The 72,089-nt window shown below is 40.3% G+C and overlaps 1 protein-coding gene across 2 annotated transcripts; it reads right to left on the minus strand.

Moving 5' to 3' along the window:
• Positions 1-2,080: 2,080 nt before the first annotated feature.
• On the minus strand, positions 2,081-34,357 carry LOC133843006 (tyrosine-protein kinase RYK). 2 transcript variants are annotated; one of them, XM_062276346.1, is made up of 11 exons: positions 34,122-34,357; positions 25,791-26,807; positions 20,293-20,420; positions 19,980-20,217; positions 19,741-19,909; positions 19,510-19,667; positions 19,285-19,427; positions 8,034-8,452; positions 7,812-7,952; positions 5,975-6,271; positions 2,081-5,904 (listed from the first exon to the last, which is right to left on the minus strand). In XM_062276346.1, the coding sequence occupies exons 2-11, from the start codon at positions 25,921-25,923 to the stop codon at positions 5,793-5,795; spliced, it is 1,938 nt and encodes a 645-aa protein (XP_062132330.1). In that variant the 5' UTR covers positions 25,924-26,807; positions 34,122-34,357; the 3' UTR covers positions 2,081-5,792. The 2 variants fall into 2 exon arrangements, with proteins under 2 accessions (XP_062132330.1, XP_062132329.1); XM_062276345.1 differs by having other exon boundaries at positions 33,397-34,357.
• Between the last annotated feature and the right edge of the window lie 37,732 nt (positions 34,358-72,089).

The raw sequence follows: 72,089 nt of genomic DNA on the forward strand, positions 1-72,089 counted from the left end.
ATACTTTTATCTTTAAAATCTATTATATTATGTTTCATACATTTGTTGTTATTACTTTTTTCTATTATAAATATATTGGCATCAGAATTTTTATAAACAGCAAGTAGAATATATAAGAAAGCCATATATGGAAAGCAAGTAGAATATTAAATTTGTTTTTAAATATTAAGTATTGTGTTAGCATTACATATTGTACTTACTTTGTGAATAGACTTTTAACTAATAACTTAATTCTATTCTGCTCATTTGTTTTCTTTAGTTTAATTATTACTCTATTAAAGTAAAAACAAAATATAAACAACACATAACATAAAACGAAAATGTAAAGAATGATTTTATTTAGGCTATTGTCATAGCCTAAAAACACCTTTGAATTTAGGTTAAAATAGAAATAGAAATGCAAATTTTGATTGGTACTAAAGCAAACTGGAGCGGTAAAGTGAATATATTATTATTTTAACACAGTCTAATCACACATTGAACACTCGTTATGAAGTGATGAATCTATACTATATTTAGCAAAAGCAAAATAGTCGATGTTTTCGAAATCACTAAAAAAAGGGGTCTGTGACACATAAAAGTGAAATTCCAGTGAAATTGAAATGAAATTAAAGTGAAATTCAAGTAAAATTTAAGTGAAACTCGAGTGGAAGTGTCTACATATGTTACACTGAAATTGAACAATATCTTTATCTCATATATTTTCTAAGATCTTTTCTTTCGATAAGCAATTTAGTAAGCTAGTTAAAGATAGGAATAACAGACAAAATAAGATATAACATTTTAAACTAAAGCTTTATAGCTGAGATCTTAAATATGCACTAATCCACGTAAACATACTATATGTAAAAGCGGAAACTATTAAATAAACTAGTCAAAAGTAAAGAATAACAGGCGAACTAAGATAAACTATATTAATGAATAAAAGAGTTCTTCCAAACATTATTGCTGAGATCTTAGTTATTAACTTTTCCAAAGTCATAAGCAAGAAAACTCTTTAATAAACGAGTTAAAATAGAACAAGTAAGAAAGTTACAGTCGAGTGTGCTCGACTGTGAGATACCCGCTACCCCATTTTATTATTATTTTCAAAATATACCGAAAATACTAAAAAAATACTAAAAATATACCAAATGGTATGTTTGGTATATTGATACAGCACACCATTCAAAATATACCATAGACGGCACAATGTACCAGATTGTCGGCCAAAGCAACTAAGACCCCTAGTAAGTAGGCGTTTTTGCCCATACAAAAGTATTTCTTTAACAACTTCCACAATTTTTATCTGATCGCAACCAAATTTTCAGGAATCATAAATACTGTAGTAGTTATACTATATACCAAAATTCGCAACTCTAGCTTTAAAATTACGCTTGTTATTCGATTTTTTTGATTTGCGGGGGCGGAAGTGGGCGTGGCAAAAATTTGAAACAAACTTGTTCTGCGTGCAAACATAACAAATGCTGTCGAAAAAAAATTATAGCTCTATCTCTTATAGTCTCTGAGATCTAGGTGTTCATACGGACGGACGGACAGACGGACAGACGGACAGACGGACAGACACACAGACGGACAGACGGACATGGCTATATCGTCTCGGCTGTTGACGCTGATCAAGAATATATATACTTTATAGGGTCGGAGATGCCTCCTTCTAGCTGTTACATACATTTCCTGCCGGCACAAAGTTATAATACCCTTCTACCCTATGGGTAGCGGGTATAAAAAACAATCATAATCAAAAGCATATCAATCAATCTGCCAGATACTTATACCTGTAAATACTCGAACGTTCGCTGCCATATTTAGCTGTTGATAAATTGATTGCATTGCGAAGCAAATAGCGATTGCTTCAGTTGCCACTGCGTGCCAATGCATTGGCTGGCTAGTTAGATAGAACGTGCCTTGGCATGGACATCACGCATACGTCGCGTAAGCCAAGTCAAACCAATCAATGCAGCAAGTGGCCAGCTTGCACGTTGCAAAGGAAAGATACTTACTCAGTCTGTGTGTGTGTGTGTTGCGGAATTGCGATGCGATGCGACTAAAAACGCACTGATGTATGTGCAGAGAGATAATAATAGAGCTTTGTGTTTTGTTGATGATTCAAAAGGAACATTTATTTAATTTGCTTTTGTTTTTGTTCATTTTAGTATAGTTGTTTTGTTGTTGTTCTTGCTGATGTTGTTGTTGTTGTTGTTCTTGTTGTCTTTTGCACAAAAATTGAATTTCTGTTTTGCTATCTTACGGTTGCCACCACCCACAGAGTCAGTCTGTCAGTCCCAAAAATGAAACACACAAAAGAAGAAGAAAAACTGTCGCCTCCGTTTCGAAGCTTTAGTTGGTGTGCAAGTGTGTGTGAGTGTGTACGGGTGTGTGTGTGTGTGTGGTGGGGGTATTTTAGCAAATATTTTCCAATACACATATACATATACTAGGGTACATATAGTATCTTAAGTTAGACAGAGACAGAGAATACATCTATATAAAAATTGGTTAGTGTTAAAGAGTGAGAGACGCTGAGAATCTGAATGATAATTTTTAGGTTTTTGTTTTGCTCGATTGCTGTGACAGTATCCTTCTGTGTGTGTGTGAGTGTGTGTGTTCGTGTGTGTTGCCTTAAAAATACAGAGAGAAAACCTAGTTGATGCATGTTTGTAGTTTGTAGTCGAGTTTCTTTGCTGTGTTGTTGTTTGTGTTGTTGTTTCTGTTCTGTTGCTGTTTCTGTTTCGTAGTATTTGGAAATTTGAAATAGCAATATCCCTTGGGGATTTGCCATTTGTTTATCTTCGTTTCGCTTTTCGAGCTTACTCTTTAGTACTCAATTTGATGACAAAATATACATAGACAGTACATACATACATTCAGGATACATACATACAAGTACAAGTTAAGATTTATGTATTTATAAATTTGAAACACATTCAGTTAGTCATAGTTTATATGTCTGTGTGTGTATGAGTGCGTGTGTGTGTGTGTGTGATTATTAACTATTTAAAATGGTTTTACACTTAGTTTCTTGCAAGTTTTAAGGGATTCACGAATTGAGTTGCTTTCCATTTAAGTTGAGAGTTGAGACACAATTTCAGCAGAGATTTGCAGAGTATTTTCTACTTAGTTTTAAGTTTTTCCATTTTTGTTTTCGTTTTTAGGTGAGAGAGAGTACTCGTAATTTGTATTCGTTATCGTATCGTATTTTGTATTCGCTTTTAGTAACATTCATATTCATATTGATCAGTGTTTCCATTACCTTTGAGTGCAAAGTAAGAACTTGAGCTTTAGCTTGAGCTTATCAAATAAAACATACACATAGTACATATACATACATAACTCTTTTTTTGGTTTTTGTTTGATTGTTTATTGTAGTATATATATAGAATATATATCCTATAGACTAAGTAGAGAGAATAAGCAGTTTACGGTTTTTCTGAGGAATGACTATTTTAAAATGTGTATTTCTTTGGTATTTCGATACGCATTCATTTTTATTGCACTTTCAACTAGAGCACAACAATAACATATTGTTTGTTGTTGATGCTCTAGTTTTGGATTTTGTTTGTTTTTCGTTTTCTTGGGCAACTTTCAGTTGCGTTTTGCCAACAGAACTTGCAAATAATATCAATGACTAGAAACGTAAATAGAGCAAAAATGAAACTAAACTCTTTGAACAATAACAATATGAATAATAATACCTTAATCTAAGCTGGAAACATGGACGAGCAGTAGGATATCAATGGTAAACAACAGAATATTAAAATACAACTTAAGAGAGCTTATCATCAGTCAGCTTTGCTCACAAGAAGTTTCAATTGAAGAGCTTTTTTTTAGTTAAATTTAACGTGAAAGTTTTCCCAAAGAGTTGCTTAGTAATTCTGATTAATATTCAGATTCAGCTTCAGCTTCATTTCTTTGCCTAGTTGCAGAAGTTGCTAATTGAAGTTAAAGTTAAGCATGAAGTTAATTGAATTGAGCAGCTTGCATGAGTTATGCGCTTTTCAAAGCACATATAAGTGCTTCATAGTTCGCTTATGTTAAGTTTTATCACTTCAAGTTGTTTAAATTTTAAGAAGTTGTTGCTGGTTTATTCTTTGATTCGGTAATTGAATATTTCAATAATGTTGTCTAAATCTTTTATAAACATTAAATTATTGAAAACTCTTCAGTTTTATACGAAGTAAGCAAAAAGCTTTAAACTCATTTGAAAGCTTGCTTATCAAAGCACATGAAAATACTCTATATAAGCTTAAGAAGTTATTTACTAGTTTATTATTTGATTTGGTATTTGATTTAAGCTAAATGTTGAATGAACTTTAAAGTTTTACTTGAAATTTTTAAAATGTTGCAGCTGTAGCCTTAAATCAACTTTTCCAACATTCTAAGCCAGCTTTAGGCTTACAACAGCTTTTGGATAAACTAAGTTTTAGCTCTTCAAGTGGTTTAAAGCTTAAGAAGTTGTTACAAGTTTGGATTTAGTAATTGAATATTTTAATAATGTTGTATTAACATTAAAGCATTACTTGAAATTTTGAATATTTTCCAGCAGCAGCTTTAAATCAACTTTTGGCACAAACTAAGCAGAAAGCTCTAAGCTCATTTAAAACTCCTGAACTTCTGTGTGACAACAATAGCTCGACGATTTCATTTCAAATGCTAATTCTCTGGTCTAGTTTAGCTAAAGAAGTTTTTAGTTGAATTTGAAATTGAAGTTAAAGTTGTTATAAATAAATTAGTGTGAAATTTTGGTAGTTGTTGTTGTTTGTGTGTTGTGATGTGGTTTGTTGTGTTTGTGAGTCCCCTAAGTAATTTGTTCATAACTTTAAGTTTAGCTTGTGACATTGACAATTTTTGAGTGTGCGTTGCATTTAACATTTGCTTTATTTCGGAATTGTGATTGTGATTGTGTGGTTCTCTAATGCTGATTTGAACTTCATATCTGCTGCTGTGCCTTATGTTTTGACTCCTTGGACTCAGATTCAGTCGAGAGTTGTTGCCTTATAAATACTTAAGTACTGTTGTCGCAATAATAATAATGTCTAATAAAAAATTGCTCGTTTGGTAAATAAATAAATACATTTATCGCTTTGATAACAATTGAGGACAACATTTGAGAACAAAAGATTCTGTATTTTGTTGTCGCACATTCAACTCTATCTTCCACTTCCACTTTCATTTCCATTCTTCCACTCTTCCACTCTTCCATCCTCTAAGCATCACTTGCATGGTTCTGCTCACACACATTCAATAAAATATGCATTCTCAATAATTCACAATCATATATAATTTATCTGTTTTGCAATCTTATGTGTATTCAATTTCTAGCTACTTAAAGTGTTCAACTGTAGCGTTCCCAAAAACGTTTTCGCATGCATTTCGCTTTGATTTTAAGTACCTTAAGCAAGTTGAAGTCGAAAACGGATTGGGGAACACCTTGCAACTGCAACTGTCTCTGCTTGCAACTGAGTGTCATTGTTGTTTACTTATGAATTACTTGGAATGTGCAACTGTCTTGCAACACACGTTTGTTGATTTATAATTGGTTTCAGCATTTGTGCCATTTGAACGCCTTAATGTCTACTTACACAATACTGCGATTTGCGACCTCTGAACTCCATCTTTCCTTCCTTCCATACACTTATATATTTACAGACATCAAACATCTACTCGTAACAGGTAAATCTCACATTTAAAATGCAAAAGTTTTCAATTAATTTAGTTTAGTTATGCATTCAGTTATTCAATGTTGAAGTTAATCCATTTGCCTGGAGCGCCTATCAGTTCATCTCCCCTTTTTAGATATACATGCCCAGATCGACATGAAAGTCCTGCAGATACGACAACAGCTGCGAGGGCGTTGGTCGTTGCTTTGGCTCCGAGTGCCAGCAGCAGTTCATCACCGTAAAGCTGTGACCACAAAATGATGATGAAGTCATCATAAGAATTAAGGGGTTATCCAAACGGGGAAAGTACTTACAATTCATCCGGACAATTGACGGGCTGCTCCAGACGATAGCCGGCAGCCAAGTAATTGGTAAGCTCAAAGATGTCCACCTCTTCGTGTGGCATTTGTGCAAGTGTGACCAGCTCCCAGTAGAGCACACCCAACGACCATACATCACTCTGTGTGGCATAAACCTTCTTCTGCAGCGACTCCAGCGACAGCCACTTCAGAGGACGGTTCTCGTTGTCGCCCAGGCAATCGTAGTCATCTGGGAACAAGTCTCGCGACAGCGCACTGTCGCAGATCTTCACGTAGGCTTCTTCGTCCAGACTGCAAAAAGGAATAAGAAGGAAAGTTTTATAGTGGTCACTTTTAAGGTAAACTGAATAGCCAGTAACATCAATTTACAATTGCTTTTTGAACTAGCTGGCATAAGAGATTGTCTCGTATTGCCCGACGATTTATTCATTTTGAGGTGAAATTTGTGAATATTAGAATAATATTGCGATGAAGTAATTATTTTTATTTTAAATGCATAGATTATAAATTTATTTATTACCTATTGTAAATTTACTAGCGCTAGCTGGTTTCATCTTTGACTAACGATTAAGTTATTATCATTATTTTGTGTACAACTTGTTGCCGTCTTACTTTCCTCTTATTTTGGATCGATATTTAAGTCAGTGAATCAGTCCAGCCAAGGACTGTTATATAATTTGTATACAGACAATAAAAACTAAAAGGTATGAACAGAGTAAGCTATTGGTAGTCATCTGGTAATAGATTCGTCTATAATATAACATAAGCTCTATATTTGTGTATATGAGTGGTTGATGAAAGTAAATCTATGAAAGAATGTCTAAGATTTAAAAGAACACGGATTTGATATGAAGTAGTGTTAAAGCACGTCCTTTTTTATTAAACTCGTGAACATAGACTGCTCAATACTTTGTTTCGCATCGTATTACGTATATCTCAAAAGTACTTATTTCTGCTTATGTTATAGGACTGCTAATGTTACCCTTGCTTTACTATTAAGTATCCAGCACAGTCAGTCTGTTATAATAGTTAAGCCAGCGAAATTCATATAGATTACTGAGCCGTCTATACTTTCAATTAACTGCTGCTGATGATTGTATAGTATTTGTAAAAGAATTAGCCAAAAATGAATCATTTCCAATCGCATATTATAAACACTAACTCGTAAAACAAGTAAATTTCTATCAAAAATATACTAAAGCAAGAAAATCGTATACTTTAAAGAATTTTGTGGAAATAATGTTAGCTTGTAAATATATTATATTGTTTTGCTTTAATTTAATATGTTTAAGTAGAAAAGAACAAATAAGCCTTTTTAATAATGTATTGTATTCGTTTTTCTTTATTTTTTATTTGAAATAATAACGAAATGGTAACAAAGATAGATGCACTGTTGTTTAACTGGGCAACTTCAACAATAATTGTAGTCTTAACATTGAATTTACAAGTCTGCCAAAAAAAGTATTTAAAACATCTCTTTAAAACTTTGCCAATTTAATCTGAACATTATTATCACATAATATGTGAGCATAATTTTGCATAATTTGCATAAATAAACACACAATGATTGTGACGAGACTTAAAATGAATTCGTCATGTGACCTTAATAATAAAATGTGAATGTGAATGAAGCAAAAGAAATAAAGCATGCGAGTGAATCCAAATACCAAGGATTTTAATTTCGTTTCTTGAGCTCAGTCAAATTTTTGTGGCTTGAATTCTGTGTTTTGCTGAATTCTTTTTACTCGAGTTGTTTGCGTTTTAAGCAATTGTTGAAATCACCTTTGCTTTGTATTCATTCTTATTCTTATTCACTTTCTCCAATACTTACTAGCAGTTGCGTGTGGCGAGGTCCTTGTGGACAATGCCCAAGGAATGCAGGTAGGCCAGCGCCTTTGTGATGTGCAGTCCAAACTCGACAAGCTGCCGCGTGCTCAGCGCTGTGCTGGACTCCCTCGACTTTTGCAAGTAACTGCAAAGAAAATAAACGTGAAAATTCAACAAGCGAATTAATTTCTTCAATCAATTTGCAGTGCTTTTGAGGTAAACTCACATCTTCAGATTGCCCTTGGACGGATAGGGATATGCAATCTCTGGCGGGCCGGGCAGCTCGGTGTTGGCCAACAGCGGTGCCAGGATGTGCTGATGACTGACGCCAATCAGCAGCGAGGCATCCTGCAGCAGACAGGCGACCTGTGTCAACGAGGCGCCATCGATGACGGTCTTGACCAGGGCATCGCAGGTCTCGCCCAGCTTGCCCGCATAGATGCGACCAAAGGTGCCCTCCTTGACCAGCTGCTCGTAGGTCAATGCACCTGGCTGGACGCTGGGAATGCGACGAAGACGCTCCTTGGTCTTCTCACTGTGCGCATGGCTGGCCACCGTGATGGTGCTGCCTGTGGCAAGGCCACCAAAGAGGCTGCCACTGCCGCCATTGCCGCGACTGCTCTTCGGCGTCGACATGCTGCAGGCCTGCAAAGATAATAAGAATAAGAAACAATTGATAAGTTTGTAATTGGCTTTTCATTAGGTGAAATTAGAGAAACCCTTTGGGGCACAACTACACAGCTCAATATCAAATGAAATGGGGGGGGGGATACTGAGCAAAAAGGGCAATGAAAATGAAACGCAATTTGAGCTGCCGGATTTGCATCTTTCAGTTTGCATCCGTTTACCGTTAGTCATGCACTTGGCTGCGCTTCGTTCATTCATTTTAATGAATTGAGTTCCGTTTCCGCTCGAAGGAACTGCTGATGTTGCCAACTGTCTGCCTGCCTGCCTGACTGCTTGATTGTTGTAGTTGTAGTAGTTCGAGTTGGCGTTGCCAACGGCGTCAAAGACTTGCTGGCTGTCTTCTGCCTTCTGCTGGCAGCGCCATAATTTGTATATAAAGTAGGGAGTGTTCTACGACAGCGACTAGAGAGAGAAGCAGTAGAGAGCACTGGGAGTAGGGGAGCGTGGGGAAATGTGGGGGAGGCCAGGATCTAGGGCTGTGCCATTTCCGTCAGGACAACCGTAGTTGTCTTACGGCATGAATAATTTATTGGTTGGCAAAAAGCTTTAATTCGTCGAGCATTATGTTTGCATAGCCTTCTGCCAGACGGGGGCAGGATGAGCTGCTAGGGGGAGAGCGGGCGGGGGAGGAGGAGGTAAGTCAAGCTCCAAACCCTGGAGGAGCTCAGACAACAGCAAAGAACAACAGCAATGGGAAAACGTGGAACGCAGCTGTAGGAAATTGCGAGCTGAGTTGTATAAACAAGCTTTTTTGAGACTACCAACAAGGTTGCAAAGGAAGATAGGCAGGGGGCAAGGGGCAGGGCAAACAGTTGGCAAGCTATATAATATATAGATATAGAAAGCGAGTGTGAGGAGAACAGCTTCCCAGTCCGGATAGCAGCTCATTTATTTTCATAAAACACACAGCGAAAATCATTTACTGAACAGCGTTCATGGTGAGGGGTGCTTAGCGGGTAGGGAATGAAAGGGAAGGGAAGGGGACGGATTTCGGCACTATGGGAATCTCAAAGCGCTGGGCTAATAAACTCAAGAAAAATCTCTTCATTTCTTTCTTAATTTGGTGTGGAAATTTACATAAATGTGGCAAGTGTGGCAAGCCACATTTGGTGCCATTGACCAAGTTGATGGCGTAAATCTTCATAAGTAGCAAGGGGAGAGAAGCCGGATTGGAGCGGGTGAGGAGCGGGAGAGAAGTAGAAGAGGAGCTGAAGAGGAGCAAGAGAGGAGCAGAAGAGAAGCTGAAGAGGAGCAGTAGAGAAGCAGGTGAGGAGCAGAAGAGGAGCAGCAGGTGAACTGTAGATGTCCCGGAGAGGAGCTGAAGAGGAACAGAAGAGCATCAGTGAAGCAGCAGGGAGCAGGTAGGAGAGAAGCCAGTTTCGAAGTCCACCTGAGACTGTCCAGCAATTTTCGCTTATTAAAAATAACAGCTTCATGGCCCGCCAACAATATGCGCGCATGCAATAAAATTGTTGAGGCAACAGACAAAGCGGCCAAAAGTGAAGGCAAAGTTGAAGGCAAAGGCAAAGGCAAAGGCAAAGGCAAAGGGAAGCGGCAAAAGGACAGCCAATACACAGCTGGGGAGAAAGGACACCGAACATTGACAGCAATAAAAACAATAGTTGTTTGCCTTTTGTTAGTGAATTTCATTCATTATTGCCTTTATTGCCACTTTGCTTGAGCCACGCCCTTTTCCTCTGTCGCATTTGCCAACTTTGTCTGTTGGTCCGCTGCTGTTGTCCTGTTGTTCTGTTGTTGTCCTTGTTGGCTGTCACACAAAGAAAATTCAATTAAAACGCAACAATATCGCACTACATCATCAAAGCTACTGCCAAGCTCCCTACATAGCTGCTGCTGTTCTCGCTTTCGCATTGGCCAAGCTCATCAACACGCTTCCCTCGTCAGCGGCGATAAATCCTTGTCGCCCAACAACAAACAACGAACAACAACACAACATGCAAAGCTCGTCCTCCACTGCAATTGGAGTCCGAGTCCGAGTCGCAGTCGTAGTTCGGTATTGGGGATAGCTGTGACAGGAACTACAAAAGTGTCTGCGGGCTGCACCGGCGTCGCTTTTAATAGCTCCCCAACTCGATCCGACTCGACTCCAATATCCCGCAGCTAGGTGAAACTCTCTTGGATGCTTTCGCCCACATATAAATTTGTATGTTTATTGTTATTTGTTTTTTTCTTCTGTTATCTGTTATCTGTGTTTTGTCTTTGTTATCGGCACAGGATTGTCCTAATGAGCGCAGGTCAAGTGTAATTAGATTTTATGTAAGCGGCTTAGCCTTAATCGCAGTCAGGATTCAGGCAAATTGAATTGCCAAGATGCTTCGTGAACAGCTGCTTTGTTTACATATACAGCAAACATATATACTTTAGGCTTTGTTAACTCGTTACACAAGCTGTTGACGGCTTCGCCGATTAACATTAACCTGCACACTTAAAACAAGGTCCGACTGTCTGTCTGCCCGCTAATTTAAATACTGATATTTCAGAGACTTTATGAGATAGAACTAACAAAATTGCTGAAAATGTTCCTATAATGATAACGAAACTAATTACTATACTGTATATGCCTGATGTTGTTATTTTGTAGTCATAGAATGTATCCGAAAAAAAAATAATTATAAGAATCTCTTTTATCTAATATTATTTGACCTAATTGGTTTGCATTTTTATGTATTGTACATATTTATATTTAATAAATTATCAATACATCGCTATAAATATGAGATTTGAACAGTAGTATTGAGCTATTCTATTATATTTAGTTGCTTGTTTTTGTTGTACAGGAGAGATAAACCTCATAGCTCGTATGTTTTAAAAAAATTAATAAGAAAATAAGAAAGCTAGAATCATGCATACTCGACTGCGAGATACCCGCCACCTATTTTGAATAAAAGAATAAATCTGGGGTATTAATTTTAAAATATATCAAATTTATATACTGAAAAATACCAAATGCTATTGTTATGTTGATATGTTCAAAATAGAGTGCAAAATATATTAGATTGTCAGCTAAACCAACTCAGATTCCTAGTAAGTAAGTAAGTAGGTGTGTACACAAATATTTCTTTAATAACATCGACAATTTTAATCTTATCGTTACCAAATATTTAGAAATCTTAAATATAATATTATAGTTATTATTGTATGTACCAAAAATGTAGCTTCAAAATTACGCTTGTTATATGATTTTTGTAGACTTTTGCGGGCTCAAGTGGGAGATTTGAAAGATGGGAGATTTGAAAGAGATATCCTAATCTATATCGTCTATATCGGCTGTTGACCCTGATCAAGAATATATATAAATATATACAAAGAGGCACCCATTTACGCTATAAGTAGCGGGTTTAAAAATATGTCAAATATTGACAATTTCGCATTACAAAGAAAAATGTGAAAATGCATTTGTATTATTTAAATTATTTATAGTAAATTCTTAAATATGTTACGTCGATTACTTCCCTTAAAATTGTTATCTAACCACAACATAATTAAACTGAACCATGGACAACAACAATAAACGATATGGGGAACCTAATTGAGCAAACACTCACTAAATTTGTGAACTAACAAACTTATTCAGTAAATTGACCCATATTTACGCATCACTAATTAAAAGTAACTACAAATATTGTAGCTATTTTATATAGCATTTTTACACCACTTTAATGACGGTTAATTAACTACTTTGTCAAATTATTCAGTAATTCTTCTGCTTGTTTAAAATACCATCAAAATTGTTGATTTGTTCATTATATGTAGTGCGAATATGTTAATATTGTCACAGAATTTGTCACTTTCATTTCGCATTTATTACGTATTAAAAACAAAATTGGGGTCTTATTGCTTTCGAGTGAGCTCATTTCCATTTTCATTTGCATTTCCCCTGAAGCTAACATCCAACTCGTATTTCGTATTTCGTATTGCGATTGTCGATTCCAATGGCAAAACACATCAAATATCTAACTTTGCTTGATGACCAATTTTTGTGGAATGTGAAAATGCAGCTCTTTTGTGCCACGGGGAAGAACTGTGGCAAAACTCTAGCATTGCCTTGCTGTTGTCTCTTTCTCTCTCTCTCTTTCTGTCTCTATCTCTGTGTTATTTTTGTGTGTGGCGTATTAAAAGTGCTCGTCAAATGGACAATATTGCTAAGCTCGAGTTGTTGTTGTTGTTCATGTTGATGTTTCTTATTGCTTAAACTGAAAATTGGAAAGCATCCGTTGATGTCAACTGTCGCAGAGCCACCAAATAGACTGTGGTGGTAGTTAGAAAGTGAGGAGGGGGAGGCGGGGGACAGGGGTTGCAGCTTGTTAGTATAAATTTGCACAAAATTAAAGGCAATGCAGTGCAGGGGTGGGAAAGAGGAGAGAGAGAGCTGGCCATGTTGTGTGTTGCCAACGAGGCGACACTTGGCAACACATAACCAAAAGCAGCAGCAATAGAAGCAACAACAACAACAACAAAAACAACAACCACAGCAGGAGCAGCAGCAGCAGCAAAGAGCGACAAGCGACAACAACGTCGCTCAAAGCGTTGGCAATGTTGACGTTGGGTTTGCAGCTGTTTGGCTTTGTTGTGACATTTCTAATGACAACACAACATGGCAGCAGCAGCAACAGTCAGTGGCCAGGGGTGGTGTTGAGGGGTGAGTCTAGCTGCTGGCCTGCAAATGACACTTGCATACACACGCATTACCCGCACACACACACACTGACACACACTCACACGTACACGCCTTCTCTTTCTCCAGTCATAGACACAAATTTCGGCTCACACACTTGACAGGCGTCTGATTTGTTTATGTCATTCGCAGCTCTACAGCTGCCCACACACACACAAGCACTCACACACACACATACTTAAACACACACTAACACTTATACACTCTCTCACGCATACTACTGCAGAACCGCAGCGTTAACTTCTCCCGCAGCTGGCTCGTAATTAAAAAAGCTTGATGACAATTTTGCCAACGTTTCATGTCCTCCTGTTCTGGCAGCATTCACCAGCAACCAGCAACCAACTTTCGAGCAACAAAGCAACAGCATCAGCAACAATGCCAGCAACAACATTGCAAGCAGCAACTGCAACAGCAATAACAATGTCAACAACAACTACAATAAAAACAGCTATAAACTATGTGACCTCCACCGTGGGCAAAAGCATATTATATTATGCAAAGAATTATGTCACTTCATTAAAAGCATAATTTAAATAATTGACATTACATTTTTTACAATAACCTTAAACTTCAAATTTAATGTTTAATTATAGCTTCATATATATTTGTTTAATGAATACATAAATACTTATCATCTTTTTAGGTTTGATGCTTTCAGAGCTTACAATTTTGATTTGAACGATTTGAAACGCATTAAATAAAAAGAATTCATATGCTTAACTAATGGAGAGGTAAATATATTTAAACTAATTGAAGTAAATATTTATAATAATATTAATTACTGAAAGTTTCTCTTTATATCTAATCACAAATTCCATATTTATTAATTTACGTTTATTTTTATTTCCCTTAACTTTTAAATACTTTTAAATTACTGCAGTAGTTACATAAATATTTCGTTATATCAGATAAACATTAATAGAATTGAATTCAAGTCGTGAGAATTAAATAACTTTATATTAACACTAATTTGATTTAATTTCCAAGTCTCTCTATATTTAATTTTGCCTCACTGTGCATATTTTAAATTACTATGAGCTTGACACAAGTTGCAAGTATGCAAATTCTGTGTTTGCTGCTACTTTTGTTGCTGCCGCTTGCTATTTGCGATTGCTGTTGCATACAGCATACAGCATGTAGCATGCGAGCGGCAACAAAAATTGCAACAAAATATTACGTATACGCCTCGGCACCTTGTCACCTTGGCATTACATGGCAAACGGATGCCTAATGAATTTAAATTAGTGAACTGACAACCGGAGCTTGTGCTGCATTTCGGGCTCAATTATATTTCACTTTATCTGACAGGCAAGTTTGTCTCCTCCACCCCTCTTGGTCGCATCTTTAATCAGGGCTCTGGTTTTGTGGCACGTGGAATTTCAAGTTTCAAGTTTTTCCATACGCAACCGAGAAGAGTCTCATTAATTTCACATTTGGCTGCCACGGCTGCCAGGAACGAACTGCCTTCTAATTGGCTGGCAAACTAATTTGAATTCTCGTTTGATTTATGCCTGATCGATTTGTGCGCCAGCCAAAAACCCAGACGAGACACTGACCCCAAACCAAAACCCAAAGCCAAACATAAAGCCAAAGCGAAACAGTGCTCGTTAGACTTTTGCCATTCGGCATTTAATAACAGTTCGGCAACTTTCGGGGGCGCCGCTTTGTTGTGGCACCACACAAAAAGTTGCAGGTCCAAAGCGTCTAATGCATAATTAAAAGGGCCCAAAAGCCAGAACCAAAACGGGAACCGTAGTCAGAGTCGGAGCCAGCGTAAAAGCCAAAGGGTCCAATTAAATGTGACGCCCTCTTATACGCACATTTAATTACAGGTAATTGTCTTTCAATTAAGCATCGCGTGCCACGGGCCACGCCCACAACGCAGCGCCTATTTTGGACTGTCAAATATGTATCTATTATCAAACGGTGGAATTCCATTCATTCAAGCATAATTTCAATGTGTTTGATTGATTGTTTAATCATTGTTTAATTACGTTTGATTTATTTCAAAATTAAATAACGATGAGTTGACATTTTGTCGACACTTTTCGATTTCATTTTCTGTTCAAGTGTTGCTTTGATTGCCTTTGAGAGCTTAGTTAAAAATTGATGGAAGTCTTATGAATTTTTAATAGAAGAAGCTCATAACTAAATTCTGACTTTAAGGTTGGCTTAATTTAACAAGTTTTTATACCGGCAATTCATAGGGTAGAATATATTGATATACCAAATATATGTTTCGGTATATTATAGTTTTATTATGGTATTAATTTGGTATATTTTAATAATAATCGGGATATTTTAGTTTTATGTTGGTATTATAATTTCGTCTATTCTAAGAATAATTCCGATTGTTTTTATTGAAAATGGTATCTGAAAATGAAGAACATTGGATTGCAACTTTCTTATTCGTTTTGTGTTAAATTCAGTTGTTTATTCTTCTGCCTTAATTTCACACTTATCCTTATTGTTGATGATTTTTCTGCTTTTTAAAGTTTGCCAGTAGTTTACAACATAACTTGAACAAATTTCTATAGTTAAGTCTACTTTCTTGCATTCCTTTTGAGAGTTGATAAGTAAAAGTTGATGAACAAAGTCAATTAGTACTTTTTTCATTTGACTTTCATCTGTTGTCGACGCAACGATTCTTCCTGCTTAATTTAAAAAATGGAAAGTTTAAGTTTTACATAAAGCTTCAATTATTTCAGACTATACTTCAAAACGCATTTCGCTTCATAAAATTGTCGGAAATTTCAATCATATCTTACGATTGATGCCAGCTTTTAGTTCTCTAATCCTTGCTGCATATAAGGCAGCTTCTCTCACTCTAAGAGTAACTAACCGCAATGAAATCAGAACAGAGAAACAGGCATGAAACCAAGTAACCAAGTGGCTGGGTGTGAAAACCGCAAAGGCCTATGCAACGCCTGCACCCTGGCTGAGTTAACTGCGGCATCCTGCAACATCCTGCAGCGCGTTGCCTTTTGAGAAGGAAGCAATCAATAGAATAATGGCCGACAAAAGCAGTCGCCGTAGTTTGCCGTCTATCCGGCTAGAGAAATGGCAAATGAAAGCAAAAGAAAATTGAAGAGCAAAGCAAATGAAAAAGCCGAGCACTAAATCGAGTTAGCTCTACGTTATTTGTCAAGCAAAGGCTCCCAACTTTCCCCCCTTCTGATACACTTTCCACTCTTTAAACCTGAACGCATTAAATTTGTGCCCTCTCCATGGGATACAAAGCCCTGTGTCGCAAATGTAAATAATGCGTTTTAATCAAAAGAACAACACTGGGAAATCCATTAACAGGCGTACGTGCTTTGTCCCCCCAAAATAAAAGGGGGGACACTTTTCACCCCAGCCACTTTACCGCTTCTGGCTGTCGCATTCATCTCTCAGCCGGGCGTAGGCTTAACTTTTACTCATGCTGTGTGCGTCATTTGCAGGTTGATTTACAAATTTCTTTAATGAGGCGACGACAACATTTTTAATTAGCACCTGTTCATGTTGCACGAATCTCTAGTAATCTCCATAAAATACCTCCAACCGAGTCTGCTCCACTGCTCCATGGCATTAATGTACATCCTCTTTGCTTTGCACTCGCTCTATTTCTCTTTCTCTCTCTCTCTCTTTCTCTTTTCTTTGCTTTTCTCAATTGCTCTTTTACCCTTGCCCCACTTTTGTTGCCACTTCCTAGCTGGATTCTTGAGTGCCTTCGTTGCCATTTCCCGCTCTTCTTTTGTGCTAGTTGCACATGCTCAACCGCAGCAGTTATTCCAGATGCTTATCCCTATCCCCCTTATCACTTATCCCTTGCTCTATCCTTTTGCCTCAGCCACAGTCTGAGCTTAGCTCTGATCCAATATCCTAATGCCTTTCAATGTTTGCATCGTTTTCCTTTTGTTGCCTTGCCTCACTACATGGCGTTTAGTTTTCCCAGCCTCGGGTCTCCGGGTCCAGCTAACCGCGGTAGTTGTTTTTCCCCTTCTCCCTTCTCATGCTGTTGCTGCAATAATATTTTGCAAGTGTTTCTAAACAAGCACAAAGTCATGTTTCAACAGCTGTAGTCTGGTTTCAGTTCGCTGCTGTTTTTATTGTTATTTACTCCCCGCCCCTCACCCCTACATCTCCATCTCCCCCTTCGGCTCTTCCATCTGGTGTAATTGTTGTAGTCCCCGCTGTCGTTAGTTAAACTTTCACTGCACATTAAAGCAATTTGGGCAACATTTATAGACTGATTTAATAGAATCCAAACAGACTCGAGCGAGGGAGCTCCACACACACACACATAAAATGAGATATTTCCACACAACTGAGCAGATCAGAGTCTCTGGGTGTGTGTGTGTGCACTTGGATATAATTGTTTGACTAAATGAGTGTCTCTCCGTCTCACTTTGGCTCGCATCAGAAGAACAACAATAATTATGGCAAGCATCCCCAAACTCAGCCCTAAACCAACACACACCAACACATACACACATGTGCAGCACTCGACTCCAATTTTGGGGGGCTACATATTCATTTTATTCGTTGTCGTCTGGCTTCTGAATTTACTCGTATTCCGATACTCACATTCAGTTAAGTGAATTGTATGTATTCGACGTATGTTTGTGCCTCTTTGAAACCGTTACCATAATGAGTATGAAATTGAAGTCTAAACAAACAAAATGCTTAAGGAAGCCAAAAAAGCTGGCGACGAGGCACTGAAGAGGCCAAAGGAGACGCAAGAATGTCAAGGAATAAGCATCAAATAAAAATCCAAAAGGAGTCTCCATGGAAATTGAATATTTAATTATGCGTCGATGGAAATTGCGTTAGAAGATGGTGACGAAAATGGGCACAACAATCACTAGCTGAGAGGAGAGAGGGGGAAGAGGAAAAGGAATTACTCGCGTTGTCTAGGAGAAATGTAAACGATGTCGCCCAGTTTGGCTCTATGAACTGTTTAGCAAGAAAAACAGCACAAAAAGAAGCTGCTAAATAATTTATTCTAATTTGCGACAGATTTAGCAAGGCCAGAAAGTTAAATTTTCCAAAATAAAACGAAAACCGAGGCAAGACTCTAGGGAGAGAGAGGAACCGATAGTAAAGAGCAAACAATGTGTAGAAAGTTGTGCATTAATTTAAGGGATTCGTCTTTATGTGCCACAGATTATGCTTGAGGTTTGATGTCTGCTCTGGGGGATTCCATTCACATTTAGTTTCCTAATTTGCAACCACTGAATGGCGGAGTCGAAACAAGAGCAGCAGCAGCAGAGTAGGAACTGAACTTGCAATCGCCAGCGGCAAGGATAAAGATAGGAAGCAGTCAGACATGGGTGTTTTTGCTTCGACTGTTTGTCTGTGTTCGGTACTGTGAAGCACATTCTGCTTATCTAAACAGACTCACACGCTCCACGCTTCCCCATTCATGCACTCCACTCCACATTTACAGCCACTCACTCGCACTCGCACTCGCTCTCGTATCTACATAATTCAAGTCTAGTCTCTGGGTCTGTGGGTCGTCGGGTAGTACGTGAGTGCCACGCAAAACTTGCCCCAACTGCGTGAGATACCTCAGGAGTACCTGTGGAGTGACTACCTCGATTACCCCAAGCAGACTCGGCAGGTGGCAAGTTGATGGGGAGCGAGGCAGCCAAGTCGCATATTTATGAATGGCTCTTGTTTCGAGTTTAACGCACTGCAGGAGCTTTATCAGCTCGTAAATATAAATTAGAATTTAATTTTTATCGTCGTGGAAAGGTGGCGCCGAGCGGTGGGATGTGGCAAATAGCCTTGGGAGCAATCATCGGATGGGTCTGCCCCAATGGTGAGTGCCACAAATTGGAATTGAAGCCGGTCGGTCTGGTGGCCATGGAAACGCATCGATTGAAGATGGAACATCAACGGGATTCATTTCCATTTGTAGCCTGCCACATGGCACATGGCACATGCCACACGGCACACGGCACGTGTCGCAACATATCAAAGGCTTTGATTTACCTGAGGGGCTGCTGTTGCTTTTGCTATTGCTGTTGCTGTTGCTGTGGCCCAAATCAACCCCTGGGGTGCCATCGAGTGGCCACAGCATCAGATTGAGATTGTAGTTGAGACTCACCTGGGTCAGCTGCGAGGAGGCGTAGTAGGATATTCTCGAGGGACACACCGACTCGGGTTTCGAGTAAATGGTCTCGCCAGCCTGGTCCCCCATTGGCAGCAAGGCTGTTGCATACGGCGTGGGCGTTGGCGAGCTACGGAATCCTGCAGAGAACCAGGTAAAGAGAGAGAGAGAGTTGACGTTGTTTGCGTGTTTTTGTTAGACACATAGATGCCATTGACTTACGATCGAAAATGCTGCAGGACTTTTTGGTATCCGCTGGATATTTGTTGAGGCTGGCAATGGTGGCATAGGAGCCGGTGGCACTCGGAGGTCGTCCGAGTGGATCAAGGCGAATGAACACATTTTGATGGCTACCATAGCCGGCGGTGGTGAAGCTGGTGCTGAAAGTGGACAAGTGGGGAGTGTAATGAGCAGCCGGATAATTGAATTGCTGGCCCAATCAACTGGACTTACTGCAACGAGTCCTGACGCAACTGTTTACGTGCCCGCACATACATCATGCTGGCCACAAGACCCACGGCCAACACCAGGCCTAGGGCACAGGCGGCGGCGCTCATCAGCGCGGGACCCTGGGAGGGAGCATGTGCCGGGGCTGGCGACTGGTTGGGCTCCGGCGAAATGCCTGCAAAATGTCAGCACGACAATTATGAGATAACCTGACTCGGCCTGACAGTCAGGAGGGAGATGCTTACCCTTGGCGCAGATCTTGGTGCGCTTGAAGTGGAGACGGGTGTCGTTGAATCGCGGTGGTCCTTGCACCACCATGTTTACGTTGACGGGCAGCTGGAGACTGGCATTGCCCGTGCAGGGCAGATAGACCAGAAACGATTCGATCTCCTGAGGCACCAGACCCTTGTGGGGTATGCTGAGCGTGGGCGTTCCCAATGCATCCTGGTCGTTGGCGTACTCGATGCTGATGGTGTAGCGCAACTGTTAATGGAGTGCAAATCAAATTTGATGTGATTGCAAAGGGTTGAGGCGGCGAGGTGGGCGGACGCAACTTACCGGGTAGGCAATGAGACTCTGCCAAGAGAACTCGAGTTCGTGAACGTCAGCGGGCACGGGGACGGTGAAGTGCATTGCATATGTGTTAATGGCTCCCTCGTGCACGTAGAACAAATCCGCCTCCAGTCCTGCGAAAAAAGGAAAGCAAAACGATGTGAGGGATGAGCTTGACGTGAAGATAGGGCAAAGGGAAAGTTTATGCCACAATTTGCTTTTGTTGTAGCCCTCAAACCTCAACACTGTGCTGAGGATTTTCCACTGCTGCGCAAACTTGTGCATTTTCTGTTTACTTTTCCCCAGCCAACTATTTCAACGCTCCACTTTTCACTTTTCCACCTTTCAGCGGAAATTGATTTTCTCGTCTACCGGGGAATGGGGAGGACAGCAGAGTTCGGTAAACAAAACCCAAGTCACAATAATAATGGAATTCCAATCCATCTGCAGGTGGCAGGTGGCGTCAATTGGCTTTCGCTCTCGCTCTTCAATGGGCCGCAACCGAATATTAAGAGGTGTCAAGTGTAGTCTAACTCGATTAAGGGCGAGACTACAACATCATCATCATGTTAGACGTCATCATCATCATCAACATTATCATAACTCTAACTAGCTATGGGCGCATTATAATCCTGTTCAGCCAACCCAGGCCAAAAACAAACCTCCGTCGCTCCCTTGGAGCGCCCATCAAGAAGCTGTTCGAGTTAAAAAGACGTGAAATTAAATTTCTTCATCCGCTTTCATTGTTGTCTCACCAACTGCTTCCCCTCGCACACTCTGTCGAATTCGCATTTACATTACCCAGCGTCTTGACTCGCCCTTAGTTTATTCCTAGTCTGGTGCTTTATGTTGCATCATTTACTCCCCGGGATCAGGCTAAGCCGCCTCAACGTTTGTCTTCGCCTCGCTTTGCATTGAAAGTCGCAAATGCTGTTTACTCTCTTCAACTTTCCTACTACTACGAAAAGGAGGCACAATCCCAGCCCAGTCCTAGACCTAGACCCTTTAGATATTCATTCAGCTGCTGTCTCTTGTCTGCACCGGATGTTGAATGTTGTATTTCCGGCCGAAGCGAAACGCGTATGCGTGCATTTAAGATTGCAAAGAAAGCGTTCGCTCGATTCTTAAAACAATTTCAAATCCAATTACAGAACAAGAAAAAGCATTTTCCTTGGCTTTTATCCCTGCCTCCTCCATTCCCTCCGCCCCTTCTCCATCATCTTCCACTTCTTTGCTTCTTTCTATGCCGTTTTCATTTTGTTTTTGAATCCGAAATTGTTATGCACCCCGCTGAGTTCAGCCAGCCTTTCAAGTTGCTCTCAATGTGCGCTACTTTCGCTTCCGTTTTCCGCTGACAAACTGCACGACAGCACTCCATGATGGCGCACAATGTGTTGAAGGCTGCAACTGGCAACCAGCTTCATATGTGTTCAAAGCAGAGCAAATACTGAAGGCAACAGTCTATATTATTTTAAAAAAATCTACTGTAAAGATTACAGTTATAATTTAATAAATACTATTAAAAAAGTAATATACTTTGAAAGGCTGTATTTTCATTGTTAAAAAAAAAATATACATACTACAAAGAAATATGAATAAAATAATGCTGCACAAAAAAATTTTATTGCGTAATAAAATTTAACCTCTCGCAAATTAACAAATGAAAAAACTTTTATTCTTTATGCCAAAATGTGAAATTATTGTTTAAAATACAGGTCATTTTTTGCGAAGCGAAAACCAAGTGAAATTTGTTGCTGTTTGCAATACTTTTATTAATATAAAAATTACGAAATATAGACACAGATAAGGGTACAAAATGCTAATAAAGAATATAAGACAGCGACTCACATTTCGTCACGCTTGAAAGAGCCTCGTGCTTTTTAAGTGCTGGATGTTAAAAACACAAACACAACCTCAAAGTCTGTCGCATTAAATATGCACAAACCCACTAAAAGGACAATGTCACTCAACCCTAAACAGCACTCGACTGCTGCTGGTCCTGTCCAAAGGTGCCACGCGCACGAAAAGGAAGTAGGAAACAGGTATGGAAAAGGCAATGTAAATGGGAAAGGGAAAGGGAAGAGGCATGCACTTGTGACAGGTTTAATTAATTCAGTTTTGATTCGAAGCGGATGTGCAGCACACTCTCAAAGAGAAAGAGAGAGACTTTTCGATTGGGCACTTTGGCAAGCTTAAAGCAATTGCCTGAAGAGCCTTTAACCTACGCCGCACGTTGCAGGAACACTCAACCTGGTTTTGCGAGTGCTTTTACTTCTGCTTTTGCTTTGTCAAACTTTGGCTGTCTATCATATCTTTAATATCGCCGCCAAGTGGCAACTTTACCGTCGCCTTGCAAAAGTTTGCATCGCGTTTATGAGGGAGAAACAGATAGAGAGACAGAGAGAGAGAGAGAGAGAGAGAGAGAGAGAGAGAGAGAGAGAGAGAGAGAGAAAGGTAGAGTTGAGTTTACTCCCTTTTGCCTGCATAGCTCCATAATTACCACTACCTGCAATTGTCTCAATGCCACACATACGACTACGTGCCACTGCAATCACAATCACAGAACTGTTGGAAGGGGGGCAAGAGTTTAGCTGGATAAGACTTGGTCTGCGTTGCGAAGCTCTATAAGACACGCTCACCGTCTCTCTGTCGGTGTCGGGGTTCCAGGGACTTAGCTGGATAAGACCCTGTCTCTGTCTCTGTGTCTCTGTCTCTGTGTGTTGGTGTCTAGCATGGCTAGAGGTGTCAGTTTTCTGCTTTTGACAATGCCGGCACATAATTTGCGTAAAAGATTAAAAGGATAATTAGTGCCATTAGTGGGAGTGCAACGTGCATTCCCTGAAATTATCATAGACAGCGCCATATAGACAGCACTATCTCTCGTTACTTTTTCTGTGCTGTGTCGCAGAGAAGTTGGGCTTTTGTGCCTCGCACTGATTGCAAAGCGAATTAAAGTCGAGTGGGGCATTTAATTGGCCTAGTTTGAAAATGCCCTAGCAAGCTGTTCTGGTAAATGGAAAAACGTAGAAGAAGAATGCAAAAGAGTCCAGATTGAATTAGAGATGGAATTTAAAAGGAAGAAGTCAGTAAATGATGAGGTACATCTTTGATAAAAGGAATATGTAAAGAAAATGCTATAATAAAAATACCATATACTAAAAATTTGAATTTATTTTAAATGATATACTAAGTATTCTAAGTTATATACTATTGAATTTCTGCTATTACAATTATGAAGTTATCAAGTATTAATTGGGTTCTAATTTAACATACATGTTTGTACGTCAACTGAATACAAAAAATTGTTAGTTTGATATGTTATCTTTCACTTTTCTATAAAGATTTGTTTTATATACTGACAGTCGTGTATGCCCAAAATACAGTACACCTAAGTTATTAGATCTGATTTTCTATTCATTAAAAACAATTTCTTTTGCATTTAGTTTTAATTTAAAGGGAAATTTGCCTGCACTTACAGGCACTAGGTGTCCCAACTTATGCATGGCAAGGGGGTCGAATTTCTTAAGGGACACAAAGAGAGGTTGAAGGGGGGAAGCAAAGTGTGAGTGTGAGGCCAAGAAATGTGCACATCAAAGTGAAACTTGTTGAAATTGCATTTTTACGCGCTCTTGCACAACGTTTTCCTGAAGGGGCAGCTGCCTGGGAAATGGGAAATAGAAAATGGGAAATGGGAGAAACCCGCCCTTGACTGATGGTGTCGCTGGCAACACAAAGATGAAAATTTTCTGGTTGCTAGGATAACGAAATGGAAAGCATAGCGTACAATTTGGCGAACAAAAAGCGTAAAAGTTGTTTAATTTTAATGTTGTCGTCACTTAATAGCCGACAATGTGTGCGACACACTTCTAAGTTAAGTTCGAACCGAGAAGGGAGAGAAAACGGAAGCGGAATGGTAATCGTTGAAATCATATTTAATGTTGACATTAAAGAGAAAATATAAACTAATTACACGGTCTTATGTCAATCACATGCAATTACAAGCGAGCAATGTTGTGTGGGATTAGCGACAAGAAATGGGGACAACCAAAGGGTAACTGGACAGCTGTGAAACGGATAGTTGGGAGGTGAAAGGTATGGGGATCTCTGAGTGTTCGGTAGAGGGGTGTGACACTCTAATAGCAAAGCATTTTAAAAGGGGGCGTTGGGTCAATTTGTTACATTTCACGCTGCTTGTAAATTTCAAGTTAGAAAAACACTCGAGGGGGTTGAGAAATTTAATGGAGCTGGGCTTTTAACTGGTGGTAAAAAGCATAAAGAGGCAAAAGTAATAGTAAAGCAGAGCACAAAATAAAGTACTTATGAAATCCGATTAGAACTGAAGCATAACCAAACTGGTGTAAAGCACACTTGAACAGACTAGCAAGTGAAATGAAATCGATAGGAGCTCTAACTAAGAGTAGAAAAAAAAACCAAGAGAGAAACGAGACGGATTCGTAGTAGCTCCGATTACTAGCGAGCCATTCATCAATCTCAGATTCGTGAAGCACTTGTTGTGGATTAATATTAATGCTGTTAACTAATTGAAGTGCCCTGATTCAACCATGACTACTTTTTGTAGCTGCGCAAAGCTCGCATAATGAGATGGCAGCATTTTGCTTCAATTACGATTAAGTGCCGGAAAATGCTGTGCACAGTTAACGCACGAATGATGGAGTAGTTGCGGGTGACGAGCAGAAGGGAAAAGGAATTGAAACAGGCTCGAATCGTACTTTGGAGCCGAGCACCATTAATCAATGTGAGCTAAAGCAGAGGAGGCACAACGTCATTCCGGCTTGGCACGCCGAATGAATGCCTATTACAGTAACTATTTTGTAAGAGGTGGCTTTGGGATTCAGATTGGAATAGGAGTGGGGAAGGAGAATGGGAATGGGAATGGGAATGGCACAAGGTCGATCTGGAGGCACTTGAATGCTTGGCGCCATCAATAATGAGCGCTCGCGTGAAGCAACAAACGGAAAAACAGGAAAACAAACAACAAACTGTTCCACCGGACTGTGAAGTCGTTAACCAAAGGAGGAAACGAGGAGAGTGGAGAGGAGCAGCTACTTGCAGCTGTCAACAGGGTGGCGAAGGTGCCAAGGAAAGGACGAGAGCGAGGGGGACAAGGGTGACTTCAGCCGGAAATCGATTTGTGTGTGGATTTGTTTTGTCGTGTTTTCGCGCAACTTTTGTGGTCGTTGTTGTTGTCGCTGTTCTCTTGGTTGTTGTTGTCGTCATGGTCAACAATTATTTTGGAACTATTAATGACTAGAACGTGGCCTATGTCCTGCCCTCTGTTTCCCCCTCTCTGCTGAGCTGTTTGTTTTTCCTGCTGAGGAGCAATGAATTTGTCCTGTCGCACTTTGCCATACAACTATTAATCATATCGATGGGGCGGAGACTCGACAGAGGCGTGTCTCCTTTTGAAACTTTTACCAACTGTGCTAATGATTATTTTCGAATCGAAATATGTTGTGTTTGTATTGGGAGGAATAGTCACTTACCCATCAGTTTCATCACCTCGTGGTGGCTGATGAAAATGTTGAGATATCCGCTCACCGAAGGCGTCTGCCAGGCAAGCAGTGGGATCAGGAGGAGCAACATGCTGGGACAGCAGACACTATAAACAGCAGACATAATGAGGAACTCTCTTCGGTTTGTAGTCTATAGTCTGGACAGGCTTATTGCGGTTAAACCCAGACGTGCTCTTAATAACTTGTCAGCGCATGTGACGCCGATGAAACTGCTGTTCATTTCAATGGATTCGAATCTTGATGGCAGCCAATTTCAATGTGTGATCATTGAGGCGTTCTGGTTGAGCAGAAGAGTGGAGTGGAGTTGAGGGAATAGAGTGCTGGGGAGTTGCTTCCGTTGGGGGCACAACTTTGATTTGGTTGCCAGTTGCCAGTTGGCTGTTGATAGTTGGCAAACAGGCAGAGTCCTGCGTTGACTCGCAAAGAAGCGTTAAAATCAAATTCGAAAACTGAAATTCGAAATACGAAATACGAGGACGGCAACTGCTGCTAACAGTTCCGCATCCGCATCCGGATACGGCCACAAAGCGCTACGACGTGGAGCACTACGAGGATTCTGTCTGCCAAATTTGGAACTTTTCAGCCTCTCTTTGCTCTTGTCGCAGACTCTGCTTCTCCCTCTGGCTGCTGGCGATGGGTTCAACTTTTCCAGTTTTGTTTTTGTTGCGGCTGCGTCTGTTGCTTTTGTTGCTGCTGTTGCTGTTGCTGTTGCTGCTGGTTTCGCCTGTCGACTGCAAGCGGCATCAGCATTTTCGTTAGCTTTTTTTATTGGCTCTTCCTCGCCCTTCTCCCTCTCCCTCTCACTCTTCTGTCTGCTGCTGGTTTGACCAACTGGTAGCTGCTCCTCCTCCAAGTGTTGCTGATTGTGTGGATCGTCACGTTGGCAACGTTTCGTCCGCTGGTCAGTGGCCAGTGCCTGTTGTTGGTGTTGAGCACGTGTCCTGGTTGCTTTCGTTGTCCTTTTGTGTCGTCGCTCGTTAAAGAGTCCTGTTGAATAGAAAGTGATTTAGTTGAGTCTCGGACAGATGCTGAAGTCTCTACTCTCTACTCTCTATACTCTATTCTGTGTGCTGGTGACATTGTGTGGTTGGAGGGAGTGTGTGGTGCTTTGGTATTGTGGTGCTGTGGTTGAGTGGCTTGGCTTTATTTCTTGTTGCGAAAACAATTTCCAAATGTTCTCTTCAAGTTCGCAAACTTTTCTGCATGCAAAAGTAATTACAAAGTTGAAAAAAAGATTAACAGCTTTGGAGCTCGCACTTTTCTCCCTCGTCATCCTCTCGACACACATGAGTTGTTTCGTCTGATGTTTTAATAAATTCGAGCTAATATTTGGGTGTTTCTCTGCCATAAATTATGCAGTACAGTGGCCATTGGCAATGAACGAACAGCCAACAAACAGGCAACGAGACAAACAAATACTTTGACTCAAAACAGAATCAGAAACAGAAACAGGAACAACTTTTTGCTTGCAAAAATGTTTTGTGTGGACTTTGTGGTTCAAGTGGTTGCACCCATCTCTGCGTTGCTGCTTCATGTTGCATGCAACTAGCTGAATAGAATTCCAAACAGCGGCAGGTGGAAAGTCAAGAGTCGATAGGGAAATGGAAATGGCATTGGGAGGAAGAAGAAGAGTGGCAGTCAAGTGGCTCCAATATGAAATTGTTGCCAAGAAACCGCTTTCAAATTTCACCTGCTTGCTTTGCTTTCCTGCATTCAACTCTATTTTTTAGCTTCTTCCATCTCCATAGCAGCGAAATGTAGTTTTTTTCTGGCCACAATAAAAATCGAAATCAGCAAACTTTGTTGCCGTTGCCATTTTGGCATGAGAACAGAAGAGTTTTCCCGGCGCCTGGGAAAAACTATTTAAAGTTTGGCAATGCGCGGTCAACGCAATTCAACTTTCAATGCAAGTTGTTGTCGTTGTGGTCCAGTTGAGGAATGTGCCTGGCTTTTTAATTAAACTTATCTGCGATGAAGACTCTGCTCCTGGCGTCGACTCACTTGATTAAGAGCCAGATCATCAGGACATCAGCTAAAGCTTCCATTGAAATCGCAGCTGAAGATGAAGCTGAAGCTGAAGCCGATGCCATTCAACGAATCCATTAATAATTCAAAAGACAAATAACAAAATGTAAAAGCACATGAGGACAACTTGCAGAGTGTGTATCTGTGTGTGTATGCCTCTTGTGGGTGTGTGGGTGTGTTTGTGTTTACTTTGCGAGCAATGTAACTGATTTAAATGGAGCAGCAGACAGGCAAACAGAGAACAGGAAGCGTGGTAAGCAGTCAGGCTGTCAGATAGATTCGTTTTGCCAACGTTTTACCTCCCTCCTTGGCTTGGCTGCTTGAGCTGTCTTCGAATCGTGTGGCGTGTGGCAAGTGGCAAGCATTCTCAGCGGCATTCGAGGAGCAATCGCTCGATGGTGGAGCCTTCGCTCAGTCCCGTCATCGATAACACATTAACGACATCAACTCAATCATAATCAGCTTGCGGCGGGGCAAAAGGGAAGTGGACTCGGCAATTGGATGAATTGAAGACACATTGCAGTAAAATTTTCTGCTCTGTCACACGCATCATCCGTCAGACGAGTCGAGTCTTCTCTTTCCTCCCCGAGAGTGACAAATTGAGCGGCATCAAAAAGAAAAGGAAAAACTTTTCAATTACACGAATCGAACGAAGTCTAATGAATAATCATCTTTCTCCCACCCTCGACTTTTCTTTCACATTATTGTTATCATCATCATTTCTCGCTACCTCCTCTTTTGCCTGGCAATATTTATTGATGTTCATTATTGTTTGTGGAGCTGCGTCTATTTATACCCCGCTTTCTACCCCTTCTCCGGACTTGTGGGAGCTGCGTCTATGCCTGAAGGCGTGACGGGCTCGTTTCAATTATAAAATGGCTTTCGTTTCTAATTGAATCGTGAGTTTGAGTTGAGTTGAGCAAAGTTAATATTTTATTTCCGCCTCGTTGTTGTTTCAATTGCCTGTCCTCCATCCCTTCCATCGAGCCTTTGGGGGCACAGTCTCGCCCTCTCTTTCTGCTATTTGCTAAGCGCTTCTCCCCTTCTCTCCCCCTCTCACTTATCCTGTGTATCCCCTCAAAAACAACGACTTTAAATGCCAGTCAGAGCTGCTCCCATTTTCCCAGTACCCATTTTCGCATTTCCCATTTCCCATTTCTAGGCTTCTTCTTCCAATTGCTCAGCCATGTTGCCAAGAGCCGCGAGGCATTGCTTTTGCTTCAATTGCAGACAAGTTGCCGAGTGTGGGGATGAAGCACAACACAAGGGGGAAGGGAGGGCGGTGAGGCTCGGTTGCTGATGATAAACTGGCAACAGAATTTGCTACTGCTGGTGGCACAAATAAAACACGAGGACACGAGCCGAGCATCGCCGTGGTTATTAAGCTGCCCCGCGATCCCCTCTCCGACGGAAAAATCTATTCAAGTAATTCGAGATTTTCATATTGCTGAAAGTGAACTCAATGCCTTTTGGCACTTTGCTCATTTGCCAAATAGTTTGCCACCAAATTGTCCCCCTCCATCGGATTGGCCACTCGGCCATTTGGCTATCGTGTTGCACAGTTGACTCTACAGAGATAGGTTGCATGCCTCCCGGTGAACAACAGTTGCCACAGTTGCCTCATTAACTTTAATGTCTGTTCTGTCCGCAACAACATTTCAACTATTCGCCAGGAGTCAGAGAACAAAACAACAAAACAGCAACAAAATAACCAACAACAAACTGCAAAACAAAAAACAAACTATACGCTGTGTCGACTTCGTTAAATTCGCGTAAATATTTTACAAAATACAACAAACGGGGCAACAACAACAACAAAAAATGTTGTGAGAGAGAATTGAGCAGCAAATTAAAATGCGCCTAAAAGTGGAAAATATTTACCACTCCCAGCGTGGTCCAGATAAATTTGCAGCTCTACATTTTGATAGCTGATTAAAAATAAAGAGCGACATTTGCATCTATTTACCTGGCCTGCCATGGCCTGCTTACGCTCAGAGCTATTCACAGATACCCGTTCCCAAGTTAAACAAATCGAGTGTAGTACACTTGATGAAAATTTGTGAGCTTCATAAATTGCAACACAAGTGAGCTGCAAAGTTATGGAATGTTTTAAAGCTTAAGGCCAAAAGCATGTTTATTTGCCATAATTCAATCTATAAATTCGTAAGTGGAAACTGAATTTTATTTGCTGCAGTTTATGAAACTTCAATTTCATTTAGCAAAATTGTTATTTATTAAATTTTGCAGACTTTATTTGGTTTGCGCATCAATTAGTTTCGCTGCTCTACTTCAAAATTGACTTCTTTATTGCAAGTATGGGAAAAATAAAAATATTTAAAAATATGATACCAAGAGTATAAATTCAATAGGTATTTTTATAGACACACAATTTTAAGAGCTGAGCTAAAGTGAATGAATAATGTATTTTAATAGTATATAAAATATTTATATTACTAATATTATACAATTTATTGAAACTTTATCTAAATGCAGACAAATTCAGATAATCTGAGCTATATTTTCTAGTCAATTTAAAAGAAAGAAAGAATAAGAAAGAAAGAAAGAAATCATTTTTAGCTACAAAATTTTAATGTTTCGCAATTAACAAACTATTTTGGCATAATTTTAAGCTTTCTCACTACATCAATTTTAATATTTTAACATATTTTAAAGCTTTCTCACTATATTCACATTCATATAATCTAATTTAACAATAAAATGTTGAACAAACTATTTTAACATAATTTCAAACTGTATCTCTATAAAACACATTCATATTAGCTGAACCGAACTTTATTCAATTTTGACATAAAAATACAAATAAGTCTTTATTTTAATTTTAATTCGAGAAATGTAGTTCAACCACAATGTGAAAAAGTTTCTCATACTCGTATAACAAACTATTTTATCATTTTTTCATCTTTAGCTGAATAATTTATTAAATTAAAGCAACATATTTTCTAAGACAATTTTTGTGTGTTTCATTTAATCTAATTTACAAACATCTTAAAGTTTCATTTTAACAAAATATTTAACCACAATTCTAAGAGTAAAGTGATGAAAAGTGCAATTTACAAATAAATTGATTTATTCCTTTTGCATTTCAGCAATAAAGTAATTGACTAACTGGAATGCAATTGCATTCTCTGACCGCATTTTTAGTTGCCATTAAATGTGTCAACAAACAAGTTCATAACAATAATATTCTTTCTTGATGGTGGCAAATAAAACATGCTGCTAATCTGGGGCTGATCTCGAGACTCATTGAAATACCCCTTGGTGAGCGTAGATTGCAGTTGGGCAATCGATTAAAACCAACTGGGTGCAATTATTTAGTGTGTGGGATAATTGGGTAGAGGCGCATTTACTATATGCATACATACATACATATATGCCAGCAGACCAAAAGCCCAATTTTCTATGAACATTTTGTGCTGAACCTAATGTCCGAAATGCTCGACGTCGTCCTGTAGGCTAATTTGTACAGGCAATTAATTTACATTTGGGACCAGCGTACAAGGGCTGCCGAAGAGGGGAAGGGACAGATGCCGAGTGGAGGCCATTATTGCGATTTTGTTTCATTTGTGCAGAGCACAACGGAAGCGAAACAGAGAGCGAGGGAGGCATATATAATGTTGATAAAGCGGACAGAGAAAAGGGGGAAGAGGAGAGTACGATTTGTCGTTTATGCGTCGCACATGTGTAGTAAATATTCCAAAGGGGGAACGAGGCAGGAATTAGAGCTGCAATTGGGATTGGTTGCCGTTGTGGCTGCCACTTAATTTGCTGCAATCTAATTGACAATTTGTGAAATTTTCAATGAACATGCTGCTGCATTTATTTGAGCCTGACAAAATCTCGGATAAATGCGAGACGACATTTAATTCAATTATGCACAAGAGAAATCTGTGATGTGATTTCTCAATCGCATTATAATACGACATCAAATGCAATCATTTCACATTTCATAAACCGAGTCTCAATTATGTTTTATGCGAGCACTTTTCGATAAGTCAAACAATGTGCACTTCTCTGTTGTCTCATAAATTTATGGCTATAACCCAGACAGAGTGACAGAATCGCAGCTTAGGACACACAAACGAAGAGGAGTCGAGCGAGTGGCCGCAACTTTTATCTGTCGAATGCCATAAAAATGTCGAGCTACTCGACGACGACTCGACGATTCAACGACTCATTTTAAAGCCGTGAAATGTGAGCTGGGTAATCTTGAGCACAATGAGGAGGACAATGGGGCAATAATCATTGATTTATTATGACTGTCATTTCAGGTTATTAAAATGATATTTTCACCCGAAGCGCCAGACAATGGCATATTCATAACAATGCTAAGCTGGCAACTATAAAGTGCAAAGCAAAAAAGGAGAAGGCAAAGGATACGTTCCTTGGACGCTTTCCTTTTTATTGGGGGTAACTAATTGAAACATCGAGACGAAATCGTGTTGGTAAGTAAGCGCTAAAAGCGTGCCTAATCTATGCATTTTTTCCATCCCCTCCATCCATCCTCCTCTGCTGTGCTGCTTTGTCGGGCGGCGTGCACTTAGCGGAGCGAAAAGAAAAATGTGTAGCATACTTTTTAGGGCAACATTTAGTTTCACTTTGGCCGGCCATTGTTGTCCTTTATGCTTGCCCATTTATGAGCTCAAGAGCGTGTCCCCAGTACCTCCAAACGATGCCCCTTCACCCCCTCGCATGCGCCTCCGCATGCTAAGCACTTAGGCATTCCATCAACATTCACCATGGCGTGTCTGAAGCGTTAGCGTGCGGAAATGTGCGGAGAGATGGGGATGGAGGTGATGGAAGGTTGGTGCCCATTCAGAAACTGTCCAAGATTTGCATAACTTTTGGGCATACTCAAGTGCTTTGAGCTGCTCTTGTTGTTGTTGTTGCTACATTTGATTTGAACGGATTTTGCGGCCATTTACTTTCGCTTAAGCCTAATAGGCAACTAGACGAACGCGACTCGACTCAAGATACCCTGGGATGGGGATAAGTGTGAGCTGGTTAATGTGATCCGATTTAGCTCATGTGCTCAGCCCATCAACTGTATTCGAAATCTCATTACAAGGAACAACTGCTTTTTATTGCCTACTTTTGGGCGTTGGCAGAAAGCCTTTTGAACTGTCGCCCATTTGCAATTAGTGTCAGACACTCGACAAACAACACACAACACTTGGAACAAAATGTGTGCTGAACATATGCCTGATGTTTTGGGCATTAGAGAAAGTTCAACACAAATCGTTTTTAAGTTGGCCACAGTCGAAGTCAACTTGTCTGCTTGCTCGACTTTTCGCTCGGTGTAGCCTCAACATTGAGGTCCAGCTGAAATCTGAAAATATTTATTTAGTTTCACTTTGAAGTGGGTCGTGTGTTGACTGTCGTCTAACGTCTAGTCACGGACAGCAGAGCAGAGCACAGGGGACGCTTTGCTGGTGTGTGTCGAGTGTGTGTCCCATTTAGGAGTGAGTGTGTGTGTGTGTATCGAATGGAGAGTGTTGAAAAAAGTGTTTAGCAAAACACATTAAATGCTTACTTATCAAAACGCAATCAGCTTAAGAGCTGTCACTCGGCCTTCGTTCCTTCGTCCTTCGTCTTTCGTGCTGTGGACGCTCGCTGGACTGTCAACTGATATGAAATGTTATGCTTTTAATCCTTTCATTGGCAATTCGACACAGCTCTTGGCCACAGCCTTATGGCCAGTTTACACGCACACACAAGCACACACGAACGCACACACAGAGAGAAACAGACTCTTGGCTGTAAGCACTTTATTCGGAGGCGAGGTTAATCCTTTTGGTTGCCTGCTCTCTTCGCTCACTCGTTGCCAGCTGAGAATGAATTCACACTTTTCGTAGACACTTTCATATATATATATATTTTCGCTCGGGTGTCATATATCATTTGGTGGCACAACAATGGGTGTAATGAGAAAAGCGCCTTGAAATTTAAGCGCTCAAAGCCCCATTTAAGCCTGTCAACATGGCTCTTAGGGCTGCCTGGCTGCGTGGCTGCCTCACCGACTGACTGGGTTGGGCTCTTGGGGAATGTCCTTGCCGCTTATGCTGGTTGTCACAGCACGCGCGACGAACCACAGCGTCAACAGCGCGTCAACCGTCGACCATCGACCGACGACCGCTGAGCGTTAACCGCGACCAGAACGAGAGACGCGGATAATGCTGATGCCGGCAGAGGTTGAGGCAGATGATGACTAAAGGAGAGCACGTTCCGTTCAGAGAACTCAACGAGTTTACCGCTTACGTTTATTAATGATTTCTCTGGCCGGGGTTATGGTTACGGTAATGGTAATGGTAATGGCTATATATATCATATATGTACGTTTATATATGCTTATGGAACAGGAACTACTTTTGTGGCTATGGACGGACGGATATGCATTCGTCACTTTACGATTCTCGTCTCCCGACGCGTCACGAGTTTGGTTTGCCTTGTGCTTCGCCTTCGCGCGCGTTCCTCGACCGACTGTCTCCAACGGAAAGCTGTTTGCAACTGACTTGGCCCAAAAGGACCTGTCCGATACTGGCGAAAGCTAAAACCGACGCCAGCCGAAAGCCAAGACGAACAGCAGTCACCACAGGACACGAAGTCGTTGTCCGCTGTCGTGTTTTCCTACTGTGGGCACATGCGCAGAGTGTGTCGAATTATGCCGGTTGCCACATGTGGCAGGCAGCAGCGGAAGCGGGTTGGTGGCAACAGCAGAAAGGACAATTGTTTGCTGGTTTCCCTGCTTGTTATTGTTGTTGCCCCTTCATGCAACTGTTGCGCATTTTTTCCAAATGGCCAGACAGCAAGACAACGCTGCCTGTGTTTGTGTTTTTATTTCTCCCGGAGAGAACGGTTGAGAGAGGAATATGTGAGTAGAGAGAGAGAGAGAGAGGGAGGCGGACAGTTTTGTTATTGATGAACCGATTAGCTAATAAGCATATCACATAATTTGATAATTATGGGAAATGTTATTTCATAACACAATTGATTACACATAACTTACGGCAATCAGATCACTGTCAACCCCAATGGGCAATATGTTCTGCTCCAATTCTCCGGGGAAATCATTCAGCTAATTACATACTCGGACTCGCATTTGTATGCCTACAAATCAAAGGTGATTGTTCTAGCCTCATTTTGTCCACTGAGTCAGCTTTTGGCTTGATTGCATTCGAATCGAGGTCAGTCCGAAACTGCAGTTGTTGTTGACTGATGTACTGACTGATTCGGTGATTGGCCCAAACCGAGCAGAGCAAAGAGACCACTAGAGACCTTCTTGGCTGACAGTTCTATTTGTGAATAGATGTCAACTGAGATGGAATTCACTTGTAATGCGGTCAAAATGTGAACAAAAATAAAACACTTCATGTGGAAATTAAGTAGAGAGATGCAGAGAGATAGATACTTGATAATTAGGCCACTTTCGATTACATTTTTAACAAATCCTACACACAGTAAATACCACTTTTATATGGAAGATATTTTTGGATTTGTATGGCCTCAGCTTCTGATTAGAAGGGGTTTTATAAAATTTTATTTTAAAACTAATTTGGTGATCTTTTAGACTTCATGTAACCTAAATCTAAATAGTGATTTGTCTATAATTTTCTTGAGATATGCTAAATAAGGACTGCTGAGGATGTAATGCTAATACAGATGTATAGAAGGATATATTAGTTTATATATACTTACAACTGTGAACATTAAAATAGCAGTGACACAAGAAACAAAATTACATAATGTTATTTTTCCTTATTCCTTTTTGTTAGTTGATGGCCTCAACATTGTTTGTGTTAAATGGAATATACACATAAGAAACAATTTGTTTTGTTCTTTGTTTTACTATGATAATATTTTAACACAAATGCACAACGTACATATTTAATTCACATGTGTAAAGAGCATAAACTTAGTTGTCACAGAGGTCTATGAACTCAGCGGCTTGCGGTAAAGTTGCCAACTATTAAAAAAAAATAAAATTAATTTTTAATAATATAAAGCATAATGAAAAAAGTATGTTGTTATGTGGTAATTTATTAGTAAAACCAATTAATAATTAATGTTTAGTTCATCGCTTCTGCTTTTGACATTTGTTAGACAATAAATTATAAATTAATTATGCTGAAAGACATATATAATAAATGAAATTAGATTGATAACAAACAACTGCAAACCCGATTAAAATCCTTAGTAAAATACAATAGCATTTAGCGTAGCTTTAGGATCGATTTTTGTTCTTTTCTCAAGCGTTGGCTTTCCTTGGACGGACGAAAGTTGCCCGTCCAAGAGAATGTTCACTGTACAACACATATGTGTGCGTGTTGTGTGTGTGTGTGTCTGACAAGTAGCCCTATTTGTTGTGCTGCAAATTCAATTTGTCACTCAAAAGCCGTCGAAATGAAGCAATTTCCTGCTTGCTGCCAAGAACAGCAGCAACAACAACAACATCGAGAACAACAACAACAGCAACAATTACAATAAGATGAAGAAGATGAATAAGAAGCAGCAGCAGCCGAGTAAAGAGCAACATTCTGCAAACTAATTAAATGAAATGAACTCGAATGAAACTTGGCCCCGAACTAAGCAAATTGGGCAACTTGTCGCAGTAATTACATCAAAATTTCTCACAAAAAAAGACAAGCAAAAGAAAAAGAAGGCACAAAAAAACATAAAAACATTGCACAAAATATATACGACATGTATTTTATACAGCAACGGACATAGGAAGGGCGTATGAAAACTGTCAGTTTGATTCATTTGGCCCAAAAAGTTATTCGACAGGCCGTTGGCCAGCCTGACTTGTCCAACGCTGACAGATGGCCAACACGGTGATGACAACGGGGGGAGGGGTAGACAAGCAGAGGGAGAGGGGGGAAATGTTTGAACGACACAAAGCTTAATTTGCTGGAAGAACGAATGTCAATTAAAATTTTTTAATGAAATAACTTTCTTTGATTTGGCAGTGCGGCAATTGTGAAGAGTGGAGGGAGGAGACGGTGCGGGGACCTTTGCCAGCTGCAGAAATTCAATTAAAAAAGGTTGATTAGTTCGCAATTACAGTGCCAAACGCTGCCTCATTACCAAACATCAATCTGTAATAGGTCGACTTCGAAATACTCTGGAATTGTGAGCAGTAACTCAGAATAATTTTAAATTAATGAAATTATATTTTAAAAATATCTAGTCAATAATGTAAAAAATTTAATAAAACAAAATACTAAGTTACTCAAATGCAAAAAAATTTAAGAAATAAAAAACAAATTTTATTCATATCAAAACTTTTTTGCCTAAAATAAAGTTTTAAAATAAATTACAAATATTTTGTATTATTATAATCAGCTTTTTCTTATAATTCTTCAAAAACTTAATTATGAGTGTACATATATCATCATCTTTGTTATTATTTTATGTTAATATGCTTTAAAAAACATTAAAATATATTAAATATTGGTATATATTAAAAATTGTTTTTTTTTTATTTAGCTTTAAAATATTTTTCTATTATTGTTATAAGTTTTTTAATATATTTTTAGAAGTGTAACTTAAGTCCAATTCTTAATTGATGAGTTTATTAGTATGCAACACAGATTTTGAAAAATAATTCAAAACCAAAATTATCTCATAAAATATTTTGCATTTGTTTTTTTTTATAATATCTAATCAATCATATGATTGGTTAGAGATTCAAATTCTTTACAGAATTTTTCAGCATAACATTCCCATCCTATTCGAAAGAGTATTTAAAAAAAAACAGTTGCCCTTTCTCCCAGTCGCGTTGCTGAAAAGTAAGCGGAAAAAACAAAATTCCGCCAGAGTTTAGCGAAATTTTGTGACAGCCTCCTGCGCCTCAGCAGGGAGGACACTTTGGAGTTTTAATTAAGGACAGCGAGCAAACGAATCGAAAGAAAAATATCCATGCAATTCGACATTACAGAGAGGCCTTTTTCGGGCATAATACATAATTGAAAACGTTCACGCTGTGATGAGGCAGTGAGGGGAAAAACCCTTTTTTCCAATCTTCGACTTCATTTATGACATTTACACGTGCAACACTGCGTGGCAAGAGATGGAAAAACAGCGATTGGCAAACGGAAGTCATTAAGTGGCAGCCAGCTGAGTTGCTGAGTTGCAAGTGATAAGCGTGAGCTCCCAAAAGGGTTGCCCCAACTTATGACTGATAACTGTTAACTTATAGCCCGATTAAGGTTGAAAGTTGAACGTTAAAGGTAACGCAAGCTGTGTAACCGCTAAGCCGCCAGACGAGCACTTATCAGCGAAGCAGCAAAACACTTTCAGTAATGAGTGGAATCCAACTGGCAAAACAACACCAACAACAGCAACAACACTTCAAGGGGACAAGGGAGTGTGCTTGCCACCCCACGTGCAACAATTTGTGAATGGGAAGCTCTCAACTTAAGGATAACAATAAGCAGCAACAGCAACAAATGGCAGACGCTTAAACAGTTGCAGCAGCTAAAAAGGAAAAGCTGCAGCAAAGTGGCAAAGTTCACGCCATCCCAGTGGAAGGGCAGGAAAGGAGGTCAGAGGGTTGTCGACAGAAAAAAGCAAAAAAGGATAAGCAGCAGGATAATAATGCGAAAGCAAAAGCGAGCACAAAACCAAATATGTGAGAAGCGATCTCTGTGGCAGCAATTGCTTCTTTCTTTTTAGCTTATAACATCCCTTTTTTCTCTGTTTCTCTCCCTCCCTCTCTCTCTCTCTCGTTGTGTGTCAAGCACGCGAGCGGCAGGCGACAACAACAAAACAGCAAATAGAATCAAATCTCAATAAAACGAAACGGAATCCTCTTAATGCGCCATGTAAACAAAATGGGCACGTGACTCGACCAGCAACCAAAACTTGCCTCCGCACCGACCAAAACAAAAGGCGAACTACAAAACTTGTGTCCTGCAACCGCCGAACAAATCGCCACACGAGCGTAATCCTTAGACGGTCTGCAATACAACTCTTATCACAAGGCGCCATCAGCTGTCGAGAATAACACTGAAGTCTAAACGTAGCTGGTTGCAAGCTGCTAACTCAACAGAGGCTTTAGTTATCGTTGAATGCTTGAATGGGTGTCAAGTCATTGCCGCTTCACAAATCGTTGCAGATTCTCAAATCAAATATTTTAGCAACTCGAAAAAATGTGCAACAATATAAAAGATGTATCTGAGCTGTAGTCAAGGAGTGTGCATTCGTGTCCACTCCTGTCTACTCTTGTCCATTCTTGTCTGCTCCTTTGCCATCTGCAATCTGCAATCGTTTGCCGCAGTCCGAAACTTGAACTCGGACAGTTGCTCTACGGTTTGCTGCCACATTTTGGGGCATTTCCTTTGCTCGCTCGCTCTTATTGTCAGCTCTTTTCCGTTGTCATGAGAACAGGAAATTTAAAGAGGGAAGAAAAGAGAAGATGCTGACAGTTGCAGTTGAAATGCCTTCAAATTTGATATCTGCGATTCCATTTATTCTACAGTTGCAACTTGCAAGTGAAACGATGCCTCTTTTGGCCAGCTGCCAGGCTTCCATTGGATCACGTATTGCCAAGTGGTTAATTACATCCCTAAATGGAAAATTACTTTATAACACTACCGGCCAACCAGCCAGCATGTGGGGCAATAGCCTGCAAATTGGTCCAAACCAAAGAGCAAAGAACACTTCATTTTATGCGTCGCAATTTGCTCTAAGTGCTGCTCCTTCCTTGACAGGATTCAGATGCTGTTAGACTGAGGAACAATCAAGATTTTTATGAGAGAAGTTATGAAGTCCGAAAGATAATAATGGGCCAACACTTTATGCTTGGCACTAATTCAAAATCCGCCAACAAGTTAGGCAGACGCCAAAGGGCATCGAGCCAAGGCCAAGTCTGTAGTTGGCCTTACACTGAGAGAAATGAGCAGCCATCAGTCAGCAGAATCACTTTTTACGATATTACGTATACGAGTAGTATTCTCTTTTTGCCTAAACTAAACTAACTTCAGACACGCAGCCACAAAAGTCAGGCGAGTAAATTGTTTGATGCTTTGAGGCACAAACTCAGCAAGCATCCGCTTGTAGGAAGTGGACAACGAGAAGGGAGAGGACAGAGGGAGGTGGTCGGAAGCGACGGGAAACTTTGCTTGCCAGCAGCAGTAGCCATCAAATGCGAGGCGGCACTTCGAGTCTCGAGACATCGGGATGTGGGCAAAGGGCCAAAAGGATAAACAGCCTCGTAATATGAAAGATCTGCCCACAGGTAAGGAGAGGGGAGTAAAAAGGAGATATGGGATTGAGGACAAAGAGGAACTTCTTTTATTGCGCCTTCCTTCACGCTGTCTCGAAGTAGTGCCAAATTCTTATGATTGGAAAAGCTATAGTCCAGACACTGCTCTGGCCACTGTCTGGGATTGGAAATGCAGATGGAGCTGAGGATGGGGATGGGAATATTGCGGGAGATGGGACTGAGGAAGGGATGGAACTGTGGGGAGCACTTTGGCGAGCTGTGTAGAAGTAAATGAAGCGTGACGCTTTGTTTTCCTTTGATTTAGTTTTATGAGTCTACATCGGATGTAATTGAATTATGCAACTTGGCGCCGACGCCCAACGGCAGACAACAGACAACAGACGACTTTATTAGCATCGGATCGTAAAAGTGAACTACAGGGGATGCTGACAGCCATGACTATGACTATGACGATGTCGATGTTGATGCCGATGATAATAGAGAGGATGCGGCTGTTGCACAAACAGAGAGATGAGGAATGAGACAGCAACATGGTTACGCTTTTTAGCGGTGATATTTGAATTTTAGCTGCTACTCGTTCGCGATGAAATGAGTTGGAAAATATGTCTGCGGTTGGCAGTCAGTCCAAGTCCAAATCGATATCCTGGCACATACTGAACAGAAATGAAGAGAGACTCAATGAACGTTGGCAATTTGCATAACTCAATAAAGCGGCGCATTAACTGATAACTGATAAGCAGAAGCTAACAGGGGATGTTGTGATGATGACTGATGAGATAGCAACACCACTCAGCATTCATTCACTGGATTCAGTATCAACTATCCAGTTGTTGACTCCACATAACAAGATAATTTCAGACAGAGAACAAAGCGATGCACAGGCTCATTCGACTGCAGGTTGAAGCTAATGTGAACAGGAATTGATAGATGAATAGAAGAGAGGAAATAGAGGCAGAGAGGCATATTTGTTACCAGGTCAATTCCCAATTGAGTTGTATGGCAAACGGGTTCTATTTCACTTCATACAGACCTGCTTATAATTAATATGCGAGTTTCCATGGAGCTATCTGTCATCTGGGCTAAGAAGCGAGTGCAAGCGAAAGTAACACGAACCCTCGCTTAATCCTGTAGCCATAACAAGCCCTTAGACAACTCCTATGGTATGTGGCATGCGATATGTGACATGTTACATGTGGGAGGAAAAGAGATTCAGAGTCAGACAGCTCGCCTCAGTGGCTTCCAATTACAGTTTCATACTCGAACACTGTCATACATCCTCTGATCAGAGTCTGGCATCGAGTTCGTGTGAGTTTAAAGCTGAAAACGTTGACAAATCGAAATCAAAGTCACCCTGCTCTTTCTTCTCTTCTTCCTCTTCTGGTGCAATACGAGTGGCGATGCAACGATGTAAACTGTTGAGGCAAGACCAATTGAGAGCTCGGGAATCATTTGTGTTGTTTGTGTCCTGTCGGACAAGGACTAAGCTGTGTAAATGACAACTACAAATGCAGCTGGACTCTCCAAGTCTCACGCATTGACACGGCAGCTTACGAGGCTTCGATGATATCGTAATTCCCACCAACACGAAAGAGAGAGTTAGATAGGGAAGGAGGAGTAACGAGGGGACGAGGGAGTTGACGAGTTGACACAACAAGTTTAAGACTAAGCGAGCAGAAAGCAGCCCCAGATTGTTGCAGCCATCTATTAGAGGAAGATGCAGTTTAGGGGCACCCAGAGCTCCTACTCTCCCCTTCCTTCCCCATCCCTCTACACCCTCCTCTCTCTTCTTCGTCGACTACACGCAACTCGTTCAACTTCTTGACGCGTCGCAAAGTTGCCCAAAAATGCTCACGTGCCAAAGACGTGACCAAAATGTTTGCCCATAAATAAGGCAAATATGAAAATAGGAAAATGAAGACTTGAAGATGAAGATGAAGCCCACAAATAAAAGAAGAACCACCTCAAGACAAAGTTTCCTACTCAGTTAGTGAGTTCATATGTTTTCCTGAGAACTCAACTCGTTTTGCACGAATCCTTTGAAAAATTCATCAATAAGTCGTGAGTCGCAGCTGAAAGGCGTTGCCTCGACTCCCCTCTCGTCCCTCTGCTCGGCACCTTGGTAGACATTAACCCCAATTGGCTAAATGGCTCATTAGGTCAGTGGGGGAGTCTTCAACAGTGTCAGCCTTATCCACAGCACTCGCCATCATCGTCGCCATCGTCATCGTCGTGGCCATTCAGAAGTTTTCCCCATTCAACCATTGAAGCACTCACTTGGCTCGTTGGGGCATTCACTCAATACTCATACAAATTCAAATAGAAATGCGAAACAGAAGCAAAGCGAATGCGAATGCGAATGGAAACGCAACCGAGTTGCACTGCTGCGTGGTCAGTTATAATTAGGGGAGCTTTTAGGGTTTTATGGGCTAAGCGATTAGCGGCGAGGACTAAGAGAAAAGAGTGAAGGGAGAAAAGGGAAGAGAAGAGAGAATAAACACTTTCACGTTGACCCACTCCGGAGGGAAGGATAACTTCAGGCTGTAGGCCTTTGGGTTGTCTTCTTCATTTCATTCTGCCTAATTCCAATATTGTTAATTGGCGACATGGTTCCAACAAATTCGGAATTTGGAATTCGATTCGAGGAACCCAAGCGACCCATAAACATATCCGTTACAGCTGAATCCCAATTCAAAGCAGCTCTAAGTTATGTTCTCACTGTTTATCTAGGGAGGGGTTAGGAGAAGGGGCAAGGGACGGGATGGGGATGAACTTGAAATGGGCGCGGTCTTGGGTCACGGGTCGTGGATATGCATTAGGCAGTGGAAATATGTTCGCAGTTCACCATCTGGGTTTCATTCTGATTCTGATGTTGAGTTGATTAATTGACCATAAACCAAGCGATTATTGTAATAATTTTCAGAGCGTGAGAGAGGGAGAGAAAAAGAGTGAGAGAGATGGGGATATTCGACTTGAGGAAGTTGCTAGATAAACACATTTGAAACGAGTGCAAGACTGGACCCAAAAGAAGCCCATAAATGCCACTTTGGGTAACTGGGAAAGCATAAGAAACAGTAGAAGCAGAACTGAAACGTTTACCGTTATGATTGTGGGGTGCAACTTCTCCCTCCTCACTCTCACTGCTCTTCTTCTTCCATTTCCGATGAACTGTTGATTTTGCCTTGAAGTTGCACGAAGCTCAGAGAGCTACCCCATAATCAAGGGGATGTGGATGCGGTTCCAGTGGAGCAGAGTGAGGAAGAGAGGGAAGGAGAAGGGCAACTCGCAGAGCTGTAATTGCTTAATTTGATTACGTGCCGCCGTAAAAAGCAGAACAGGAAATTTGCGCACACACATACTGCCAAACACACACATACACAGACATACACTCATACATGCAAGCTCATGCTCTGCCCTGGGTAATGAAGTTGATTCGCTGTTTGGATGGATGGATGGATGAGTGGATGAATGGATAGATGGATAGGCAGTTAGCAGGCGTCGAACACGGGAAACTTGCTCCCTGAGGAAGAAGAGGGAGAAGGGAACAGTCTGGCGCGACTTTAAACTGTTTCCCAGATGCAGAACAACTCAATTTATGTTTCGACTGAAGCCAAAAACCCTTTGCCCGAATGTCGCCAATGTCGAACAACAGTGTGGATAACAAGGAGGCTAAGTAACTGTAAATTCAGGAGCAACAATGGCGTCAAAGGCACGAAATGGAAAACCATTAGCTTGGCTTCGGTTCGCTTGGGTTCAGCTTTGTTTCGGAACGGTTCAGTTTGGTTCGCTCGTGCGATAATTAGAAGCGACCTCCGCACGCTCAATTAGAAGCTTGTAAGCATTACACTACGCACTAGGGAGGGGAGTGGGGGAGGAATTGGGCACGAATATAAGTATAAACACTCTCTAACTGAATGCAATAATAACAGCAACAACAATAACATGAACAACAGCAACCACAACGAGGACAACAAGCGAAACAGCAGGCAAAATGGCCGCAGCGTTGAAGGCGAAACACGCGACGAACTGCATTAAAGGGTGTGGTAGAGGGGGTAGTGAAGGGAATGGGTGGGGAGTAGGGAGGGATTAGGCAGGAACACGCTGTGAAGCCGGCAAAGAGCTGCAGGATGTGGTAAGGAGGAGTGGGGAAAAGCAAAAGCGGCGACTCAAATGTCTTAATTAACTGTTAGTTGCACTCGGCCAAATCGACGGGGACACGCGTTGTGGGTGCGAGCGAGACAAACAGAGAAAGACAGAGAGAGCTGTAGTAAATGCCAGTCTGGAGCCAGAGCAAGAGTTACTGCCACGGCTTGTCGCCTTTGTTGCCACTAAATAATGCTCAGCAGAATGAGAACGAGGCTGACGTCGTGCCTCAACATATTTATGATTTGCAATTATTTTAGAGAGTGGTTCGCTTCGGTTGTTAGACATAGAGAGGGAGAGAGAGCGAGGAGTTAGCTTTATCTGATTTCGGGATACACGAAGTGTGCATAAACGTGAACACGTCGCCATCATCAGCACACACACACACACACACTCAAAGACACACACACAATCGTGCGAGTTTGTTTTTACTTTTCTTTTTTTATTTGGTGGCGGCGCCAGACGAAAGTGTTGGCTAGATAAATGGCAAGGGAAGAGAGGGAATGGAAAGAGGGTTAAAGGGGTGTCCAGGGGGTGGCTGCAGAGACTGCTCTGGAGACTGGGCTTACATGTCACTTGGCCATAAAAAAGTTTATGTCTGACATGAGCCAAAAACAATTTGCATATATTTCGACTGGATAACAACTTAATTTAGACTGAGACAATTGTGTAGGGACAAGCACAGAGGGAGCTGCAAGTTGTCTGACTGTCATAGCAATTAATGGCAAAGGGCAAAAAGCAAAACGCAGAGCCAGCAAAAGCGACAGTCGATCGACTCGGATAACAAGAGACCCGGCACTCAATTTGTTTGTAGATAATTTTGTTAATTTGGTGACTGCAGATTGTTGGATGCATAATGCTAAATGTTGTTAAATTTGAGCACGCCTCTTTCAGCTTTTTATGTTTTAAAAATTAAATACACTTTTGAAAAGGAAAATAATAAAACAAACTTATAAAATTAAATATTAAGAATATTATGAAGGATATTATAACTTTGTGTCTGCCGGAAATAGTAGTAATAATAACTATAGTATTTATAAATCCTGGATGTGACCTCTGCAATAAAGTCTTCGCTGTTTTGGACGACAATCTGGTATTGAGATTTGTGAAACCCTGAAATTTATATTTCATTGTAGATGATTTTAATATTGAAATGTGGAATGTGAGATTAAATAGGGAACCTTTAACTTCTAGAGATTATCTACTCATCTTTTTAAATCTCAGACCAAACATAAACTGATAAGTTCCTTCGCTCTAGCTGAGTTGTAGTTTAAGTTGCTAATTTTAGCTGAAATTCTTTTCAATATATTGAAAAGAAATTACTTTTAAAATATTTACTCATATTTGCCATAATTTTGTTTTTAAATAACTATGCTTTATTTATTCTTTATTCTTTTCTGCAGTTTTATATTTGGTGAGCTTATATAAAGAATAATAAAACACAATTGGATTTTCTAGTTTTTATGAGAGCGCATAAAAAGTTCATAAACGCTTGCTTTCCACTTGCACAAAATGATGGAAAATGCTGTATGCATTTTCTCTCATATATTGGTGGTAATAAAGCCATAACTGAGGTTCTTTGAGAATACTTTTGTAATGCTTTATTAGCTTTTTTTGTAAGCAGCAAATTCCGTTAGGTGTCCTTTCACTCTGGTCCTTTTTATTTGCAGATCCTTCACGGCATTTCGCACCTTTCACCGGCATCGCACAGCGAGCGGTCCACGCTGCATTGAAATTGCTTTTCAGCATTCTTTTTTGCGTTTTTAAGTGACGGCAAGCTACCAGTATATGGAGTGAAACCTCTTTTTCTCTTTATCCTCTCGCACTTTTACCTTTGCAAGAATAGAGAAAGAGAGGGAGAGAAAGATAGAGAGAGGTGGGAGGATAGTAAAGAGTAGAGATGTGGAGCTGCAGCCAAAATGCAATTTATTTGCTGTCGCGCGCATTAAACGCGCTGCGCTGACTTTTGACTGACGCCATATTTTCCGCCACATTTGCGGCGCGGCGCAACTTCCGCTGCTTTATGACTCTGCTGCTGCTACTGTTGCCACGCCCATTCATCCGCCCACTGTCGGCGTATGCAAGCCGTGCGAAGCTTTCATTTTTCAAAACTGTCAGCTGTGCACAATTCACAACTCTCTTCCCCTCCCTCTGCACGAGTTGGGTTCGCCAGTCTTAATCCTGCTTTCTCTCTATTGGATCTGAAGTATTCATTGTGCGAGTGTCGCACTTTGTGCTTAGCCATCGAAGTGTGGAGTTAATGGCCACACACACAGCCGACTGCCGACTGTCGACTCTACAAGGCTTTCACTTCTCTAGCCAGACCTTAATTACGCTGGCAGCAGTAAAAGCAAGTTGCAAGATTGGAGTTATGCAGCATTTTTCATTAAAGCGGCAAGCGGCATGTGGCAAGCGGAGTGTGGCATGCGGCATTGTGAGGCGGAAGTGGAAGTGCGACGGAAGTGAGGCGGATGTAGCCAAAGCCAAAAGACGGCGACATCGACAAACCTTTGTGAGCTGCAGGATGGATTTGTGTGTGCGCCTGACAGCTCCACAGTTCTTCAGCTGCTCCTGCTCCTGCTCCTGCTCTTACTCCTGCTTCTATTCCTGCTGCTGCTTCTATAGTATTGCTTCAGCTACATGGCATAACATGTTCACTAGAATTTCGTGTTCGTTTCCATGTTCAGAGTCAACTTGAAATTAGCATAATCAACATGAAAAGGCGGCACACACACACACACACACACCCATACACAGAGAGAAAGAGAGAGTCAAATACTCTGGCATTATAGACAGGACGAAGCAACTCACTCAAGTCCTTTTCAGCTGCCTTGGGGGTGCTGGCGCAGCTGAGCTCGACCACAGCTTTTCGGAGCGCCTTTAATTACACAGCGTTGCACAAATGATGAGTTGGCAAATTCTTGTGCAGTGGGCGTGCCGTATCCTGCCGTGGGAAGTGGCCAAAAGGACGAGCCAGACTGGGCGACTGGGCAACTGGGCGAATGACTAAGAGATTGCAAAAAAGGGCCCGCAGCCAGACTTGATGAGAGAATAAGAACGAGCAAGGACTCAGAGAGTAGACAAAGCGATTAGTAATCGTATTTTATAGAGTGCAGCAGGAGAGGGAGAACTAGAAGACGAAGCAACGGCACTCAAATTGAGATAAACTTGAAATAAAGTGGATGAAAATGAATCGCATAATAAAAAGATGCCAGCCAGATGCGATGGATTAGGCTAATACAAGGATATACTACGAGTATGCTCGTATTCACATTTCGATTCGTTTTCGTTACTTTTCTTAAAGGCAACCCCCGAGCTGCGGAAAAGGAAATTCAATTGTTGTTGCCGACTCACACACAACAACAACAGCAAAAAGAAGCCACAGCGTTTGCCTTTGTTCCTGCAGGACAATTGCCCCAACAATAGACCCTTCAATTATGAACAACAAAGAGTGAAGGTGAAGGTGAAGTGGATATTAAGAGATCCCCATCACAATCCCGCAACCCACAATTGAAGTTGAAGGTTAAAAGCAGCCTACAAATGTCAACAAAGATTGATTTCATTGCACACCAACACTTCCCTTTTCCCCATCTCCTCCCCCACTCTCCAACATCTCTTGCGTATGTGTGGCAAGGGATTAGAGCCCCTACATGACAAACAGGTATTGGAAACTGCGAGAGCAAACGAAATTAATTTCATGCCTCGCAGATCTCAAATTGAAAATAATTGTTGTTGAACGAGCTAAAGAAAAAAAAAACTGTTGGGGCTTCCCCACACAAAACAACTGCGCAATGGAAGAAAAAAACCCACAACACTGATGGAAAGCTGCAAAAAGAAAGAAGTCCAAAAGGTGTGAATGAACGCCACATAATAAACTTCATTGTCTGCCAACAGAAAGCACATGAAAGACAGCATAGATGGAGAAACAGAAAGATAAAGAGTGATGAAGAGAGGAGAATAGGGGAGGAGTATCCCTCTGTGATATGTGCGGAATAAGCAAACCAAGTAAAATCCTCTTTAAAGTCGCGATTCTCCAACTAACACTCTTAGCTGTTGGCAATTTTCAAACGAATTTGTTTCCTAAGATATTAAATAAAAGATTGAAAAAAAGCCAAGATCCTTTAAGTCAGTGTTAAGCTGGTAAGAAAATTAAATATTTTATGATCGAGTACACTCGACTGTGAGTTACCAGCTACGCACTTTTAGTAAAAGCGAAACAGTGTGGTAATATTCTCAAAATATACTAAATATGATACTGAAAAAATACTGGCAAGTAAGAGGGCTACAGTCGAGTGTGCCCAGCTGTGAGATACTCGCTTCCTATAAAAACAAAACAGTGCAGTATTACACAAAAATACTAAAATTTACCGGCCGTATTTTTTATATCAATGAAGTACTACTATACATACGAAATATACCAGGTCTCATAAAGGCTATAATTACTATTGTCTGTACTAAAATAGTGCTTGTTATTTGATTTTTGTGATCTAGAATATATATACTTTATTTTCAAAATAACTCAGGAATTATAAGACTGATTAAAGAATTTAAAGAATTAAATAACTTCTACATTTCCTGTACAAAGTTATAATATTGCAACAATAAACAATGAGGGAGCAAGACGATTATTTGACCTCGTACAAAATACAGATCAACTTTAATAGGCGATTCTATGTTTAAAACGAATGTAAATTTAAATCTTTACTTACACATTAAAAGTTAATTTATTAAAGTAAAAAGTTATTTAAAGACTTTTCGATTGCTAAGGTAAACAATGAAATAAAACGAATGAAAAAATACGGAAAACAATGAAATAAAAATACATAATTTATAACCTTCTATAAATCATAAAGTTTATGTGGCCAACAGCTGTAAAAGTTGTAAAAATCAATAATTTTGCACAGTTCTCTCAGAAAGTTAGCTTTAGACTTCTATATTTGTCAAACACTTTTACAAGAAATTCAGTAAAGCTACTCATGCTGAATTTATATAAAGTTTGATTAGTCGTAGCAAAGTGTATCATCAAATACGAACTTTCTGTTTGAATTGTGATTTGTGTCTACTTATCTACAACGTAAGAATCTATATTATTGCACAAGTGTTGCTTTATTATACTCGCTACCCATAGAGTAGAAGGGTATTATTACTCTATTATTATAGAAGGGCATTATTACTATGTGCCTCTATCAAATGTATGTAACAGGCAGAAGGTGATATCTCCGAACATGTTCGTCTGTCCTTCTCTCCGTCTGTTTGTCTTTCCGTCCGTCTTTCCGTATGAACACCTAGATCTCGACTATAAGAAAAGTATAGCTCTATTACTTTTTATAATTTTCCGACAGTAATTTTTATGTTTGATCATGTCCATTTTTGAAAATTAAATAATATTATAGTCTTTAGGTAAAGGCAAAAACGCCTACTTACTTCGGATTTTAGGTGCTTTGGCTGATAATCTGGTATATCATATTTTGCACTCTTTGATATATTTTGAATGTTGTACTATATCAATATGCCAAATATAGCCTTTGATATATTTTTAAAATTTAAATTTTGGTATATTAATTTGGTATATCTTCTTACATATTTAATAGCGGTCACGCTTTAAATACTTGACTATTGTAGTACAACAAATTGTTGTCCTTAGAGTCAAATTTAATTTGCTTTCTTTAGCCAGAAATTCAAGTGGAAAATGGAAACAAAAGGTCAATCTCTAGTAGTTAAACTTGTTGTTATTAATTACAACTTTATGAAATTGCACTCACTATTAAATTATATTCTAAGCATATACCACATTATAATAACCCTTCTCCAATTGCCAAGATGAAAGAGAATGCTGAATTATACTCAAATGGCTTGAAATTGTATTGGCTAGCGTGTCTGGCTCACCATTAACAACTGCTGTGTTAACCACGACAAAGTTTTCTCCCAAAATACTTGATTGGCCAATTGTCTGCTGTCGTTTGAGCAATAAATACGGCAATTAAAATTTGTGGCTTTGGCACTTAAGAAGCCATCTGAGTGTGTGTGTGTATCTTCGATTGAGACGTTGCTAACATTTGTCTTTGGATGTGTGTGGCAAGTGCACTTCAAAGTGCAACTTTGATACTTTTAATTGTGGGACAAGTTTTCCGACTTGGCTCTCATCAAAGATGCAGTCAATTGATGTGAGTGTCTTGTCCCTGAACTCGAAGGAGCCAAAAGGAAAGTCACAACGAAGCCAAGACACGAAGTCCTGGGGGTGGTTTGAGGGTGAAATTGGGTGGTGGATGGACGTCGAGAGAGGCGTCTCCTTCTGCTGCATTGGTAATGTAAATACATGTGCGAAACGAAGCACCTGAGATATCAGCATGTTCAGGCGAAGGTTGCACGCTTGCACAACAATAAAAATGATACCAATAGTGAGAGAGAGAGAGAGCTACCCTTCGAAAGGGAGCAAAGGAAGGCAACTCATTGTGGACGTGGTTGCCTCAACCATTATGCGTTGTGGTATTGATCCAAAAATTGAATGTAAATGGCGGCCGTGTGCTGCAAAGCGCAGCTCAAATGAATCAAAATGAATCAAACGTGGTCTGATACACGTGGGAATCGCGCAGCCGTCGCCGTCGAAATTGGAAGTTCGAATGGGAATTGGAAACTTGGCAATGGAAAAACGGAGTCAGAGTATGGAGTCAAGCACTTGGCTGAGTCGCCATAGACGTCAGACTTCTGCTAAATCATTCAGCGGCCATTAAACTGGCAGCTGGCAACTGGCAAGTGGCAAAGCTGGCAACAGGCAAAACTGGTAAACTGGTAAACTGGTAACTGGAAACGCGCCCAGTTGTGAGAGTGGGTGGCTGCTTTGGCTATGCACTTGGCCAAGTGTCATTGACTTAACTGTGAAACTTAAAGCTCTTTTGCCAGCCAGTTGCTTTCAGACTAGCCAACAGAATGCAGGCAGCTCGTAATTCCTGTAGATAACTATGAGGGCCGCACCATGAAAAGCCATTACATCTTATCTCGGCCAATTGCTTTTGGTCAGCTCTCGGTCGCTTTGGTCGCTTTGGTTGCTTCGGTCTCGGCAGCTCGACGGCAGCGTGCCACACATTGTGGTAAGCCATTGCCAGCTGGGGAATTTATGTGGAGGCCACGGTTAAAAGCCAAACATGCGAATAATTTAAATCAGCTGCTGGCAACACCTGTGGAAATACTTTTCCTATCAACACTTGACGATACGGCGTGGCCAGACTAAAAACGGTCTACTCCCCTCTCCCCTCTGCAGGGGGTGGTTCCGTTTTCCGATGGCATTTCAGGCAGTCCTCTTAAAGGCAAACAGTAAGCGATAGCTAAAGACTCTAGCTCCAACTTCGGTTCCATTTTCAACTTCAGTTCAACTTCCTCTGTGTCGTACATCACGCATATTTCGGCTGGTTTATGCTCTTCCCCTCTCCTTCTCCACCAAGCCGATTTCCGTTTTATGACTTTATATTGTGTGTGTGTGGCAACTTCATTGAGTTGCCACCGCTGCTGTCATTGTTGTAGCTGTTGTTGTTGTCGTTGTCGATGGCGTCGCGTCATAGAGATTTTACGACCATGATGGCGCATTACATTTTATAACTTATCAAAGAGCCCCGAACTCTCAAAAACTTCCCCCTGCTCACTCTCCCTTTCCCTCTCCGCCAGCCACTTGCCACGAAAAGTCATTCAAATGTTGGTTAACTGTAAATTGGCTGTGGGCTGCATGTGCGAGCCGCGTTAATTGAATTTCACGTCAAACAAAAGGCAAAAGCGACGGCCCTGCGGCTTGTCACTCCAACCCCTCGCCACTCTCCACCACCCCCGCGTTTGTCACACGGCATGACACACGGATTCACATTTGAGTTAATATGACTCTAGGCTCTGATAACGACATGTTTCAATGGAATTGCCTCGATAAAAGACATTGCCACATGCAGTACTTGATTTCCATTTCCCTCTTTGCTTTGCTGATTTCTTCAATATAGTCCCAAGTAAACAAGAAAATGATTGCGCTTGGCCACACTTGGTTCTCAGTCTCAGTTTTCTTTTGACATCTACATATATTTTGTGGTAGAGCTTTGTTTTGTTTATTATTTAGATTTTTGAAAAGTACTTTACACTTTACACTCGCTCATCGGATTAAATTGAGAGACATATTTAATTGGCTAAAATAATTAAATAAATATGTGCACATTCAACTCTCTATTCATCTTTGTTTTAATTACTTTAGAGTGGCTTAGGTATTATATTCAAACGGGATTGAAAGGACTTTAATAAAGTAAGCTTGCAATGTGTTATATTTGTGCTGAGCAGCCAATTGAAATGCCAATTCTTGCTTATGTAATTAAAGTTATATTTATTTTGTGAACTGTATATCATATTAAATACTTTTAAGACTCTTAAGTTATACCAAGCAAGCATTTATATTTTTAACTATAACTCCCTGTGCTTCACTTTAATTATAATTTATCTTTTCATATTTAAATTTAATATAACTAACACGTTTTATACCCACTGTGCAAGAGCTTAGAAGACTATAAAAGATAGAGCGTTAATTTTATTACGATTATGAAATATTCAAGAAATATTTTTAGCATGTTTAGTTGATAATTTAGTATATTTTGCACTTTATGGTATATTTTAAGAGTAGTATTATCTGTCGTACATATAAAAGAACTGTATATTTGGTATATTATATATTGATTTGTATATTTGGTATATTGAATATACATTTGTATATTTGTATTTGCATATAGAACCGAATATTTGGTAAATTAAATATACATTTCATGAATTTTTCAGTATTTGTTGGTATATTAATATGGTACTTGTATTTTGCTTTAATTCAAATGGTATAGCTGGTATGTCACAGTCGAGCACTCTCGGCTGTAGCTAATTCTTACTTGTTTATTGTGGCAATAAAGAAGAGATAAAACTAGAAAGCTTTAACAAATAATGATGACTTTGGGGGAAAAAATAGGAACCAGAGAGCAAAAGTTTTTGATTATTTAGAATAAACTACAAAATGAAACGGTTATTATATTATTATGATTCATGAATAATTTAACTACATATTTAAACTAAAAAAGTGCACCTAAATAAAATGGCTAAGCAGCTTGTTTATGTGATTTGCATTTAATCTCGGATTTTGCATAAGTTAAAAATATGATTATATTTTCAACACAACACATCAATAGAAAAAGCTTTGGTGTCATCGAAATTCATTTACCATTTTTTAATCGTTGAAAAATATAAAAATGTTAAAAATCTAAAAAATATTCATGACATTATTAGACTTAAATAAAGTTGTAAAAAATAGAGATACTTTTTCGTGAAAATTAATACCACTCTGATGTAAAACTCGTTGCGATAGGATTTTCCTAGATATATTTTTGGTTTAGAATCTGTTGGTCATGTCATGTTGGCTTATAGCAGCATGACGTCCTCACTCGGACACTATTAAATTGGTTTTTATGTAAGCAGAGTATGTAACTATCAAACCAATGAAATGGTTTTCTGTATTTATTGTATAGATACTTGCTCCCTTCAATTTAACGCACAGCTGAGTGACGTTCTCAGTTGTGCAACGGAAATTATGAGAGTGCAACCTATTGGATTAACAAGAGAATTGCAGTTGAAGTTTTCAGGTGCAGTGACTGTCCACTTCCCTCTTCACACCCCTTCTCGATGTGGAGTAATTGTTCTAGTCAGCATGCAGAGGTTGCAAGCACACATGACATACTATAAATGCTATTAAAGTGAACGAGTTGGGGACAGAGAATTATGCAAGCAGTTTTGATTGACTGCCACAACCTGACCAAAGACTGTGTTCGAGTTGCGTGAGTGTGTGTGTGCACATAATTACATACAGGTGTGTGTGTGTGTAAGTGCTGCGGGTGTTATTAAATGCAATTGTTATTTTGCAATCAATGCCAATTAAAATCGCCATCAATCTGGTTATGGTAAATGCGTTTTTGTGTGTCTGATATTGATCTCTCTCTATATTACGTATACGCAATCCGCTAAACCGCAAGTAAAAACAAATATTATTGTGCATGCGCTGCAACTGCAACGGATTAACAATAACAATAACAAATCCACGAGGTAATTGATTTAAATGAGAATTTAAATCGAAATCGATTAATTGGCTGAGCGTCGAATTAATTTGAAAATGTGAATCGATTCGTGAGTCGAAATTGGCAAAAGTTGAAGCCACGTGATTATCGTTGAGGTTGACGCATCAGCGTTCTTTCCCCAATTGAAATTGAAATTGAAACTGCATTAACTCTGCTCTGCACTCTGTTCAACTCAATTATAGTGTGTATGTATATGCGATGTGCTGTGCTTGTTGCACAATTTTCTGTGGCCGTGCCACATGTGCAACTTAAATTGGCTTTGGCGCAAATTAACAATTTCATTTGATAAATCAAAGGGTCAGTGCGACATGGCAGGCAAACAAACAACAAGCAACCATTCAAAATAGACTCACACACACACTCACACTCATTCATTCATATTCACATTCACATTCGCATTCGTTCCGTTTCAGTTGCACGCAACATTGGGCACAATGCTTCTGCTGCTTCTGCTCTGTGTGTGGTTGTGAGTTTATATTCAACATGACATGAACACATCGAACACCCACGCATCGAGGAGCATTCATTATGCATTGTTGCTTCCATACACACACACACACACACACCCGAGCTCACACACACAGACTTTTGCATAATTCTGTCTGTCATTGGCATTGGTTTTCTGGCTACAATTGCAATCGAATTTCTTCCCCCTCTCTCTCTTCGCTTCTCTCTCTCTCTCTCTCTTCTTCCTTTCTGGCATAAATTGAACCATTTTACTTTGTGTTCAATATGTTTAACAAGCAAAATTTCACATTACACAGCAAATTTGCCAGCAACGTTCCCAACTGCCATTTCAGCTCCAAGAGAAATTATTATAAACTTCACTTGAATCTTCATTCACCTGATAAATTGGAAGGCAAAGATGCTGAATTAACTTTATAGGAATCGATTAAAAGGAAAATAATTTTAATTTAGTAGTACATATAAATATATTTTATGAATGGATATCATAGAATTAAATTTTCGTTCTACATCTATAGAACTTTATAGGAAAATAATTTCTACTTATTAATTAATTTAGTATTTATTTTATGAATAGAATAGAATTTTTTTTATTTTATACGTCGATAGAAATTTATTTTTAATGTAAGAATTCCCGTTAAGTTTTGCTGAGATGATTTTGCAGCTATTTGACATTAACTTTATATCATTAAAAGTAATACAGAAAGTAAAAATTAGGAAACTAATACAGATCTAAGCCAAAAGTATGAATAATGTATTAAGAGTTTTAATTGTCTTTATTTTTTTTTGGAAAAATAACTTACTTATTATCAACATAAAAATAAATTTACTCTAGTGAAATTTCTCTATTTCATAATTTGTAAACAGTGTTGCAAAAAATCAAAACTTGATTGTTGAATTCAAGATTTAACTGACGTTGTTAGTTGCTTTTTCAGTTCATAAAATGCCGATGAAATCAATTTTGGAATTCGATCAATGCTGTTTGCTGATGGCAATTTGTCGGTTTTATTGAAGCACAGTGTGAACAACAAAAGTTTGCGATAAAATACATTTCAAAGAACAAAAAATAAAAAAGGAATAAAATTCCAAAAACTAGTAAAATTGATATAGTCGAGCGTGCTCAACAATGTGACACTCAATAATCAAGTCCATTAAAGGTCGAACGAAAGAATTTGTGAAATTTGCAAGCAAATGATGATTGATGGCAGCAATGGCAACTGGATGCTGATTACCAAATCGTACGGATCCAAAACGCAATCAGTAATAAAAACATATGAATAGAAAGAGAGAGAGGGAGGGAGGTGAGTAGAAAATGTATAACAACATTCGTGTTTGTTTTCACACTCGATGCACTCTTGACATGGGCAAATAGAAGAGCCACCTGCCAGGGTCAGAGTTCGTTCGAACACATTTGAACATTGAAATATCAAAGGAGAGCTCTGTTGCTGCTTCTCGACTAGAAATTTAAAATCATATCGAGTTCGAGTAAATATTGGTTCAGCACGAAGTCATACACATGGCTGCAGACAGACAGAGACCTATAGAAAGAGAGACAGAGAGAGAGAGAGAGGAAGAGTTATACATGGATTGCAGATGAATTCTGATTTTTAATTAAAAGGCTTTGTGCAGCAATTTTGTTAAATCATGCACGTAGTCTATGTGTGTGTGTGTGTGAAGGGATGTTTATGCAATTTGAAATGCATAACAATTTTAAAGTGAACCAATAAAAATGAAGTTAAAGTGCTGTTCGACTACGACTAACAACAGCTGAGTCATTTATTTTATGAGAAATTTCTGTTAATATCCATCAGCTTCACTTCATGTGTGTATTGTGGGTGTGTGTGTATATTTTGGGAGTATGTGTGTACTTATTGTTTGTGTGCACTTCATTTATTTTATGCGTTGTATCCCTTAAATGTGCATGTACTTGGTTAGTCACTCCGCTTCTCCTCAGCTCTCCTTCTCTTTTCCTTCGTTCCGCTGCATAAAATTTATTTCGTTTTTATTATCATTTCATGCATGTAACACACACACACACATACACTCATTCTCATCTATATATGCAGCACAATGGAACGAAAAAATTCCGAGAAACGCCTGCAATTGACCTCAGCCCAATGCTCGACGCCCTTTGCCCCAAGCCCTTTGGTCTCCTGGTCTCCTGGTCTCCGGTCTCTGGCTCGTCTCGGCCAAGAGGCTATAAAATGCTTTTCAAGGGACAACGAAGCCAAACAAAACAGTGAAAAGAGAGAGAGAGAGCGAGAGGAGGGACACGGTGCAAGAGAGGAGGAAACAAAAACCAAAAACAAGGTGGCGAAAAAATAGTTGCGCCCTCTTGTAAAAAATATGTAAACTTGCAACACACGACGACTATCAACGGCTGCTCTCTTGTTGCTGTCCCCATTGTTGTTGCTCTTGTTGTTGTTGTTGTTGCTTCCTTGATAAATATATACAAAAAAGTGCAGCAACAACGGCCATAACAATGAGGGGGAGGAAGGGAGAGCAGGGGAAAGATGAGGCAACGAATTGCTGTCTATTTTAGTTGTTGGCGTAATTTTTTCACATTTTCCTCTGTGTTCTCGCTGGCTTTTCTTTATGTTATTTTTTTGTTGCGTTCAAATAATGTCATTTCGTAAATTGCTCCACTAGCATACGTCCCACTCCACACTTCCTGCCTCCCCTCTCCCCACTTCGCTTCACTTCGTTCTTCTCCTCGCCATTTCCCATTCAAGCATTGAAGCTACCCTCTTTGGCATATTTTTTAGGGCTTCCTTCGCTTTTCGGTCGCTTTGCTCTATGCTGTGTGTGTGTGTGTGTGTTTGTGTGTGTGCTGGAATGGCGGTATGTCGATGTAGTCGTTAACAATTGGCCTTTTTAGTACGGAGAGCCGGAGAGTCCTGGCATTGTTTCGGACCGGGTGTCGTATCGGCTCTGCTCGTGTGTCCTTTTTGCCCCCGTCGCTGATGTGTCGCTTCAAACTTTGCCTTTGTTTGGCGCGAAAATCAATTAACGCGCTCAATGAGCTTCAAAAAACTTTGCAGCATACACTCACACACACACACACACACCCCCAATTCACCCCCAATTTACACACACACACACACAGAGACATAAAGAATACAAAGCCAATTTACAGTTAACCAAAATGTAAATGGCGTCAAGGGAGCCGCTTGTCCTGAACCTGTTCATGTCGCTGTCAATGTGGTTGCCGCTGCTGCCAACTGCCAACTGCCAAGCTGACTGCTGCCTGCTGCCAGACAGAAACCAAAAACAGCCACAGCAACTGTGAAACTGCGAAACTGGAAACTAAAAAGCGAGAAGTGAAGAGCGGAGCGGTGTGAGGGGACTGCGGAAGTGTCAACTGTTTTGATAAGCTGTAAAATTTAATGTGCTGCAATGTCATAAAAATCTGTGGCACGGCCGCAAGGACAACACACGAACGAAGCACATGAAGCACATTAATGAAACGATACGATTCCAAAAACGATGCCAAGCGAAACAAAGCGATACGGAAAGCAAGCAAAATATTGTATCAAGAGAAGCTTCCCACACTTTTTGATGTGGTTAGTTAGGCACATTTATGGAAGGTCCCAAGTAACATTCGAAGCTGCATACGAGCACAGCTCATCCAACTTGAAAGTTTTGATACCCGGTTTGCATAAGGTGGAAGAGGAGTTGATTAGGTCATCTCCGTTTGTCTGACTGTCGGAACTACTGTCTACGATGCTATGGCAATTCTTCTTAGCAGAAGAGACAAGTTTTGTTTTCCTATTTATAATTATTTACTTATTTACAGTAGAAATACAATTAAATAAAACTACATCTTTAGATATTGTAAGGCAAATTATTGCAAAATTAGTCTGCAATATTTTTACAGCTGCACATACAAAATATATTTAGAAACTTACTCTTCACACAATTAACGATCTTAAGAATAAACAAAATATTTCACTCTTATTCTGGAAGAGCGTATTAGAACGTTTGGATAATAAAGTTAAGTGTCTTCCATTATAATAGCAATAATTGAAGAAGACATACATACTTGTAATGTTGGCTATATAGATAACCTTTGATTATTTAATAGATGATGTCGATGTCCTTAGTTGCTAGCACTCCTTTCTTTTAGTTATTATATTATTTTGTATAATAATTAACATGTAAGTAAATAAAATAATTTAATAGATTGGATATTTGATATCTACGTTTGTAAAAGTTCACTTTGATTACACTTAAATAATATTCCTTCCTGCTTACGGCGAGCTTCGTTATGACTGACTTTTTACGACTTTTCGACTTTTTACAACTCACGATCTACTTCACACAACTTGCAAATTTATCAGATCCCGAAAGAATCTATCGACTAGCTTAACCTCTGTTAGATATGTACATATATCATTGATCATAAGATATATATTATATACAATAATGAGACCTCTAATTATCATATTATCATCATAATAAGACTAACTTATAGGACAATAAACTTAAAGGTTATATTTTTATAGTAAATGTATTAAAAATAATTTTTTTCTTAATCAATATTACCGAAGGAATAAATTTCAAATATGATAAGTTGAGACCTATTTAACGGACAAATAATTGAGTGCGAAAAAATCATTCGAATTTCAGCGACAAAGATTAGTTGAAGCTGTTTCTGATTTGCTCTCACAATTTCCATTTCAATATTTCAAGGAATTTATTTGGAAATGCGTAGCTTATGTCGGGTATGCCGCAGTCGAGTTCACTCAAGCGTAGGCTGCTTTCTTGTTCTTGTGGCAGCTGCCGCTTTCCCCACGTGCCACGCAATGTCATATTCAATTTGAGATCAATACAGGAACAGCAGAGAGGAAGCTGGGATGGGGAATTCGAATGGGAATGGGAAACAGGATAACAACAGGACATTTACACATAATATTCCACACTTTTCTTTTTATTGTTTGTTACTCCTCGTTGGCGGCGGTTGCAAAGCGATTTGACAACAAGATAGAGTACACACTTTTCCCCTTTCCATTGTTGGCATCTCTTCACCCCCCGCTTCCCCTCTCCTCCTCCTTTCCTTCCTTTTCCCCCTCACAGACTTAGCGAGACGCCTTTGTGGCGTGCTGATTTCTCAGGTGGTCGCTTTCGCACATGTATTTACATTTACAATGCGAGTGAATGAATCATCGTTGAGTACCTGGCTCTCTTGTATTGACACAATGTTTCAATTGCAAGTTAGCTGTTGCAAGTTGCTGTTGCCAGTTGCAAGTTGTTCGTGTACACATGAACAAACATCGGTTGCATCTTTGATAAGTCAAACGAGTGTCCTCGTTGAGACTTGTCCAACAATTAAAAGTATCCAACTTGCAGTCTGAAAAGTCCTTGTGCTCGGTGGTCGGTGTGTTGAACAGTCAAAAGGGGTGGCGGAGGCAAGATGCGGTGCGAAGCAGGTTGTTTGGCTGCCTGCTGAAAACTTTAATTGCATGTCCAGCTCAAAGTAAGCACAATTGACCCAATCAAACCACTTTGCAAACTTTGACAATTGTTTTTGATTTCATAGGCCAAGTGCTTGCCTCTTCAGCGGAGGCAGAGGGGAAGAGAAAGAAGTTCACCGTTGAAACTTGTGTGTGTTGCAATTGTGGTTCGTGTTCGATCTGTTTCGGCACAAAGAACTGACGTCTATTGACCCCGCACTATGAGAAAAACTTTCAACATTTATCTTTGTCTTCATCACCCCCCAAAAAAACACCCAAAATATCCACTTGATTTTCTGTGGTTTTTCCCCAAATATTTCCAAACTCCCTTTCTCTACAATTCTCAACTGTCCACTCATGTCATGTTGTGTGTTTTATCTCACTCAATGTGTGTGCGGCTTTTCAACATTCTGTTTATAATTGTTTACGATTTGTGTTTTTTGAGCCATGAAATTAATTCCATTGCTTGTTTTCAGCACTTTTCAGCAGTGTGTTAAAGCCCACACTCTCTTGCCCATTGTCAGCTTTAAACTTGGCCATCAACTTTCCATTCACTGCCAAATGTCCTTTGACCTTTGTCAGACTTGCTCACAATGCTGCCAAATGCCAAGAGCAAAGTTTCCAAACTGTTCTCCCACATTATTAAAGTTAGCAAACTCTTCATAATTATTAGTAACGACCATTGAAACCCCCACGCATGTGGCATCTCTCAAAAGTCTACTCAAATTAGGCCAAGTCTTCTTTGAATATAAGCTAGAAATTGCCCCAAAACTTAAACTCAGATGATACCAAAAAAATGTCTTTAATCAGTTTCTTCCTCAGAGAATTGTATTCCTAAAATAAATCCATTTAAATATAATCCTTTGAGAGTAATATCTTATTAATTTCAAGATAGATTATTTGATTTATTAGCATAATTATTTTTGACTTTTTTTGTTTGGATTCCTTAAAATAAATTATAAATTATGAAATTAGAGGAAAATATTAATATCCTATTAATAAAAGATTGCAAGAACATTGTTATTAACAATTATATGTTTATATTGTAATATATTATTTGTCAATATTTTATTGAGCAAATAGATTTTTAACAGCAGCTAAGAGTTAATTAAGAGAGAAGTTAAGAATAAGAGGTCAGATGAAGATTGTTGCAGTTATTAAAGGAATACTTTTGTATAGAGAAAAACGACTACTTAAAGGTAGTACTATGTATAAGAAATATAGACTTTGGTGGATTTTTAGTATTATTGAAGTATATTAAATTGGTATATTTTAAAATTAAACGTCCACTTATTAGGGGTCTTAGTTGCTATGGCTGACAATCTGGTTTATTTTGCACTTTATAGTATATTTTGATTGCAGTACTATACCAAATATAGCATTTGGTGTATTTTCAGTATTTTGTGGGTATATTAATATGGTATATTTAAATTAATATTGTATTGCCTATATTTAAAATGGGTAATGGGTATCTCTTAATCGAGCACTATTAACTATAGTTTTCTTGCTGTTGATTTTTATCTTTAATATTGAATCATAATTTTAAATATAGTTTTTCACACATTATTCTTTCAGTTATTCGACAACTGCTGAGTTTAAATAAATACAGTAAATAACAATTAAATAAATATAATAAATTATTCAATGTATTATTTTAAAGTATCTATGAACTTGTATTTAAATTTAAATTTTTCCGTTTATTTAGCATATGTTTTTCATTGGTTTAGAGAGCAAACATTATTTATAAGGTTTCTTAAAAAATAATAATGGTTCTCTACCTTTTTCCTCTGGATTTATTCCCCTTCCACGCAGACCGTGAATTTCTGTAAAAAGTTGTTATTCGAATGAACTCTGAATATTAAATGGTAAATAAGCGAATTGAATCAGCGATGCGTGAGTTTACGCTAAATTCTTGAAGCTATCCAACGCTCTCTGTTTGCAAATATGAACGAGTTCGTATACGAGCGAGTATCCATGCCAACTGGATGTGGATGCAGTGACTGTGCATGGAATTGGCGGGTCCGGGTCTCTGCTGCTGTCCGGCCCAGCACTTGTATAGAAGTGCGTAGAGCCGTGGATTGTTCGCATGCATGAATGGTTTTTGAGTCGACTCTCTGTTCTGTGCTCTCGACTCTGTTCTCTGCACAGCTCTGCTCTGCTCTCGATATGCCAATTGCAAATTGCTAAAGTGTTTCAGCAACTGTCAGTCTGTCTGTTGACCAAAGTTGCCAGGGTAACATTAATAGGCAACAAGCCGACTGGCTGGCAATAGCTATCGCAGTCGCAATCTCAATCCCAATTCCAATTCCAATGGCAATCAGCAGCAGGCAACGCTTGTTAACGGCTTCAAACGATTTTTGGCCTGTCGAACAGCGTTCAACGTGCAACCTGAAACCTGCCACCTACATGCATACAGCCTACAACCTGGGACCAGGCAATTTCAAGTGGCATCCAGAGCTACGCTGGAGTTATCAATGAGCATTTAAGTGACTTTTCTGCGAGACGATTACAAATGCTCTCTGTGCCAAATTTGTGCGAAATGGATACTGAGCAGCAGGTGGAGCCGGAGACAGCGATAGAAGCACAACTTTAACTGCAGATGGACCCGGCAAATTAGCTTAAAAGGCAGCGCCAACTTGATAGCTAAAATAAAAAAACAACACACACACAAAATAGAAGAGCAAAAAATGCTGGCAAATTAATTTCAATGCTGTGCGATGAGTTTTTATACAGAGCTCTTAAGAGTACAAGGGTATTATATTTATGTGACAATTGTAAATGTAAATATTTGACAGAAAAGAAAGCAACTCGGGCTATATTTGGGATTAATAATATAGCATAGTATATTTGGGATTAATAGTAACAATCAAGAAGTTAATAGGTTATCCGCTTATATGAGGCTCTAGAAGATAAGCTTATTAGAAAAATAGCTTAACCCACAGTGAGGAACTAATTGTATTGTTATTCTTCTTTCACTTCTAATGAAAAAGATTTATATTAGAACGTAAGTGGCACATTAAACGACAAGAAAATAATAGAGCGAGAAATAAAAACTAAAGGCTGAAAAAGTATTTTTATTTTTAGTTTTCATTTTTCTTATTTAACAAATTTTATTTTTGTTGTATGCTGATAACTCTCCATAAACGAAACATACTATAACGCTTGTTTTTTTTCAAGTTCTTAAAACTAGCATACTAAGCTTTAAGATATTAATTGTGATTTCAATTTAAAAGTTTGAAATTTGAATCTTAGAATAAATGTTATTAAATTCTTACAATAGACTTTTCATTACTACTTTATATGTATGCCCTACAAATTGCAAACCGGTGTATTAAAGTCGAGCACACTCTATTGTAGCTTTCTAGCTTGTTTTTTTCTCCCTGTCGTTTTGTAGGGCAGGATAAAGTTTTGCAACTCGCGGCGAAGGCAACACAGAGGAAATTTCGTTTGACAGTGAATAAAATTGCGCGCGTTGCGTCTGCAAAATGAAATTCATTTGGCGCCCAACGTGCGCCATTCTGGCGCCCATATATATGTATGCATGTGCTGAGCAGCAACAACAAGTAACAGAGGGGAATAATCAGGAGGAAGGAAGAGGACGAGTCAGAAGGGGGGAGAACTGTGTGTGCGACGTGCAATGGGAAAGTTTTCGACTCGTTTTTGGGGCCTTTTTGAAAGTTTCAAGTTTATTAGCGTGCCGCACAGTGTTGTGCAGCGCTGCAGTGTTAGTAAACGTCCTGCACATGAAATCGAAATATACATATAAGAAGAACGGGAGAGAGAGAGAGAGAGAGAGAGAGAGAGAAAGCGTAGCGCATTTGACACTAGTAAAAGCGTTTGCCCAGAAAGCCAAAGGTGAAAGCAAACGCAAAATGCATTTAAAGTTACACAAAGCGAAAGCTTTTCGTTTTTGCCAATCCTTGTCTGGCTATCCTGCCCTTTTCCTGCTCCCTCCCCTCTTTACCATGCTGTCACCCGCTGCCCACTTGCGGGCTTAATTCCTGCTCATGGCAAATGGATTTTTTGCTCTTCGCTTTTTATGGTAGCACACGCCACAAAGTGGCTTAGAAAGTGAAATCCATTTTCATGTCCTACACAAAGTGAATGAAACGGATTTCATTTGGCTTTTCTTTGGGGTATTCCCACTCGCTTCAGCTCCGATTGTGCAGCTCCTGCTCTTATTGTATTAGTCCGTTGCCTTTCATAACGCACTAAAAAGAAAAGAAGAACGCATCTCAAATTGCCTCTAATCACGTTATCTATAAGTTGGCCAAATCAAAAGCACTTAAAATTGGCTTGAATCACAGATCACTCTCTTTATAAATTAGCCATGATTCGTAACTTATAACTACTGAACTTTGAGCACTACTAATTGCCGCAGTTGGCCGCAGTCTCGTTTCATCTTGATTATGCTAATACATCAAGTGTCTCATCTAGCACTCGAGTTGAGTCGAGTTGACTCAAATGGAATCGAGTTGTGCTGGGCAGGAAGTCATGACACTTTGAGAAATGGCTGGCGCATTCCACGTGCTTGCCTCTTGCCGCTTGGCGCATGCCACATGCATCTCTGTCAGTGCACACAGCTGCCCTAAGTGGTCTCCAGTTGCAGGATGAGCACACAGCTCACAACTTGAGGCTATTGCAAATGTTGCGGAAAATATGGCGTCAGTCAAAAGTCAGCGCGACGACAGCAAATAAATTGCATTCCAGGTGCATTGCAGCTCCGCAACTAAGCCAAGTTATAGACCAGGCGGCAGAGGTCACTTTGCAAATAATTGGTCAACTGTACTTTTCCCTCTCTCTCTCTTCCTCACTCTATTGCTGAACTGCTGCATCAAAGAAATTCCATTTTCAATTCTGGCCAACTGCGGGATTTACAACTATCCCAAGATGAGTTCCTTGCCACACTGTCACTGCATCATCTGCCCCAAGGCAGCTTACGCAATAGTCTCGCCATCTTAACCCCTCTGCCACTCTTCCCTCAGCAATTCTCTCCTTCTCTTTGTCTCAGTCGCAGCTCGAATGTATCCTAAATTAAGTTGTTATCCAGTAGAAAATATGCAAATTGTTTTTGGCTCATGTCAGACATAAACTTTTTTTATGGCCAAGTGACATGTAAGCCCAGTCTCCAGAGCAGTCTCTGCAGCCACCCCCTGGACACCCCTTTAACCCTCTTTCCATTCCCTCTCCTCCCTTGCCATTTATCTAGCCAACACTTTCGTCTGGCGCCGACACCAAAAAAAAAATAAAAGCAAAAACAAAACAAACTCGCACGATTGTGTGTGTGTATTTGAGTGTGTGTGTGTGTGTGTGCTGATGATGGCGACGTGTTCACGTTTATGCACACTTCGTGTATCCCGAAATCAGATAAAGCTAACTCCTCGCTCTCTCTCCCGCTCTGTCTAACAACCGAAGCGAACCTCTCTCTAAAATAATTGCAAATCATAAATATGTTGAGGCACGACGTCAGCCTCGTTCTCATTCTGCTGAGCATTATTTAGTGGCAACAAAGGCGACAAGCCGTGGCAGTAACTCTTGCTCTGGCTCCAGACTGGCATTTACTACAGCTCTCTCTGTCTTTCTCTGTTTGTCTCGCTCGCACCCACTGCGAGTGTCCCCGTCGATTTGCCCGAGTGCAACTAACAGTTAATTAAGACATTTGAGTCGCCGCTTTTGCTTTTCCCCACTCCTCCTTACCACATCCTGCAGCTCTTTGCCGGCTTCACAGCGTGTTCCTGCCTAATCCCTCCCTACTCCCCACTCATTCCCTCCACTACTGCCTTCACCCCACCATTGAATGCAGTTCGTCGCGTGTTTCGCCTTCAACGCTGCGGCCATTTTGCCTGCTGTTTCGCTTGTTGTCCTCGTTGTGGTTGCTGTTGTTACTCTTGTTGTTGCTGTTGTTATTGTAATTCAGTTAGAGAGTGTTTATACTTATATTCGTGCCCAATTGCTCCACCACCTCCCCTCCCTAGTGCGTAGTGTAATGCTTACAAGCTTCTAATTGAGCGTGCGGAGGTCGCTTCTAATTATCGCACGAGCGAACCAAACTGAACCGTTCCGAACCAAAGCTGAACCCAAGCGAACCGAAGCCAAGCTAATGGTTTTCCATTTCGTGCCTTTGACGCCATTGTTGCTCCTGAATTTACAGTTACTTAGCCTCCTTGTTATCCACACTGTTGTTCGACATTGGCGACATTCGGGCAAAGGGTTTTTGGCTTCAGTCGAAACATAAATTGAGTTGTTCTGCATCTGGGAAACAGTTTAAAGTCGCGCCAGACTGTTCCCTTCTCCCCTCTTCTTCCTCAGGGGAGCAAGTTTCCCGTGTTCGACGCCTGCTAACTGCCTATCCATCTATCCATTCATCCACTCATCCATCCATCCATCCAAACAGCGAATCAACTTCATTACCCAGAGCAGAGCATGAGCTTGCATGTATGAGTGTGTGTCTGTGTATGTGTGTGTTTGGCAGTGTGTGTGTGCGCAAATTTCCTGTTCTGCTTTTTACGGCGGCACGTAATCAAATTAAGCAATTACAGCTCTGCGAGTTGCCCTTCTCCTTCCCTCTCTTCCTCACTCTGCTCCACTGGAACCGCATCCACATCCCCTTGATTATGGGGTAGCTCTCTGAGCTTCGTGTAACTTCAAGGCAAAATCAACAGTTCATCGGAAATGGAAGAAGAAGAGCAGTGAGAGTGAGGAGGGAGAAGTTGCACCCCATCATAACGGTAAACGTTTCAGTTGTGCTTCTACTGCTTCTTATGCTTCCCCAGTTACCCAAAGTGGCATTCATGGGCTTCTTTTGGGTCCAGTCTTGCACTCGTTTCAAATGTGTTTATCTAGCAACTTCCTCAAGTCGAATATCCCCATCTCTCTCACTCCTTTTATCCGCTTCTCTATCTCTCTGCAAATTATTACAATAATCGCTTGGTTTATGGCCAATTAATCAACTCAACATCAGAATCAGAATGAAACCCAGATGGTGAACTGCGAACATGTTTCCACTGACTTATGCATATCCACGACCCGTGACCCAAGACCGCGCCCATTTCAAGTTCATCCCCATCCCCATCCCTTTCCCCTTCTCCTAACCCCTCCCTAGATAAACAGTGAGAACATAACTTAGAGCTGCTTTGAATTGGGATTCAGCTGTAACGGATATGTTTATGGGTCGCTTGGGTTCCTCGAATCGAATTCGAAATTCCGAATTTGTTGGAACCATGTCGCCAATTAACAATATTAGAATTAGGCGGAATGAAATGAAGAAGACAACACAAAGGTCTACAGCCTGAAGTTATCCTTCCCTCCGGAGTGGGTCAACGTGAAAGTGTTTACTCTCTCTTCTCTTCCCTTTTCTCCCTTCACTCTTTTCTCTTAGTCCTCGCCGCTAATCGCTTAGCCCATAAAACCCTAAAAGCTCCCCTAATTATAACTGACCACGCAGCAGTGCAACTCGGTTGCGTTTCCATTCGCATTCGCTTTGCTTCTGTTTCGCATTTCTATTTGAATTTGTATGAGTATTGAGTGAATGCCCCAACGAGCCAAGTGAGTGCTTCAATGGTTGAATGGGGAAAACTTCTGAATGGCCACGACGATGACGATGGCGACGATGATGGCGAGTGCTGTGGATAAGGCTGACACTGTTGAAGACTCCCCCACTGACCTAATGAGCCATTTAGCCAATTGGGGTTAATGTCTACCAAGGTGCAGAGCAGAGGGACGAGAGGGGAGTCGAGGCAACGCCTTTCAGCTGCTCACGACTCATTGATGAATTTTTCAAAGGATTCGTGCAAAACGAGTTGAGTTCTCAGGAAAACATATGAACTCACTAACTGAGTAGGAAACTTTGTCTTGAGGTGGTTCTTCTTTTATTTGTGGGCTTCATCTTCATCTTCAAGTCTTCATTTTCCTATTTTCATATTTGCCTTATTTATGGGCAAACATTTTGGTCACGTCTTTGGCACGTGAGCATTTTTGGGCAACTTTGCGACGCGTCAAGAAGTTGAACGAGTTGCGTGTTGTCGACGAAGAAGAGTGGGGAGGGTGTAGAGGGATGGGGAAGGAAGGGGAGAGTAGGAGTTCTGAGTGCCCCTAAACTGCATCTTCCTCTAATAGATGGCTGCAACAATCTGGGGCTGCTTTCTGCTCGCTTAGTCTTAAACTTGTTGTGTCAACTCGTCAACTCCCACTTCCCCTCGTTACCCCTACTTCCCTATCTAACTCTCTCACTCGTGTTGGTGGGAATTACGATATCATCGAAGCCTCGTAAGCTGCCGTGTCAATGCGTGAGACTTGGAGAGTCCAGCTGCATTTGTAGTTGTCATTTACACAGCTTAGTCCTTGTCCGACAGGACACAAACAACACAAATGATTCCCGAGCTCTCAATTGGTCTTGCCTCAACAGTTTACATCGTTGCATCGCCACTCGTATTGCACCAGAAGAAGAAGAAGAGAAGAAAGAGCAGGGTGACTTTGATTTCGATTTGTCAACGTTTTCAGCTTTAAACTCACACGAACTTGATGCCAGACTCTGATCAGAGGATGTATGACAGTGTTCGAGTATGAAACTGTAATTGGAAGCCACTGAGGCGAGCTGTCTGACTCTGAATCTCTTTTCCTCCCACATGTAACATGTCACATATCGCATGCCACATGCCACTGGAGTTGTCTAAGGGCTTGTTATGGCTACAGGATTAAGCGAGGGTTCGTGTTACTTTCGCTTGCATCCGCTTCTTAGCCCAGATGACAGATAGCTCCATGGAAACTCGCATATTAATTATGAGCAGGTCTGTATGAAGTGAAATAGAACCCGTTTGCCATCCAACTCAATTGGGAATTGACCTGGTAACAAATATGCCTCTCTATCTCGCTTTCCTCTCTTCTATTCATCTATCAATTCCTGTTCACATTAGCTTCAACCTGCAGTCGAATGAGCCTGTGCATCGCTTTGTTCTCTGTCTGAAATAATCTTGTTATGTGGAGTCAACAACTGGATGGTTGATACTGAAGCCAGAGAATGGATGCTGAGTGGTGTTGCTATCTCATCAGTCATCATCACAACATCCCCTGTTAGCTTCTGCTTATCAGTTATCAGTTAATGCGCCGCTTTATTGAGTTATGCAAATTGCCAACGTTCATTGAGTCTCTCTTCATTTCTGTTCAGTATGTGCCAGGATATCGATTTGGACTTGGACTGACTGCCAACCGCAGACATATTTTCCAACTCATTTCATCGCGAACGAGTAGCAGCTAAAATTCAAATATCACCGCTAAAAAGCGTAACCATGTTGCTGTCTCATTCCTCATCTCTCTGTTTGTGCAACAGCCGCATCCTCTCTATTATCATCGGCATCAACATCGACATCGTCATAGTCATAGTCATCATGGCTGTCATCATCCCCTGTAGTTCGCTTTTACGATCCGATGCTAATAAAGTCGTCTGTTGTCTGTTGTCTGCCGTTGGGCGTCGGCGCCAAGTTGCATAATTCAATTACATCCGATGTAGACTCATAAAACTAAATCAAAGGAAAACAAAGCGTCACGCTTCATTTACTTCTACACAGCTCGCCAAAGTGCTCCCCACAGTTCCATCCCTTCCGCAGCCCCATCTCCCGGTCTATCCCCATCCCCATCCTCAGCTCCATCTGCATTTCCAATCCCAGACAGTGGCCAGAGTAGTGTCTGGACTATAGCTTTTCCAATCATAAGAATTTGGCACTACTTCGAGACAGCGTGAAGGAAGGCGCAATAAAAGAAGTTCCTCTTTGTCCTCAATTCCATCTCTCCTTTTTTTTCTCCTCCCCTCACTTCTCATGTGGGCAGATCTTTCATATTGCGAGGCTGTTTATCCTTTTGGCCCTTTGCCCACATCCCGATGTCTCGAGACTCGAAGTGCCGCCTCGCAGTTGATGGCTACTGCTGCTGGCAAGCAAAGTTTCCCGTCGCTTCCGACCTCCGACCTCCCTCTGTCCTCTCCCTTTTCGTTGTCCGCTTCCTACAAGCGGATGCTTGCTGAGTTTGTGCCTCAAAGCATCAAACAATTTACTCGCCTGACTTTTGTGGCTGCGTGTCTGAAGTTAGTTTAGTTTAGGCAAAAAGAGAATACTACTCGTATACGTAATATCGTAAAAAGTGATTCTGCTGACTGATGGCTGCCCATTTCTCTCAGTGTAAGGCCAACTACAGACTTGGCCTTGGCTCGATGCCCTTTGGCGTCTGCCTAACTTGTTGGCGGATTTTGAATTAGTGCCAAGCATAAAGTGTTGGCCCATTATTATCTTTCGGACTTCATAACTTCTCTCATAAAAATCTTGATTGTTCCTCAGTCTAACAGCATCTGAATCCTGTCAAGGAAGGAGCAGCACTTAAAGCAAATTGCGACGCATAAAATGAAGTGTTCTTTGCTCTTTGGTTTGGGCCAATTTGCAGGCTATTGCCCCACATGCTGGCTGGCTGGCTGGTAGTGTTATAAAGTAATTTTCCATTTAGGGATGTAATTAACCACTTGGCAATACGTGATCCAATGGAAGACTGGCAGCTGGCCAAAAGAGGCATCGTTTCACTTGCAAGTTGCAACTGCAGAATAAATGGAATCGCAGATATCAAATTTGAAGGCATTTCAACTGCAACTGTCAGCATCTTCTCTTTTCTTCCCTCTTTAAATTTCCTGTTCTCATGACAACGGAAAAGAGCTGACAATAAGAGCGAGCGAGCAAGGCGTAAAAGAAATAAAGGAAATGCCCCAAAATGTGGCAGCAAATCGTTGAGCAACTGTCCGAGTTCAAGTTTCGGACTGCGGCAAACGATTGCAGATTGCAGATGGCAAAGTAACATGGACAAGAATGGACATGAATAGACAGGAGTGAACACTCCTCGGCTCGGATATATCTTTTATATTGTTGCACATAACTTAGAACTGCTGAAATATTTGATTTGAAAATCTGCAACGATTTGTAAAGTGGCAAGGACTTGAGAAGCATTCAAGGATAACTAAAGCCTTAAGTTGAAACTGCAAAGTTGCAACTTCGAACTGGGTCTAGTTGGTCAAGTGTGAATAATTCAGCACTCATGCAAAGGCAATTGAATGTCAGCGAGTTCTGAGAACTCAGAACTGCAAACTGAAGACACTCATTGTATTTTATGATGGCGCCACAGGCAAGCAGTTTGCAGCTGCATTTTCCGGATCCGCACAGAATTATTTTCACGCGGCCATTTGTCCGGCGCCAGCAATTTGATAGTTTAGCGAGTTTTTGAGTGGGAGTGGGAGTGAGAGTGAGAGAGAGCGTAAGAAGGTAAAGGAAAAGCGGAGGGATCGAAATAAGGGAGGAAGAAATGGTTGCGGGTCACGTGCCGCTTTTGTTTACATTCCACATTAAGAGGATTCCGTTTCGTTTTATTGCGATTTGATTCTATTTTCTGTTTATTATTGTCCTTCGTCTCGCGTGCTTACCACACACACTCGCACACACACAAACACATACACAAAGGGCAGTTGCAACCACAGATCGAGTCTCACATATTTGTTTTTTGTGCTCTCACTCGCATTCTATTATTATCCTCTTGGTTATCCAGCTCTGGGTTTTTCCCCGGTTTACTTTTCCCCGCCTGCTCTACGATGCTTTGTCATGATGGGGTTGGCGTGAACTTTGCCACTTTGCTGCAGCTTTTTATACCCGGTAACTAAGATATTGAAGGTTAAAGGATTTTTGCGCAATTCGAAGTCTGCAGCGACTCTTAAAAGAATGCTACATATTTTTTGTAACCACTATTTTAGTTCTTTCGTTTGCTAAATTGTCTTCTTTCCAGTAACAAC

This window comes from Drosophila sulfurigaster, chromosome 3, assembly GCF_023558435.1.
Source record: "Drosophila sulfurigaster albostrigata strain 15112-1811.04 chromosome 3, ASM2355843v2, whole genome shotgun sequence".
In the NCBI taxonomy this organism is placed as follows: domain Eukaryota; kingdom Metazoa; phylum Arthropoda; class Insecta; order Diptera; family Drosophilidae; genus Drosophila; species Drosophila sulfurigaster.

Excerpts from the sequence above, each read along its gene's own strand:
- LOC133843006 (XM_062276346.1), bottom strand. The coding sequence starts at position 25,923 with ATGTCTGCTGTTTATAGTGTCTGCTGTCCCAGCATGTTGCTCCTCCTG. Across the intron at positions 20,421-25,790 it reads CGAGGTGATGAAACTGATGG|GACTGGAGGCGGATTTGTTC; the intron begins GTAAGTGACTAT and ends CTTTTTTCGCAG. Across the intron at positions 6,272-7,811 it reads CTCGCCACACGCAACTGCTA|TCTGGACGAAGAAGCCTACG; the intron begins GTAAGTATTGGA and ends TCCTTTTTGCAG.